The sequence below is a fragment of the Manacus candei genome, unplaced genomic scaffold, assembly GCF_025592945.1.
Source record: "Manacus candei isolate 608988 ecotype Guabito, Panama unplaced genomic scaffold, ASM2559294v1 h1tg000127l, whole genome shotgun sequence".
Classification (NCBI taxonomy): Eukaryota; Metazoa; Chordata; class Aves; order Passeriformes; family Pipridae; genus Manacus; species Manacus candei.
Window position 1 is genome coordinate 10,050 of NW_026138175.1, and position 60,948 is coordinate 70,997.

The 60,948-nt window shown below is 51.0% G+C and overlaps 3 protein-coding genes across 8 annotated transcripts; 2 read left to right on the forward strand and 1 right to left on the reverse strand.

Annotated features, from left to right (window-relative positions):
- Positions 1-4,587: 4,587 nt before the first annotated feature.
- CLSPN (claspin) lies at positions 4,588-18,116 on the reverse strand. 4 transcript variants are annotated; one of them, XM_051770976.1, is made up of 25 exons: positions 18,034-18,116; positions 17,253-17,364; positions 16,283-16,737; positions 15,800-15,964; positions 15,117-15,206; positions 14,816-14,888; positions 14,470-14,578; positions 13,417-13,970; positions 12,790-12,981; positions 12,187-12,371; positions 11,625-11,827; positions 11,401-11,465; positions 10,792-10,997; positions 10,172-10,332; positions 9,849-10,075; positions 9,540-9,654; positions 8,781-8,862; positions 8,361-8,455; positions 7,593-7,757; positions 7,386-7,507; positions 6,989-7,116; positions 6,592-6,697; positions 6,427-6,509; positions 6,077-6,238; positions 4,588-5,903 (listed from the first exon to the last, which is right to left on the reverse strand). In XM_051770976.1, the coding sequence occupies exons 1-25, from the start codon at positions 18,076-18,078 to the stop codon at positions 5,790-5,792; spliced, it is 4,014 nt and encodes a 1,337-aa protein (XP_051626936.1). In that variant the 5' UTR covers positions 18,079-18,116; the 3' UTR covers positions 4,588-5,789. The 4 variants fall into 4 exon arrangements, with proteins under 4 accessions (XP_051626936.1, XP_051626937.1, XP_051626933.1 ...); XM_051770977.1 differs by having other exon boundaries at positions 9,540-9,651; positions 15,800-15,967; XM_051770973.1 differs by having other exon boundaries at positions 15,800-15,967.
- A 192-nt stretch (positions 18,117-18,308) lies between these two features.
- Positions 18,309-36,364, forward strand: LOC127462399 (protein argonaute-4). 2 transcript variants are annotated; one of them, XM_051770983.1, is made up of 19 exons: positions 18,309-18,584; positions 19,125-19,525; positions 24,010-24,175; positions 24,853-24,973; positions 25,947-26,128; positions 26,526-26,662; positions 26,742-26,876; positions 27,042-27,129; positions 27,546-27,693; positions 27,778-27,897; positions 28,104-28,232; positions 28,382-28,515; positions 29,019-29,203; positions 29,463-29,622; positions 30,628-30,943; positions 31,228-31,362; positions 32,083-32,184; positions 32,399-32,598; positions 32,690-36,364. In XM_051770983.1, the coding sequence occupies exons 4-19, from the start codon at positions 24,869-24,871 to the stop codon at positions 32,796-32,798; spliced, it is 2,385 nt and encodes a 794-aa protein (XP_051626943.1). In that variant the 5' UTR covers positions 18,309-18,584; positions 19,125-19,525; positions 24,010-24,175; positions 24,853-24,868; the 3' UTR covers positions 32,799-36,364. The 2 variants fall into 2 exon arrangements, with proteins under 2 accessions (XP_051626943.1, XP_051626942.1); XM_051770982.1 differs by lacking the exons at positions 18,309-18,584; positions 19,125-19,525 and adding an exon at positions 21,178-21,545.
- A 933-nt stretch (positions 36,365-37,297) lies between these two features.
- On the forward strand, positions 37,298-60,289 carry AGO1 (argonaute RISC component 1). 2 transcript variants are annotated; one of them, XR_007900438.1, is made up of 20 exons: positions 37,298-37,478; positions 44,388-44,571; positions 45,320-45,440; positions 45,570-45,751; positions 45,985-46,121; positions 46,222-46,356; positions 46,623-46,710; positions 47,812-47,959; positions 48,072-48,191; positions 48,959-49,081; positions 49,507-49,640; positions 50,840-51,024; positions 51,178-51,337; positions 51,598-51,688; positions 53,271-53,465; positions 53,589-53,723; positions 54,565-54,666; positions 55,470-55,669; positions 56,098-56,621; positions 57,758-60,289. XR_007900438.1 is itself a non-coding variant. In XM_051770985.1 (19 exons), exons 1-19 carry the CDS (start codon positions 37,454-37,456, stop codon positions 56,204-56,206), a joined length of 2,574 nt encoding a protein of 857 aa, XP_051626945.1. In that variant the 5' UTR covers positions 37,298-37,453; the 3' UTR covers positions 56,207-60,289. The 2 variants fall into 2 exon arrangements, 1 of the variants encoding a protein (XP_051626945.1); XM_051770985.1 differs by having other exon boundaries at positions 56,098-60,289.
- The last annotated feature ends 659 nt before the right edge of the window (positions 60,290-60,948 follow it).

Sequence of the window (60,948 nt, forward strand, 5' to 3'; positions counted from 1 at the left end):
GCAGATGTTGGGAGCAGGGCTCTTCCCCTCGCAGGATGTGCACGTGGCTCCCGGCAACGCCGGCTCGGCTGCCTCGACCCCCAGAGCCCAGGGGACTGTGGGGGGACCAGGGCAGAGCAGGGAGTGATGTCCCCTTTTCCCCCACTGCTGAGGATCACACTGGCCCTCTACCAAAGTGGGGCCACATCAGCCCTGTGCCCTCCTTTGTGGCCCTGGCGAATTTTGGGTGAGGATCTTGCTGTCAAGTCTCTGAATTTTGAATTAAAAGCACCCTGTGGTCACCATGGCACAGCTCTAGGGACAGCTGTGGCTTCAGGCAGCAGCCCCAGCCCACTGGCACCAGGCTCACCACGATGGGAGGCTGTGCTGGGAGTGGGTGCTGGGGCACCTCAGGAGCTGTTTTCATACTTTGGGGCTCGTGTCATCCCAGCTCTGGAGATCACACACGCTCAGCAGATCTGTAGGGGGAGCGAAGGCCACCAAGACCGGCCCAGCTCTGCCTGTGAGCTCATCCCAGATGCCTCACTCGGAGCTTTGTACCCCGAGCGTGGTGAAATCGGGACCACATGGAGGCTTTAATTGCCTGTTGCTTTAATTATCGTCTCTCAGCAGTGGCTGGAGGGGTTGGCGTTGCCTTTGGTGGGGACAGCTGGGATGTGCATCCTGCAGGAGATGCTGGCTGTGGTCACTGCCCTGCCATGGAGTTGGGATGGGATGGGAAATGTCCTGGATGCCAAAACCTCTGTGTGGGTCCTTGACTGGGAGGCTGCTGTGGGGTGGCTCGTTCAGGCACCACAACCTGCCAGCCTGCGGGCTCAGGGTGCCCTGGGGACCCACAGCCATTCCCATCCCATCACGGTGCCAGCCCGGAGCTGGGACTGGGAACAAGCCAGCCCAAGTGGCAGTTCCCAGACCTCACATTCCCAGGCAGGATCAGGCCCCTGTGCCCCAGCCAGGCTCACTAAGGAGCAGGAAGGAGGAAGGAAAAACCATTTTTTTCTCTAATCTAGTGTTTAATTGGGAAAGGTCGGGGGTTTCAAAGCCCTCCTCTAGGTTTCCTGTAAAACAGGAGCGTGGAAACACCACCTCTGGATCCCAGGCAGGTGGGAAGGCAGCATCAGTGCCTTGTGGTTAATTATTCTTCCTGCACAGCAATGAGAGTCAGTGAAGTGGCAGCTGGAAATTGGGCAGTGCAGGAAGGTGCTGCAGGACTGGGCCATGTCCACCTCCAGCCAGGACCTCGGGGCTGAGCCCAGCCTGGCACAGTGACCTCAACCAGCCATGCTGGGATGCAGGACAATCCTGGGCTCTGTGCAGCATCCCCGTGGCACAGGTGAGGGCTTGGACACCACAGGGGCTTCTGCGGTGCCAGGTGGGTGCCAGGACACACGTGAACGTGCCCCTTGGATACTGCACTGCAGGCACAAACACCATCAAATATTGAAAATCAATGGGCCACTGCAAGGGAAGCAGCACAGGCTGTGTTGCATGAAAACAGCCCTGAGGAGCGGAGAAAAAATATTAGCTAAAAATAAAATTAATCTCTTGCAAAGCTGTAAGATTTCTGCTTCCCCTCCCCCCTCCACTGCAATCTTTTATGTCATTTTCTTTAATTACAGCTGGTTTAGATCTCTGCTACCCGGAGAAGCAGAGCTGGAGTCAGCCCTGAATTGGGCTTCTGGATGATACAGGAGAAAATAACAACCCCCCAGGACGGAACATCTGCCCACCCAGAGCACGGGCAGCACTGGGATCAACAGTGATGGCTGATAGTTAACAGGGGATGGAACTGCTGCTCTACAGGTCACCCACTAAACCCAACCCTGCAGGTCTCACAGAGCTGTTTTCCATGCCATGAGCTTGTCTGGACTCTGCACACCCAGGAGCCCCCCCGGCTGCTGGGATCCTGTCTTGGGGCATGAGGAATTCCAGTGAGGGGGGGGCTGTTTCAGGCTCAGCTTTTGGGAATACAACAGCAATTGGAGTGTCCAACCTGTCGGTAACAGAGGGCTCTTGTTTTTACTATATTCCTGTTGTATTTCTCTGTTTCTGGATTTATCTCCTCCGTGTCAGTTTGACTCCAGCCATCCCTGCTGCTCCCTCTGCCTCCTCCGTTTCCTTTTCCAACAAGAGAACCCAAAGCAAAAGAAACAGGCACCAAAACCATCACCTGCTCTGTTCCCCAAACCAACACATGTTAAAAATGCTTATATGGGTCCAAAAACCTGCCCCATCCATCACTGGGCAAGGGATGCACCAGCCCACGAGCAGGGGAAAACCAGAGAGGGTAAATAATTGTGACATGGCTGCTCTGGCAGACACCCCCCCTGTGTGCCTGGGGGGCTTTTTGTCCTTTAACCCCCTTAATGGGTCTGGGACAACTGATTAGAGGCCCAGGACAGATGAGGTGCAGAGCTCACGTGGTGAGTGCTCACCAAACCTGCCCCACGCTGCTTTTCATGTGTCCACTCCGACATAATTTTTCACATGTTGGAAATACAGATGATTTTAGCCTGGGTCCATCTGGTTTCCCAAATAACCTGTCTACTTGATAAATAACATAAATTAAATTAGACAAGACAAACAAATAGTTTTTTTTCTCTCCCCCTTTCAGTCTCTTGGCAAAAAAGGGAAAGAAAACATAATTTAGTGAGTGCCTTGAGCCCCGAGGAGCGGCGCGGCGGCAGGAGCTGGGATTATAAACGTGTCTGCAATGTCAACCTGCACCACACACCCAGGGCCGCTCCTCCCTCTGCTTTTAAGCCCTTTTTTTAAATTTCTTCGTTATCATTTGGGTTCCTAAAGGCTCATTCTCTCTGCAAACTCAGCAGGTAACAGTACACGTTAGCAGCACTGCGGTGCTGTCAAGGATCAGCAGCTCGGATCCCAAAGGCTTTATTCCTCCTGTTCCCTGCAGGGGAAAGGGAAACTGAGGCACAGAGGTGTTGTTATCAGAGCTGCCCAACTGGGGTGAAAATCCACATCCTGCCAGGCTGCAGCCAACTTTTGCACCAAACAAAATCAAAACCAAACCTCACGGATCCCGACTTGCAGCTGTAACTGCTCGGAGTTATCCCAAGGTACAACTAGAGGGGAAAAGCAGGGAGGGAAGCAGAAGCAGCTCTTCCTTCAGCCCAGGACAGTCTTGCAGACACCACCTCACAGAAGCATTTAGGATGGAAAAGACCTCCAGGATCATCGAGTCCAACCTTTGACCAGCTCCAGCTCAGGCTGAGCCGCAGCACTGCCCGGGGCTGGGCACAGGACCCTCATCCTGCTCTGCCCAGCCATTCCCTCCTTCCCAGCTCACTCCTGGCACTTCCAGCAGCAAGAGGGAGGATTTTTCTCCCTGTTAACACAGCGGCCTCATGTCAGTGCCAGGAGGGGGGAGCTGAATCGATACCTGAAAATGAGAAGGCAAAGCTGAGTCAATGTGCCAGACAGGAGCAGGGGGAGCCCTGGAAAAGCCAGAGGGAGGAGATGGATTGGGAGCAGGGCAGGACAGGGGTGGGAGCACAGGTAAGGGCCAGGGCCAGACCCACAGCTCTGGGGATGGAGTCTGGCACAAGGAGTAGCAGCAGCATCTCAGCACGAGGCTCAACCCTCCTGCTGTTGAGATTCCACAAAGAATGTGTCCCTGGCCTCCCACCACTGCTCCCCTTCCATGGAATGTGCTCCCAGGCAAGAAATCTATCTTAAAGGGAAAATTCTGAAGGGAAAACAAAATAAAAGGCAGAATTATGGCCAGCATGTGCTGAAGAGAGGCCAGGAAGCCACTAGGACTCAGCCAACCCTCTAAAGGTGCTCTTCAAGCTTCCACTTTCTAATGCAAAAATGGAGCAGTTTCAGGTCTCTATAAAATGTAATCCTTTCCAATGCCAGAGTTTGGACAACTGCAAGAATTTCCCCTGGAGTCAAGACACAGTTTAAGCTTTAGTGATTCTGCCTTCCCCTTTTGCCAGAGGAAGCACATTCTCTTGCTGCTCTCTAGTGGCAAAATTCAGAGAAAATGCCCAATTTTGCAGCTTTGAATAATTTTATCCAATAAATCTGTGCTGAATTAGTACAACTTACTGATCAGAGAAACATCATGACAGGGAATTAAGATGATGTTCAGAAATCATCTTTCAGTTACACTGTTCTTTAGGAAACTTCTGATAATGAAGGAGGAAAGCCTATTTCTCTTCCTTTAAATCTCCAATCCCAAATCCAGGTAACATTAATTACTAGAATTGCTGGTATGAGCTGAAACAGGCACTCCTCAAGCCCAGGATAAAGGAAGTTTTGTCTAGCAACTAAAAAACCCAAAACTATTGAAGCAAGAAAAAACCACCATATTCCTCAGGCCAAGAATTTTATGCAAACCCAAGTGGAGGACTTGGGGAGTTGAGAATTCACACTCCAATAAACACAGGGGGTTGTTTTTGTTGTGTTCCAATAGTATTGCAGCTGTTCCTAGTGAAGGGCTTATAGTGTGGCTACAAAAGCAATGAAAATAAAGAGACAGACAAAAATATTGGGGAAAAAAACCCCAACACACATATATACAACTGAGTGAAATCCTGTAAATTAATTCCAACTGCCTCCAAAATTAAAATCACATTTTATTGTAAACTTGCACTTCAATTAGTACCATAATTCTTTATAAACATAATATACAATAAAACATTTTACACACAGCACACCAGGTGTGTGCTCACGATGGTACAAAATTTACAGCCCAGACACTTCTCTGACATGTTGGCACCTCAAGAATGTGACATCCAGTCCCAGAGAGGTTCAGTCTCACAGAGCAGGATCCTGTGGCACCATTATCTGCTCTCCAACACCTTCAACATGCGACCAGAACCATCAGGAATGCTGGATATGCTGGCTCAAGTTTCTCTCACACTATTTAGAATAGTTGTGAATGATGGTTCCTTCTTAATTCCCTCATCCTAGACCAGCCCTTTCCTTACTGGCTGCTCAGGAATGGATGGTTTCTCCTGGATGAGTGCAGCTTCCATGAAAACAACGGAATGGACAATTTAAGACAGTCTGAAGTTGGGCAAACCAAACCAAACCAAACCAGCCAACTCTCCCCACCAAAGCAAATAAAAATCCCACATACCTCCTCTCCCACGTTACTCACATCCTTCCCTCTCCACACACACATTCATCTGCATGTTTAAGGATATCAACAGTAATAAAAACTTGGAAAGAAACCCTTCTCATACTGGGACCTTTTTTTTACAAAGTAAACATTTCAGAGATAAATTAGAGCTTCTTAAAAGGTGAAGCTTAATAAATGCTCAACGTTAGAGAAAACAAGACACTGGAGGAAGGCACAGCTAAAACTTTGTGCTGCAGGTGTAAAGGACAGTGTCCTGCCACAGCCAGCACAGCTGCCTTCTCTCCCAGGGCTGCAGAAATCCCTCCTTTCTTGTGCTTTCAGCTAAATGAGGCATTTCTGTGTCATCCCTGTCACACAAATGGCATTTCCAGGTGGAACTGATACCACTGCAACACCTGTGAGGGCAGCCCTAACAGCAGGGTCAGGTTCCTTAATGCTTGGGAAAGACCAGGTTAGCATTTCATTCCAAACCAGGAATGGACTCTGTGCTCCCATCTGCCACGGAGAACTGGCAAGGAACAAAGGGGAATGCACAGAACCACTGCCTGGAAATCACTGGAACCTGTGAAGGAGGTGGCAGCACTTTGTTTCCCTGCCTGGTGGCTGTTGGCAGATTGGCTGAGCAAACTGCAGCTGGCAAAGAGGAGACATGGCTTCTGGCCCTGAACAGGAATATTCAGCTCTCCAAGAACTGGAAGATGCTTCGGCTCTGACTGGTTTCCTCTGTGCTCTCCACCCTGGGCCGCTTGGCCAGCGATGTTACCGCTGCAGAAGGGCCTCTCTTCTTCACCTAAGGGGAGTAAAATACATTAAGATACACAAAGTCCTCCCAAAAGATTAAATTCTCAGTTATGAGATAATTATTTGGTGTGACAGCAATGCTCTTAACTGCTTGGTAGAGTTCAGTGCCTGTGTGTTCAAATAATCTACACAACTGGCAGCACCTGCCACCCACATCTTTACCTGAGGTTTTGATTTCTCTTTTGCCTCTTCACTCTTCTCTGGGGAAAGTGTATGAAAGACAAAATTCCTTGAATTTCGAGGGGCATTTGGATTCAGATCTGACATTGCTGCCAGTTTCTGAAGGACAGCTTTAGGTCTCTTCAACAGAGACCCATTTTTTATCTGAAGGACAAAGAACAGCTGTGTTAAACCACTCACAGGAACAAGACAGGTTGTTTAGCAAGTTACTCTTCATAGTAAAACTACTCCCTACTCAAATGTTACTACAATACAAAGCAGGAGTGCCCAGCATGCAGGGGCAGCTGACTTGGCTGTGTTGGGAAATGCCATTTTTCAGGATCATCACTCACCTGGCTGTCACTGGCAGGTCTGAATGCTTCAAAGGGGTTCCTGGGTAACAGGGCAGTGTCCCGTGCCACCACTGCTGGGCTGGCTGGCAGAGACACACAGAGAGTTCAGACACTGACCTTTCCTTCTCTTTATTTGCTTGTCACTTCAATAAAATTCAAGCTCACCTTTCTTCTGCAGGGACTTGGCAGTCACTTTTTTTGCTAGTTTCATGAATTCGCTGTCTTCACCAATTTCTTCCTCTTCCTCCTCCTGCTCTTTGTTTTTTTCCTTCTGTAACAGAGAAAATAGAAAAAAAATTCCTATTAAGAACGAACATTTCATTCAGTATTTTAAGCAGACCAAGTATTTTCTTTATGTAAATTAATATATTATTTATTTACTTTCTACTGTAAGAGTTCATTACGATTTCTTAGATACTTTATCATCCTTGTTCTATTAATGAACAGCATCACATTCAGCTGAGAAATCTGACCAAATCCTGAAGTTTAACTTGAGGAACAAACAGCTTCCCACCCAGCAATGACAGAGACTGAGCAAGCCTCTCTGGCAGCTCAGCAATACCTGCTCACGAAGCCACTGCTCTCGCTCGAATCGCTCCTTCCTCCACTTCACTTCTGTCTCATCAAACTGCTCGTTGTCCTCATCATTATCTGAGTCTCCCTGGAACAAGTCCATCTGTGAGGCAAAATCTAGGCAAAGAAATGAGATAGTTATCTATCCATTTTAAAAATGCAGACTAGTAAAAAACAACAACAAAGACCATCCATAACAAAACCAAAAATCAATCAAACAAACAGAACAAAAAACTCCAATGAAATAAAAACACAGAAACACCCCCCCTGATTTATCCCTGAAGTGCTTTGTTTAGGACCACTGAGGACTCCTGAGTGCTGTTCCATGTCCAGACACAGCCTGTTCCCCACGCCTGCCCCTCTCCCAGCTCTGGATCCCAGCTCACCTATGTTTTTCCAGCGGAACCTCCTGGTCCTGCCCGGGCCGTCGCTGTGCAGGTCCCCGTCGGGCAGGTACCTCTCCTGGTACAGGCGGAGCTGGCGCTTGTCGTCATCCAGCATGGCCTTCCTGCAGCACAGGGCACAGGGAGAGCTTAGGCCAGGGGACACCCCAGAGCCAAGACCTCACACACACTGCTGCTGCTGCCACTGACATGTGTAGTTTATGGATTTGGTTTCCTAATTCCACTTCACTGGGCAGCTCCTCGTCGATCAGCTCCTCTTCGTACTCGTTCAGGTCTTCGCCGTCGTACTCATCCTCACTCCCCACGTCACTCCCCGACAGCTCTGCCTCGTCTTCCATGAAATCCCGCAGCTTTCTGGAAAAGGATGTTAAAAGAGTTCGGTTTGGGGGCACAGCAATCATCACACAAATCTTCAGGAAGCAAGACTGATCCTTTGACATAAAATTAACACATTTCCTAAGGATGTATCAGTTTCTCCTGCAATTTTTGGAAAGACCAAGCCTTGAGTTCTTGCACATTCACACACACACAGTCTGTCAACATGCAGCACCCCAAAGTAGTGTCATCCACCAGATTCCTTACCAGAGGTGATGGCAGGAACCACCAACCAGAGCTTTTACTTACTAGAACAAATAAGATCTAAGACACGAGGAGCGAGAACAATTCTCTTGCATCCTATTTCTTGGTAAAAAAAAAAATGTTGCATTGCTTTCATTGTGGCCTTTTGATTTTCATTAATAATGAGAATTGTAATCAAAATTATCTACAACCCACCAGCAACACAGTTGAACTCCCACAATGTGACAGCACCAGAGCAAAAAACCAGAGACATATGAAAAACTAGACCATATAAACATCAGCTACTAATGCTGGAGAGGGAAAAATTACAAATCACATTTCTAGTGCTATTACTATTCTATTCTCTGGCAATTAATTTACAAAAAAAGATGTTCTTACAGTTTCTTCTTCAAGCCCTGTCTATGTCTCAGCACTGCTTCCTCTTCGTCGCTCGTTTCTGCTTCTTCAGTAGCACTGTCTCCATCTTTTTCGTCCTGTCAAAGAGAAAATTTTCAGAAATAAAGGAATTTTTGGCAGTGGATTGCTTTGTAATGACAGATTCTGCTGTTCTCAATCAAGAAACAGAGTAAAACACCAGAGGTTTTTCAGAGGATTTGCTATGCTGACACATTATCCAGTGTATCATAATATTGAGGAGACGTTTTGAATGATCCAGACTTCGCTCTTGGAAGTGTCTCAGTAGCTTGGTATGGAACTTGTGATACTTTGCATTGATGGATATATTAAAAAAACCAGGAAAATAAATGGAATTATCTTAGTCAGGAGCTGTAGCAGCCACCTGGCTCCATCAGTCCCCACCTCTTCACTTGCAAAGGCATCTTCATCTGTTAAGAGCTGAAAACCACCAAGTTCTTCTTGTTCCTCCTCCTCTTCCTCTTCCCTAGGGGAAAAGTAAATGGGAAAAATGCACATTTTCAGGCTTTGCAGCAAATCAAGGCAAAATTTCAACCACCATCCAGCTGGTGTCAGGCAATTCCCTGTGAGTGCTCAGATACAGTCTCCCACCAGCATTTACCTTTAAATGCCCCAAATCCCCATTAGTGTCCATGTTTTAACACCTCAGGCCTTCAATTGCAGAAACCATGGGACAAGTACTAATTTCCAAATGTGTTCCCCTCTAAAACTCCTCTTGCATCCCCCTAACATTCCCACTTGTATGGCTGCCTGACAAGAGGCTTAACACCTTTTAACTTAGTCAATAAAAAACTCCAAGTGTCCAACTTACACTTGGTTACAGCAGTTTGGTGACAGCCCAGAACAGACCTCAAAAGTCCCACTTTTAACCATTTTTTCTCAGTTTAATGCAAGTTCTTCAATGTTTCTCTCACTACCACTGAAAGTCAAGGAATTCCCCCTTCAGGGTAGCTGTGGGAAACAGTTTATGCTGCCAATTTAGAGAGTGACTGCTGAGCAACTTGCAATATTCCTCCCCTTCAGCTCCAAAACAAACCACACTTTTGCTGACAGCAAATTGATGTCAAACAAGAAAACATGCCAAGAGTGAAACAAGACAGGTGCTAGAAAAGCTTCTGGAAATTTCAGGAGAGCCATGCTAACCTGTCTGTGGGAAAGGAGCCTGAACAGAGCTCCAGAGCCTCTGCCATTGGATCTTCTATGTCACTGTCTTTTTCTGCCTTGGAAGACACCGAAGAAGCCCATGTGGGAGAACCTGCTACAGAAAGCAGTAAGATGGCAACTTATTTCTACTCTTAAAGTGTCAGAGAACTTCCCAGAAACAACAGTGTGCAAGCTCCCAGCAAAGATGAAATTCCACACGTGGCACCAGTGCCCAGACCTGAAGGTACCCCAGCAAAAAGCTTCTAAATGAAGCAACCAGCAAAGCTGAAAAGAGAATTCAGGACATACTCTGAGACACGAATTTTCCTGAACAAAGATTGAGCAGTTCTTCCATGTTCTGCTTTTTGCTGCTGCTGGGGTTTGGCACATGTTCAGCTTGGCTGCTGAACTGTCCAGAGCACAGGTCCAGCAACTCATCCATGTTGGCATCCATGGCATTCTCATCCATGCTTGCCAGAGGCAGCTGATGCTTGGAGGACTGGTATTTATTCCTGTGTTGTCCAACGTTCAAGAACCTGAAAGAAAGGCTGTAGTTAGAAAAATCTTGCTGAATGGTACATCCTGTTTATACTAACAGGCACAAACCACCCTCCTTTACACCCATCACTTACCCATCTGCATCAAGCAGCTGGCTCTGAGTGTCATCTTCCAGGGAAAATTGAAACCGAGACTCCCCAGCCCCTGGAAACAAACTCTTGGGCTCAGGAGAGGCATTGTACAGGTCCTGGGAATCTTCTATGGGAAGGGAGGGCTCAGATGTCTTTCCTGAGCTCTATTCAAAGGAACATGAAAATATCTAAGTTGTTTTGCAAACCTAAATTCAAAAGCAAGAACGGAATAAAACAATTAAGTTATTTTAAAGGATTAAGACTATGCAGGAGTCAAGTCTGTCCACACTGCTCCAATAAATTACAGGGGTTCACTGATATCAGATGTTGTGCAGTCCATGTAAATACACTTAGAAACCGTATTTATGATGCACATATTTTAGATATAAAAACCAGATTATAGCATCTTTGATGCTTTAGAATATAAGTTTTTATAAAGTCATTTTTATCCATTCCAATGTGGACACGTTGTAAGCTCCAGGGACAGTTTGCTCCTCTGAAATCTTACTCTTCCCAAAGCATTTGCCTGGTTTGATTTCTCTGATAGCCCTGACCAGCAGAATAAAATACATTTATTCCCCACCCACTGTGTCAATATAAGACAGTGAGGCTGAGAACCTCACCTTGGAAGCAGAGCTGATGAAGCTTGTTTTGAAGAAGCCTGGGGAGGGTGACCTGAACCCTCCTGCTGCAGGGAAGAAGGTCCCTCCCCGGGAGGCCTGTTTGTTACAGGGCTGGTAGGACGGGATCATGGAGCCAATGAACTCAAAGCTGCTGTTGTGGCTGTTGTCCTTTGCCAGTGTTGGCAGAGAAAATGAATCATCATCCTCTGGAAATAAAAAAATACAGTGCTTAACTTCTTCTTTTTTGTGTGTGACCCAGCAGAACCTCAATACAACATTTTGCAACTTTGACACTTTGCTAAAGACTCATTATTTTGTGGTCAGGTTGGATTTCCTTCTTCTCAGAGGATGCATGTTACACTTTTTGTATGGAATTTCATATTATTGATTCCTGATATTTCATATTTCTTCCAGTATTATTTTGAACTTTATTTTCCTCTAGTCTTTTCAAGCCCTCCCATTTTTTTCATCAATCTAAAGTTTTATAATCATGCTGTAAAACTGCACAGGTGATGAGATAACAGAAATACTGAGTACCAATCTCAAATTTAAACTTCTACTTGTGCCAAGTGAAAAAAAATGCTAGTTAGGATAATAATTCTACTTTACCTAACTTGGTAGAGCCTTTGTCTGCAGCTTCTTCCATTTCCAGTTTCTCATCAGGAAGAGAATACCTGCAATTCATTAAATAAAAGGTATTTGCTAACAAATTCAGGATGAGTTGCAAAACAAACAAGGTGACAAGCAAAAATTCCTATAAAACTCTTCAAACAAAAACATCTACATGTGATCAAATTTAAAATTGCTCAGTCACCATTTTTAAGGCTATTTACCCCATTTTTGAGGAGCTGTCCTTAAAAAGCATCAATGTAGACTCTGTTGAAGGATGTTTTAAAACAGAATCACAGTGCTCAGATTTCTCCAGCTTTTCTCCATCAACTGATTCTTTGTCCGTTTCTTTATCACCATCTTCAACGTGTTTCTCTTCTGTATCTTCATTATCTTCCTCTGCTTCATCAAGCAGAAACTCTGACTCCTAAAAGACATCCCCAAATATGGCACAGAGATGGTGATTATTGCCATGGTAAACCCTACCCCAGGTCAGGCAGGTGACCTGTTTGGCCCCACCAGGAACAAGCCAAGGGTATGTAAAAAGAGAAAGGAGCATCAGAATCTTTTATACGCTTATATTTGATTTTAATAGTGTTTAGACAAACAAAGAAAATACTAATAAATAAAGTTTCAGACAATCCAAACCCTGAAAGTGACAACTGCAGCCATTTTTTAGCTTCTGGGAATCTCCCTCATTAACAGTGTACAGAAGTCACATTGCACTGGGGAGAGGAAGCAGAACAGAGAAGCTGATGAGGTTACGGAAAAGTGCTGCATACAGACCTCGTGGTCACCTTCTTCCTCCTCCTCAGACTCATCTGTCATCTCTTCCTCCTCCTCCTCCTCCTCCTCCTCCAGCATCTCCTCGTTATCCAGTTTGAACAGCGCCTGCCGCTTCTGGCGCTCCTCGGTCCTGCGGAGCTTCATGGCCTCCTGCAGCTTGGCCTTCAGGGCCTGGAGCTTCTCCCCTGGGCAGGAATGGAACAAGGGAATGGTTGGAGCTGGAAGGGACCCTAAAGACCACCCAGTTCCACCCTCCTGCCATGGGCAGGGACACCTCCCCCTAGCCCAGGTTGCTCCAAGCCCCGTCCAACCCAGCCTTGGGCACTTCCAGGGATGGGGCAGCCACAGCTTCTCATGGAAGCACGAAAAGTGCAAGGAACCAGTTGCAGAGATCTGACTGAGGCTGTTCTACACTGGCCACTGCTATTTAAGAGGTCTACCAAGATTTATTTTTTTAAAGACAGAGAGGGACCATAATCATCTCAGAGATGAAGAACCCTTCACCTGTATTTCCAAGGGCAGAGCTGGGAAACAGAGAATGAGAGAGGAGAATAAAGACCAAGTGTTTTCCAATTCAATCCTCATCACTTCTCCCCCACCAACCTGGCTTTGTGTGGGCCATTTCCTCCAGGCTCTCTGCAGCCAACACTGCTGGCACCACATCTGCTCTCAGTTCCTCCTTCCCATCAGATGTTGTCTCCTTACGGATGATGTTCATGTTTACGGCCCGCTCTGGTTTGGATTTTGATGTTCTGAGAGTGTGCTTCAAGAAACGTGCTTTCAGGGCTTCCAGTTCTTTAAAGGCATATTAGATTAAATTAGTTTGATAGCATTTAAAAGCATTGAGCACTGAAAGTTGTAGCAAGAGTAGGCCTTGAGATTGTTTTTTTTCCTAAGGGTAGTTTAAAAATTAAATCTTTAATACTAAAGTATTTGCAAATCCATTCTATTTTCTAATAATAAAGCATTACAGGATATTTTTGCTGTAATTTGTATTTTATTGATATTAGCTGATATTGGATTACCTTACCAGTGACCACCATTTATCCACAAGACCTCACTTCCAGCCCAGCCTCCCAGACACCAGGCAAATCCAAATTTCTATTAACACATCTCAGAGAATCCACAGTAGTAAGTGAATGTGCCTGACTGTTCTATCACCTAAATACTTCTCAGATTTTCCAGCTAAAGTCAGGTCAGTGCTGCTCAGGATTACAACACAAGTGATACCTTTGTTTGAATCAGCTTCATCGAGGTTTATGAAGGATTCGTTGTCAGAGCAGATTCTTGGCTTGATGGACAGGTCTATTCCCAGCTCACGAAGTTTATCCAGCTTGGATTTCCTCACTTTTTCAGGCTGTGCCACCAATCCAGGCCCTGCCTGGTGACTGTTTGTTTCACCTGGTACGTCTGGTGCTGTTTGGCCTCTTTGCTCAAGGGCATCTCCTGCTGCTGGAGGAATTTCACTCTCCTTTTGCTCACCACCATCAGTGCTCAGGAGGTTGGAGAGCTGCTGCTCCTCTGTGGTATCACCAGTTGTTACAGTCTCAACTGCACAGGAACCCTCATTATCCTGCCTGGGCTGCTCAGCACAGTCCTCTGGCAAGTTCTTCCCCACAGCAGCAAGAGGCTCATTCACAGCAGCATCAACATCTCTGCCAAGGCTCCTTTCTGGTTCAGCAGCTGCTGATTGATCACCTTCCACTGGCCCCTCTGTGCAATCCCTGCTCAAGTTCCCAGTGGCTGCAGATTCCTCATTTAGGGGCAGTTGGTATTTTGAGGACCTAACGAAGGCAGAAAGAAATGTATCATCCATGGCTGGTGTGAAAGGGAGCAGAGGGTGAGAACAAACCCAGAGAGAAAGAAATCATTTTCCAATTATTGCCATCAATGTGTAGGAAGAGGTGAAGGACAGAAATCTGGAAAACCATTTGGAGAACAGAAGGAAGTGCAAAGGCTTTGTACTAGTTCCATTATCACAGTACCAAATTCCTGAGGGATCCTGTGATTACTGTAGCTTCAGTATTTTACTACTCATTACTCAAAAAAAAACCACCAAAACATTGGGGTCCAGCCTAAACCCCATTAAAGCAACTTTGCAAGAGGAAGTTCATTCATCTTAGTTACTCCTGGGCTCTGATTACTCCAACAGTAGCACTGTGTCATGACTGCAGCAGTGCTTTATGCCAACAGTGATATTCTCCAAATGGCCAGGTGTTCAAGGAATTCAAGGAACCTAACAAAGCCTGAAAAGAGAACCATGAGGAAGGTTTAAGTCCTTACTTGAGCAAGGCCATGGCATTTCCTTGGCAGGCTGGTCGAGGTCTGCGCTTGTAGAAGTCGTGGATGGTTTTCGTCTCAGGCACGTGGTATGGGAGAGACACAGATGATTCTGCCAAAGAAAGGAGGTGAGAGAAAACTCAAAACATTCAAGACATTTATTTCATAACAAGTATCTTTGTTTTCATTAGTTACAAAAATACCTTTAACAGCATCGAGCACCTTTCAACCCTCAGTAACTCCTGTCAGGTCAAAGGAGGCTCGAACCTTTGGGGTAAATCCTTTCAATTTCTCCCCTGAATTTCTGAACAGTTTATACCCCTCTACACACCAAGAATTAAAGTTTTACCTCTAATAAGTCGTTGGGTCTCACTGTGCAGTTGTTTAATGGCCTCTTTACTCAACCTTGCTGCTTTCCGCTCCTTAGGGGAAGAAAAGAAAGGTTTCTGAAGTCAGGAAACAAAACACAGGGCTCTCTTTCTACTTCTTAAATAGCTTACTTTTCCCTTCAAACAGAAAGGAGTCAGAATAAAGCAGCTAGTTTAAAAAAAAATAAATTAAAAATAGCAAACCAACAAAACCATTGGACACTGTGCATACATTTGTGTCACAAAAAACAACACAGAGTTTTAAAAAGAATACCAGCTCACCTTCCTCTTTGGCTCCTTTAGCACAGGCTTCTCATCCTCCTCATCAAATACATGTTTGTAGTCCTCACTCTCCAAAAAACGTTCTTTGTTCTACAGGGCATAAAAAGAGACTCGATTATTTATCTTGATACAAAGGCACTACCAAGGGCAAACCAGTGAAAAATAACTGTACAGAACCACCACTGGTCAGCAAAACCACCACAAATCCCACATAATGGCAGATTTCCAAAGGTCCTGCCCCAGTGTGATCTTTATAACTTGCCAGGACAACACCCCTCCATCTTTAGGAACAAAAACCAAAGGACTGTTCTCCCCTCTGCCACAGTGATACAACTCCACCATTGTCAAAGAGAGTTTTAGTACCTGCTCATGTGCAAATTCCTCACTAAAAAACAATAATCGTGGAATGGTTTGGGCTGGAAGGGACCTTAATGCCCGTCCAGTCCCACCCCCTGCCATGGGCAGGGACACTTTCCACTGCCCCAGGTTGCTCCAAGCCCCATCCAACCTGGCCTTGGACACTCCCAGGGATGGAGCAGCCACAGCTTCTCTGGGTAACCTGTGCCAGGGCCTCAGCACCCTCACAGGGAAGGATTTCTTCCCAATATCCCATCTAACCCTGCCCTCTGGCAGTTTGAAAGAGAGTATATTTACAATAATCTTGTACCACAATCAACTGTTACCTTGTGTTTTTTCACTTTGTTTTTCATTGCTGCTCGTATGGATTCCAGGGACTCCTCATCCTCGGGGGGGTGATCATCCTCATCTTCTAAGCCATTATCAAAGAGCTCTTTGTCATCCAGAAGACATCCACTGTCATTGAAGGGGAACCTCTCACCACCATCCACCTGCTTCCAGAAGAGTGAAGTATTTGTGTGATTCATTTCAGAAGGTCCCTTTGGTTCTTTGGCACTAATTTAAGATGACATTAAATCCTTGACCATTAGATGCAGATTGAACTGCAAATTTAATCTAATTTAATTTAATCTAATCTGCAAAATTTGCAGATTAGACTTGTCTGGTGCTCTGTGGATCCCTGTGGATCTCACACCTGCTGCAGGAATGTGGACAGCACAACACTGAAGCACTGGAACAGAACAACCACAAGCAACAATAAATTGAACTTAGTTGAGAAAATATCTGAGATTTTCTGCCAAAAAACCCACCTCTGCCCCAGGCTTCTTTTCTTTTTTCAGCTGTTTAAGGACCTCCATTCTTTTTTCCTTCTCCTTCCTTCTTCTTGATTTCCCTGCAGCTTTTCTTTCTGTCTCCTCTTCAACATCGTGTTTGTGTTTCCTGTAATTTCTCCCAGATTTTAGGGGTCTCTCCTCTCCTGGCTCACCCTGAGCCAAGCCAGGTATCCTGCCTGTTTCCAGGTTTTCAGTCTGTAGCTGGTCACCAGTGTCACTGTCCTCACTGTCCAGCAGAGCCTGGCGAATCCGACTGGATTTCTTGTTCCTCTGGGCAGCAACGTTCTCCTTTTCCTCCCCGTTTCCCTTGTCTGCACCCAGAGTCTCCTCCTGCAGGGACGAGCCTCTCTCCTCTCCATCTTCACTCTCACTGTCCTGCAGCACCTTCTTGCTTTTTCCTTTCTTACGTACAAAAACCTCTTCTTCTGAATCTGACGAAATACATGGAAACAAAACAGAAATCCCACAAGTTAATTAACAAGCAGTCAGAGTTCCATCTCTTAAATTTCATGGGTGTTGCCATCTGCACCAAATCAGCTTGAACTCAACTTTTGAAACCCCACTTCTCCCCGTAGTGCAGCATTTAATTAAACCCAAACTGATGTTAAAGGGTTTTAACCTATTAGAAAAAAGAGGCAAAGCTGGAAATCCTTCACTGATGGTGACTTGCCTTGAAAGAGTAATAAAACCCCAGAGATAAAGTAAAAGTACAGGGGTCAAAAAAATCATAAAAGAAAAGGAATAAGCAATTAAGGCACTCACATCCCATTCATTATTTTCCTTTCTGTACCTCAAAAAACGCTTTTCAGAGATTTACAGATGCCTGAGCAACAAAAAGGAGTTTGGACTCCTGCAGGCCAAGCAACGGCAAGTTCCTAGAAAGGCATTTATGAAACAAAAAAATGCAGCGTTGTAGGGAAAAGCAGATTCTGGGAAGGTTACAGACCTCTGTCCTCGCAGGAGGCTGAGCCCTGGCCCGTCTCACAGCTGCCCTGGCCACTGTCAGAGTCGCTGTCCAGGGCCTTCTGCAAGTCGGGGTTCAAATCTGCCAACGGCAACTACAAAGCAAAACACAATTGATCTCGTCATGGCAAATATTGGTTATGTGGTTTGACTCCGAACTCATTTCAAAACCTGGCCAACCTCACACATAACGGAATACACACCCATTACCGTGTTGTATTTTAACTATTGGAATCTACACGTTTACTGATATTTGTTAATGGTATTTACCATATTTACCAACGCACATGGCTATTTACAAATGGGAGGTGACACTTCGTCAGCTTTCGCTACAACTTAAAGGCGAGTTTGCGCAGAAGAATAACAGACTCCACGCCGGGCGATGGGATTTTATTCAGACACGATATTTCATTATTCGCTGATTTTCCCCCAAAGCCCTCGGCCCGGGCCCCTCCCATCATGCACCGCGCCCTCAGGGACAGGCCGCGCGCGGCGCTCCCGGCGTGCCCCGCGGCCGGAACAGCGGGCGCGGGGCACGCCGGGAGTTGTAGTCCGCGAGGAACACCAAGCCCGGTGGCGGCGCGGGACCGAGGCCGGCGGGCAGGAATGGCTGTAGCCACCAGTCCCCATACCTGTACCGACACCGGCACGGGCACCGCTACCGCCACCTCCTCGCTGCCCCTCTGCCAGAGGAGCCGCGACGCCGCAGGCAGCCGCCAGCAGCCGCCCGTCCGCGCAGAGCGGAGGAGAGCGGCAGCACTCACCTCAGCGAGTCCCGCCGCTGTCGCCGCTCCCGGTGCCGCCGCCATGTCCCACCCGCGCTCCCGCCGTCCGGGAACCGCTTCGAGCCTTCGCGCGCTGCCTTGGCCCCGCCCCGCGCCCCGGGACAGCCAATGGCCGCGCGGAACGGCCCCGGCAGCCCCGCCCCTCACAGAGCTATTGGGTGGGTTTCTCGCGTAGCCCCGCCTCCTCAGCCTGGACCAATCGCTGCTCGCGCTGCGAGTGCGCCCGGGCTCTGTGGCGCCTCCTGGCGGCGGGGGCGCTGCCCGCGCGCGGGACCCGTGAGGGGTCGTGAGCGCAGTTACTGACGTTGTGGGGCGGGGGGGCAGCATTTCAAATTTCACATCGTATCTATGGGTTAAACGGAGCCTATGTCCCTTTTTTTTACCTCTGTTGCCTAAAAGCGGCACATAAAAGAAACTTCTGAGGCTCAGTTCGTGAGTTTCAGAAGCCAGGCATTCCTTTACCTCGACGGCCTGCACGGCCGCAGCACGACGGGTGCCCTGGGAATCATTTCACCAAAGTACACACCGAGGTATGTTCACTACAGCGTATATGTTAGCATGACATGATTATTCACTGTCCATTCTCCACATTCCTCTTACATATTCATGACATTTCCCAACGCAGATATGGATGTCCTTATAAGGCTTCTGAGGGTCTTCATCACGGACCTTGGTGGTCTTCTCTATCTGAAACCTCCCTCAGGTTCTAAGTGACCGCTTTGTAAACTTCTTTAAGACAATGCACGTGGTTAAAAAGTAACTGGGTGTTGCCTTGCTGGCTGCCATGTGCTCATGGATATTAGATACACGCAGCTTTAAGTGCCAGCACTGTCCCATTTATGGAATAAAAGATATCCCTCTTCCATTGGTGTCTGTACAGCCGTGCTCTGGGCCAACCCCATCAAGGATTTTGTGAAGGCTTGAACCTTTTGGGTAAATCCTTTCAGTTTCTCCCTTGAATTTCTCAATAGTTTATACCCCTCTGCATACAGAGAATTTAAGTTTTAGCTCTAATAAGTGATTGGTCTCACTGTGTAGTTGTATGATGGCTTCTTTTCTTAACCTTGCAGCTTTCCGCTCATTAAGGGGAAGAGCCACAGTTTTGTGAGGGACAAGGAGCAGATGAACTGATCTACCACGACAGTTCCCATGGAGCCAACGAGCCTGAGAATGAAGGAAGTGAGAAAATCAAATGTCCATGAAACCCACCACGACCACCACAATTCTGCTTTCCTGTAGCTGCTGCAGGAGCTACAGTAATTAATTTAATAATTAGTGTTTAGTAACAGGGGACAGATGCTGGCTTTGCACAAAAACACCTCCTCAAAGCTGTGCTCTCATTGCTGCGTCAGGAATAGTTCAGAGTCAGCTGACAAGAATAAGGTGGCAAAAAGATTGGCCACAAGCCTTATTAGGTAATTTCTGCTCCCAACTTCTTACTCATACCTGGCACACAGAGGCAACGGAACAGGTAAATGTTTGCCATTAAGGAGGTTCTGAACTAACCACAGACCTTCAGCACTTAAGACATTCATGCTTTAAAAACTGGCTTATGAATCTATTTTTTATTAAACAACATACTCCTTCCCCAGCTTGTAGCAGGTGAGGTGTTTAGAAGCAAATATTCAGAACAAATCCTGTCATAACTATGGCCTGTCATTCCCAAATCCAGTCTTGCTCCTGGAAATGTGGCTGTTTTCAAGATAAGGGTGGGTTAACATGTAGAAATGAGGTTCTGACCACTCTGGCAGTCAGGATGTCTCAATACGTATGGAATATTTATCAAGTTAATTGAATTTATAATGCTTTAATATAGGCTTTGCTTGTCATACTCAGCATCTTATAGGACTGAGCCTCTGTATTGCCAATTTTCTTGAGGTAGAGATTATATCTTTGGTGGGTTTTTTTAAGTACTATTTGTGTAGCCCTACATACATGTGTTTTATACATAGATATGCTGAACAATAGCATGGAAATGTTGCCAGACACCGCGGGGTTTGTTACTGGTCTTGTAAAACCGGTGTTTCCCTCAAGTGTTCATCAGCTGCTGTCAGGGGGATTATATGAGAATCCCAGATCTATATGAGTCTCTGATTTCATTTCATTTTAAAATAGGTTTTTGATGTTTCAGCTTGGAAAGCATCAACCCTGCAGGTTATAAAAGGCAAATAAAGTGGACTCGGCATTTATTATTTATAAAATGTTTTGACTTCTGACCTCTCGGTGAGTCAGCAGAGGGTTGTTGGCTGAACAGAACCCGGGGGGGGTGCGCGAGGGAGCAGCTCCCTGAAACAGCACGAGCTGCTTAGAAAGGCCAGGAGTCCCCAGCCCCTTTATTTAAGGGCACTTGGCTGCAGATGTTGGCTTTCAGAAGAGTACAAATGTACTGTCTTTGAGCCCAATGCCTCGACGGGGCTGGGGATCCTCTGTGCTCAGGGGGAGTGACCGGCATGGGGGCCACGGGGAGGTGACCCCCAGGAGCTGTGGGGCACAGCCAGGTCCCAGGCAGGTCACCTGCAGCAGGTGGCACAGGAACACATCCAGGTGGGTTTGGGATGTCTCCAGAGAGGGAGACTCCCTGGACAGATGTTCTGCCCTCCAGGGAAAGAAGTTCTGCCTCATGCTGAGGCGGAACTTGTTGTGTTTTAGTTTATGGCCATTGCTCCTCGTCCTGTTGCTGCAAAAAGGAAAAGAGCTTTTTCAGAGGTGCCCAGCAACAGGACGAGGAGCAGTGGCCATAAACTCAAAACACGTCCTCAACATGAGGAAGAACTTTTTTCCCTGGAGGATGGAGAGCCCTGGAACAGCTGCCCAGGGAGGGTGCAGACTGTCCCTCCTGGAGACATCCCAACCCCAGCTGGTTCCTGTGCCACCTGCTCCAGGTGACCCTGCCTTGGCAGGGGGGTCAGACTGGGTGACACCCCCAGAGGTCCCTCCCGACCCCCCCAGATATCCCGGGATTTTGTGATTCCGACCTGTCACCTGTTGCGGCCGCGGGGCCGCGCGGGCGGCGTGCGCGCTCCCGCGGGCGGCGCGTGCGCGAGCCGGCGGCGCCGGGCAGCGCGGAGAGGCCTCTTCCTCCTCCTCCTTCTCTCCCTCCTCCTCCTCCTCCTCCTCCTCCTCCTCCTCACCCCCGTTCCCGGGAGCGCGCCCCGGGCGCGTGCTGGCGGCGGCGGGGGCGCGCGCGGGCTCGGCGGGGGCGCCGCGCGGGGATTGTTCGCGCCGCCGCTCGGGGAAGCGGAACGCGGGGAGCGCTCCCCGCCGCGCCCCCGCTGCCTCCTCCTCATCCACCTCCTCCTCCTCGTCCGCCGCCCCCCGCCCCGCCGCCCCCGTGTCCGCGCCGGGCGCCCACCCCGCCGCCAATATTCCCGAGATCAAGCGCTACGCGGCGGCGGCGGGGCCGGCGGCGGGGCCCGGGGCGGGCGGCGGGGCCGGCGGCGAGAGCAGCGAGGCCGCCGCCGCCACCGCCGCCATGGAGGCGCTGGGACCCGGTGAGAGCCGCGGGGGGGGCGCGGGGCCGCGGCCTGCGGGGCCGTGGCGGCGGGGGAAGGGAGGGAGCGAGGCCGCGGGCCCGCCGGGGCTCCCCGGTGACACCGGGCCCCGCTCGCAGCCGCCGCCGCGGAGGAGCCGCGGCGGGTCCGAAACTTTGCGCGGGGGGTTCGCGGTGCCCTCGCGGCCCCGGGGCTGCCGGGGGGACCCGGTTCGCCCTCGGCGGGGTGAGCGGGACAGCGAGGGGACGGGGACAGGCGGGGCTGTCACAGCGGTGCGAGCCCCGCAACCTGTGTGATGATAAGTTTTACATTTGACATTGAGCCGTTGCTGAGAGTTTAAGGCGATGCTGTCTGAAAATAGGGTTGTTTATTTCTTTAACAAACTTGGTGGGTTTTTGCATGTGGCATTTTCCTGCTCGTGCCTTATTCCAAGATTATTCTTCCATCAAATGCCTGCAGGATGTATTTCTTTCCCTCAGTGGCCTGCACACCTGACCCATCGAGTTCCCATTCAAATGATTGGTATAATCGAAGTGGTGTTAATTTTGGTGTGATAGGAAATGTTTTTTGACACAGAGGTGCAATTCCAGAAGAATCCAGAGTTTGAGGTAGCGAGGGCTGACTCAGAGCCTGCTGTATGTGTGTGATGTATCGTGGCCTCCCTGACTTACAGCTGGAGAAGCAGATCCTCTTTCAGTTTTGAAAACTGCTTCCTGTCTGAAGCAACTCGGTTGAGGTGCTCAGAATGTAATTGTCATGGGGTAGAAGAAACTGAAATACAGCAGCACATGCAACCCTAGTCAGGCTGATCAGGTAAAAATCCTGTGACGCCAGGGCAGCCTGGCTTCAAACGGGAGAACAGTTTGTAGCTGCTTCTCTGGAATCCTTTGGGAAATAACTTTAGGAAGGAGAAGTAAGATTTATCTCCTTAGGTCAGAACCGAGGGCAGCGCTGCTGTGCCTGTTTGCAGAACTTGTCAATGCTGAGGGAGGAAAATAGGTAAATATAGTTGTCATTTAATCTCTCACAGGAGGTCAGTGCCTGCACTTCCTTCAGACTAATTAGCATGGGATTAGTGGATCATCTCTCGTATCCAAATAAGCACAGCAAACTTTGATTGCCCTCGATGATTCACACTTGTCAAGACAGCTGTAGTTTTTTTAAGCACCAGCTGTACCCCACAACTGGTGTGACTGTGGTGCCGTGAGCTGCTCTGGGACAGAGGGTGCAGAGCCCGGAATGTGTCCTGAGGGGTGTCTGTGGCCCTGACAGCCCCTGCCACTGTGGCTTTGGGGAGCTGACACGGCTGTGGGCTCCAGCTGCTTACATGCTCCGTGTTCCTTCTGCTTAAAAACATTCCAGGGCTGGTGTCCTCAGATTGATAATTTTATTTGGTAATGCAGTGACCAGTGGATGGCTTGTAAATCCAGTGTGGAATCTCCTTAAATTTGGTCCTGGGTTCAGTTTATGGTTGTGTTGAAGTTTATCCAAGTAGGAGTTACCTACCTCTCTACCCTCCTGGTCTCACCTCTGAGCCTTTGACTTACATGGATGCTGTCAGGTCATGATACTACACATGCCCTAATTTTTATGATTGGTTTGTTACTGAGTTCTTGTGATACTTTTCCCCCTCTCCTTTGCTACTCTACAACAGAGGGAAGACACTTTGATCACACTGAGCACTGGCAGATATAGCCAAAACCATGAAAATATACCAGTGCCATTTGCTTTATGTGCAGTGTCAACTGAGGCTGTGATCGATTTAAAAAAACAGTCAGTTTAATCTTGTTAACATGGTATCTTAGATCTTAACACTTTGAGGAAGGTAACTAAAGGTTTCCCTAGTGACCAGCTTGCGTATGAGTAACATTTCCAGGCCTCTAAGAATTTCCTCCGTAGAGCTGTTCCTGGAGCTCTTTTATCCAAATAAATTATCTCCACATCTTTGAGGAGTCCATGCCTGTTTTCTCCCTTACTTCTCCCTTTCTTCTATTTAGAAGAAAGTGTAAACCTTTCCTCACTCCCGTGTTTGTGTTGGAATTTTAAATTGGATCATTAAGATCTGAAGTTTATAACAAAAACAATGAGAAAATGTGGCTTGTGTGGCTGTTGGTTTGGTTTAGAAACGGAGGTAGGGATGTATTTATCTTTACATTACATGAAAATACATAATATCTGCATGGTGCATTCCGTCTTGGGACTCTCGTGAAGTTCATAACCACAGTCATGGATAAATGCCACTAAAATTTTAAGAATGAATTATGGTACCAGCCTGCACATGGTTTAGGGAACACGTTTTTTCCCAGGAAGTTCCGAGCAGCTGGAAGGCTGAGCCTCTTGGAACACCTCTGTTTGCAACCTCAGAAAGCTGCTGGAGATTTCTTCCAGTCAGAAAGTCCCCCAAAGCCCTGAAAGGTGCACGGAGTGAGCCATCCCATCTCACAGGTGTTTATTGACTTCCCAGGGCCCCCAGCCAGCCTCTTCCAGCCGCCCCGCCGCCCAGGCCTGGGCACTGTTGGGAAACCCATCCGCCTCCTGGCCAACCACTTCCAGGTGCAGATCCCCAAGATTGATGTTTATCACTATGATGTTGATATCAAACCAGAGAAACGCCCCCGAAGAGTCAACAGGTAGGAGTTGCTTAATAAAGATTTATTAGTTGACATTAGGAGTATGTTCCTGAATGTAAGGAAACTGTACATCCTTGGAATTCTCCATCTGCTAAAGGCCTGTTTCTTTCTCTTCTGTGGTCAGCTTTTCAGTGAACTGTACTGTTCTCCTTACTTTTATGAAGATGTGTTGCAATTGTCCTGTAATCTGGAAGGCTTTGGGAAATGTACTGAGTGTTGAACTCAGGCTGGTTTTATTTTACAGTCTACAAGTGAATGTCCCTGATAATTGTTCCACAGTCTGTTACTCAAACCTGTGTAGCAGCTGCGGGGAGGGAATTTGGCTTGCAGGTTTTGGAGTCCACACATGGATGCTTTGTCGGTGGAACCAATCCATGGAGCACTCCCACCCACCCCGAGGCAGGTGCTTGGGTCTGCTCCTGTGTGTGAACAGCTCTCCAGGTTCCTCTGCCTGTTTCAGCTGTAGCTCTGCTGACAATACAGATGCCTGTGCAGTGTGTGACACTTGGGTGTCTCAACCTGGAGGTGACACTTAGAGCCCTGGTGTGACCTGGGGGTGCTCTAGTGCATTGTTCTTTATCAGACCGTTAAGAAAATGGGAAAAAGGAATTTTAAACTGTGTAAGGCCGTGGCTGAATTTTCTGTTCCTCAGCCTAACTCGATGAATCCCTTGGCAGGGAGGTGGTGGACACGATGGTGAGGCACTTCAAGATGCAGATCTTTGGGGATCGGCAGCCTGGCTACGATGGGAAGCGGAACATGTACACGGCACACCCGTTACCCATTGGCAGGGACAGGGTAAGTGTTGCTCTAAGTTTCTGTGGGAAAACTGTTACAGTGTCATTTGGAAAGTGTTCTTTTACTGACATAAACCAAAACCACACCTATTGGTGTAGTCTTGGAAATGACAGGCAGGGCCACTCAGGATCTTTAGGAACTTACTGGTCTTTTACAGATATTTGTCTTCCTCAGGTTTCTAATTCCCAGATCTTTAGCTGGAGAATGTCAGTGAGTGAGAACTAACATTCTGCTCTTTCAGCTACGAGTATATTATACTTTTTTCACCCTAATGGAAACTTCCCTTTTCCCTGTTCTAACCCTTGCTCTGTTGCTGAATGATAAAGTCCTTGTAGATGACAATGACTCTAGCTGGGTTTGGCTGTGCTGAGGAGATGCATCCTCCTGTTCCACGGGAACAACCAGGTCAGCTGCTCCAGCCCTGTGTGTTCTGGGCTGTGCTCGCCAGCACCCCCCAAAACTTCACCCTATCTACTCTTCCCCCCCGGAATCTGGTTATTGCCGTGCCAAGGGGAATGCTCAGGATGAATTCACAGTTACCCTCTAGGCTGATGAGTTGTGAGAATCATCCCAAGGGCTGTGCCAGAACTCTGAGACTTGTGCTTCCCAGTGAGTCTCCTTTTTGACCGAAAGGTTTTCTTGCCTTCCTGTTTGGTTCACAAAACATCTTGCTATTAGCTGGTTGACTTAAAAAAATGACTCACTGTTCTCCAGAGCTTTGATGTCACCATACTAATTACTGCTTAAAATTTACATTTAAAGATGCCCCACTGCAGTTTCTCAGATGAATAAATGATAAACTTTCAAAGTCCCGAGGAAACCAATTGTCATATTTTAAGGTCATTACACAAACTCATCATCAAAAATAGAGATCCGAAGGACAGCTAGGAGAAAACCATACCATTGCTGAGTGCTGTGTCTGTCTGCAGTCCATTACCAAAGCCTGTGCTTGATTCTGTTGTGCCCATGGCAGGTGGATATGGAGGTGACACTTCCAGGAGAAGGGAAGGACCAGACATTTAAGGTTTCCATTCAGTGGGTGTCAGTCGTCAGCCTTCAGATGCTGCTGGAAGCTCTGGCAGGGCACCTGAATGAAGTTCCTGAAGACTCTGTTCAGGCACTGGATGTAATCACACGGCACCTTCCCTCCATGAGGTGGGTACCTGTGGGGCCTTCCTGACTGGATTCATCCTCTATCCATCCTAACGTTTGTGTTAGTTATTCCTTGCTGCTGCTCTGCTGCCATCACACTTCCCTGTGGCAGAAGAGATGAGGATGCAGCTGTGTAATTCAATGCCTGCCTTGCAAATTTGCACTAGAATGGGGAAATGTGATCTCAACTCAGGCCTTGTGCCTGCTGGTCATGTTTCTAACAGGAATTTGCTGTAGCCTTTCCAGCTGCACTGTCAGAAAAGGCTTTGTGGTCTTGCCATAAGTGAGCTCTGACTGTTCTAACACGCTGTAGAAACGTGTTTCAAACGCTACAGGTGTCAGTGCAAAAAAGTGTATCAGAAAGAAATTATCTAAGTGTTAATTTTCTTTTTTTTCCCAGGTACACCCCTGTGGGTCGCTCCTTCTTCTCCCCCCCCGAAGGTTATTACCACCCCCTGGGAGGGGGCAGGGAGGTCTGGTTTGGATTCCACCAGTCTGTCCGTCCTGCCATGTGGAACATGATGCTCAACATCGACGGTGTGTAGGAGATTCTGTCTCACCCACACAACAGGGTCCTTTCTGCTTCTCCGTTAATTGTCCTCTCTTTTCCTCTTAGTGTCAGCGACTGCTTTCTATCGTGCCCAGCCTATCATTGAGTTCATGTGCGAGGTCTTGGACATCCAGAACATCAGTGAACAGAGCAAACCCCTGACAGACTCCCAGCGTGTCAAGTTTACCAAAGAAATCAGAGGTAAGGCTTATCCTAAAGGTGCTGCAACAAAATTACTGAAACCTGCTCATGTTATGTTGTAATGAAAATCTGCGAGGTAATTGGGAAGCCGGGCTGTTCCTTTGTGCCTTCATCCTCCTCCAAGTTGGTTCCCGTGCCTGAATTTATTTTCTGTTGGCTTTTCAGGTCTAAAAGTAGAGGTTACCCACTGTGGCCAGATGAAGAGAAAATACCGAGTTTGCAACGTTACCCGGCGACCAGCCAGTCACCAGACGTATGTGTCAACCAATTCCTGGCAATTTTTAAAATCTTGAACCTATTAAATATATTTGGTATATTGTTTATGCAGGAATAAACAGGATTCTATGATGAAGCAGCCGTGTGGCTTTACAGGAATGTTTAGTCTTAGTGGAGTACAGGAATATTGTGGGTTTTGACCACTGCTTTATTTCCTTCAACTCAAGGAAAATTGAGCTGTATCCTAGCTTTTGAATGGAGGTTCTAATTTTTAAAACAGCTAAAATATGAGAAATTCAGTACATAGTCTATAAAATCTTTTCATGAAGAAGAGATCCAGTAGCTAAGGAAAATAAAGGTTTGCAACATTCCTTGTCTGGAATAGGTTTTCTGTATCTTTTTTTCCTTTAAAAAATTCTTGCAAAGTCTAACCAGAACAAATATCCTTTCTAGGTTCCCTCTGCAGCTGGAGAACGGGCAGGCCATGGAGTGCACAGTAGCTCAGTACTTTAAGCAGAAGTACAGTCTGCAGCTGAAATACCCCCACCTGCCCTGTCTCCAAGTGGGACAGGAACAGAAACACACGTACCTGCCGCTGGAGGTGAGGCTCTGACTCTGGTACTGTGGTGTATCCTCTGTTAAACGTGCTCAGTGGTGTCACAGCACCTCTGGCTCTCCCCTGCAGGTGTGTAACATCGTGGCTGGGCAGAGGTGCATCAAGAAGCTCACGGACAATCAGACCTCGACCATGATAAAAGCAACCGCGCGGTCGGCGCCGGACCGGCAGGAGGAGATCAGCAGGCTGGTGAGTGCTCTTCCAGCTGCACAGTCCATGTTTGTCACTTCTCATGGCTCTTCCAGAGCACTGGAGCAGGTGATGATGAGCACAATGACCAAGAGAGAAGTTAAAAATCTGTCTTGTTTAAAACAAATCCTTTTAAAGAGAAAGCAAAGAGGGCAGAGTCACCTGAAGCTTTAACGTAGTGACATCAATACTTCTCCTGTCCCCAGGTGAAGAGTAACAGTATGGTTGGTGGGCCTGATCCGTACCTGAAGGAGTTTGGAATCGTTGTCCATAACGAAATGACAGAGCTGACAGGCAGAGTTCTGCCAGCCCCAATGCTGCAGTATGGAGGCAGGGTGAGTTTCCATGGCTTGTCCTGAGGTTATTGGCATTCATCAGGTGTTTGATGTATCTTCTCGTGAAATTTCCTCTGTATGAGCACTGTTGGGCTACAGTCAAAACAGAGCAGCACTTTATTTTTAATTTGCCTTTGGTTTTTACCTAGAACAAGACCGTGGCCACACCAAACCAAGGCGTATGGGACATGAGAGGGAAACAGTTCTATGCTGGCATTGAGATTAAAGTTTGGGCTGTTGCCTGTTTTGCTCCTCAAAAACAATGCAGGGAAGACTTGCTAAAGTAAGTATTTTTCTATTCATTCAGGATTCTATTTCAAGGTTTATTTTTCTCATGTTTCTGAATTTCTGGTTTTAATGCATCTAATAGTAAAAACAACATACACCACAGTTTTTCTCCTGTCCTTCAAATTACTCTACAGAATCCTAAAGACAGAGGTTGTGTGAACCACTGACTGGCAAAAATTGTGATTCCAATATTGCTCAGATAAGTTTGGTGGATGGATAAAAATCTACCAGAGCATCAGTACTAGTTTGGAAATCTGCCTCAGGGTGTTCAACTGAAATGTCTGTTTGTTTCTGTAAGACTTGTAAAATTACAGAAGCTGATGAACTTCCTCAGAGAGGATTAGAGCCGTATTAGTGAGTTCCTGATGGGGATAGAATTTCTAAAAAATAATTACTGTACTGCTGTGAAATAGCAGGAGCAGCTTAGACCTGGTTGATCAAACTGATGCCCAAGTGACCCGTGGTGGAAAGGCCAGGACAAATCCATTTCTATTTCAGGAGTTTCACGGACCAGCTGCGCAAGATCTCCAAGGACGCCGGGATGCCCATCCAGGGCCAGCCCTGCTTCTGCAAGTATGCCCAGGGTGCAGACAGTGTGGAGCCCATGTTCAAACACCTGAAGCTGACTTACGTTGGCCTGCAGCTCATCGTGGTGATTCTGCCCGGGAAGACGCCCGTGTATGGTACGGGGAAGGGGCTGTACAGTGATAATGGGTTGTACTGCAAGTGGGTGGCAGGAAGGACGAAGTGTGTTCCCTTTAAAAGAGTGTTTTGGAGCTGGTTTATCTGATTGGAGAACTTGTGTGTTACCAAAGAGCAAACTCAGTGAAGTTTCAAGGGTCTGAATTACAGTAACATTTCAAAAAAATAAAATAAGAGCAAGCAGATGAAGCTCCTGCCTTTTGTCGTAATTGGAACCACTGACTTCTTTTTCTGTCACAGCTGAAGTCAAGCGGGTTGGAGACACTCTTCTAGGCATGGCCACACAGTGTGTTCAGGTAAAGAATGTGGTCAAAACCTCACCACAAACTCTGTCCAACCTGTGTCTGAAGATCAACGCGAAGCTCGGAGGGATCAACAATGTGCTGGTACCTCATCAAAGGTGAGATGCAATTAAAAGCTCTGCTTGATGTCTGGATTGTCAAACAAAACGGTGTCCTTTTGTTGTGTTTGCTGAAATGATACCTTCCAAAACAAAGCATGCTTTAGAAATACCCACAGTCTTGAGTGGACAGAGGAGGATGCATCTCCATCCACTGTCTGCCCAGTCAGCCCTGTGCCAAGGGGAGTCAGAGCCATCCAGCAATGCATGGGAAAACAAGCTCACCAAGGCTTTTTTTCCATGTCTTTTTCCTGCCCTTGAGTTCACTGTCTACCTTTTTCTTGCCACCTCCTAAAGCATCCTGTGTTTTCTTTCAAATTGAAAGAGAAGGAATGGAGAGGAGTGACTTGTGATCAGTGTTTGTAACTTGGTCTGCCTTTGATCCTGTCCTTTTCATTTTGTGTTCTCTCTTGACTGTAAGAGCTTGAGGCAGAAATTGTTGTCCCTAAAGATTCTCTTTTTGATTCTGTTCACTGGTTTGGATGGTTTGGACCTTCCTTGGCTGTAATTTTTTTTTGTTTCTCGCCCTCCTTTTTCTTATTTATTATTATTAATTTTTAAGGGGACTGTGGAGACAGGTTCAGAGAGTTGGGGCTGTTCAGCCTGGAGAAGAGAAGGTTGTGTGGAGACCTCACAACCCTTTCCAGTATCTGAAGGGGCAGGCAAGGAAACTGGAGAGGTATTCTTCATCAGGAACTGGAGTGTTAGGACAAGGGGGAATGAGTTCAAACTGAAAGAGGAGAAATTTAGGTTAGGTATATAGGAGAAATTCTTCCCTGTGAGGGTCGTGAGGCCCTGGCACAGGTTACCCAGAGAAGCTGTGGCTGCCCCATCCCTGGAAGTGTCCAAGGCCAGGTTGGACGGGGCTCTGAGTGACCTGGGACAGTGGAAGGTGTCCCTGCCCATGGCAGGGGGTGGAATGGGACGATGTTTAAGGTCCCTTCCAGCCCAACCCATCCTGGGATTCCATGACTCTGACTAGTAAACCTTAACCTTACCCACCAGGCCCTCGGTGTTCCAGCAGCCAGTGATCTTCCTGGGGGCAGACGTGACGCACCCCCCGGCCGGGGACGGGAAGAAGCCGTCGATCGCGGCCGTGGTGGGCAGCATGGACGGGCACCCCAGCCGGTACTGCGCCACCGTGCGCGTGCAGACCTCGCGCCAGGAGACCTCCCAGGAGCTGCTCTACAGCCAGGAGGTCATCCAGGACCTCACCAACATGGTGCGGGAGCTGCTGATCCAGTTCTACAAATCCACTCGTTTCAAGCCCACGAGGATCATTTACTACAGAGGGGGAGTGTCGGAAGGACAGATGAAACAGGTATTGTCTGATTGTTTCTTCTTGCTCGTGAAAAGGGATTTGCCCTTGATTATATGGTTATGTGGATTACAAGGGATTGGCCCTCAGAAAAATATATATATATATGTTGGAAAATTATTATTGAAGATAATTATTGGAAAAATTATCATTGAGTTTCCCTGGGTAAGCACAATGTGCAGTTTTCCTGTCTGATCATGTTTCTTGCGACGTGGCATTTGTACACAGGAAAAAACTAAAATAATATTATGTATGGTCAGTTCATCATTGAATGTCTGTACTTGCAGGTAGCTTGGCCAGAGCTGATCGCGATCCGGAAGGCCTGCATTAGTTTGGAGGAAGATTACAGACCAGGAATAACCTACATTGTTGTGCAGAAAAGGCATCACACCAGGCTGTTCTGTGCCGACAAAACTGAAAGGGCAAGTACTGACTCCATGAGGGGGAGGTGATGGCACAGGAAAGTGGGATTATTTCGTTCAGTGGTGTGGGATCTGTCCTGCCCACTAAAGCTGGGTGGTAACAGGCTTTCTCTACCAAAATAACCCGTTCCTCCCTTTTTTGTTGCTCTACATCAGATGGAACAGCTTGTTCCCAGCCCCTTTTGGAATAGGTATGCTCTGTATCCCGATATTTGTGTACCTGGAGGTGTAGCCTGGGTTTTTATAGTCCAGGATTCCTGACCATGAACTGACCTGGCTGTTCCCTGTTCTGTCTCTGGGCACATCTAAGACGTGCCTGTGGCACAAATCCACAGGCCAGCTGAGGAGCCTTCTGTAGGGAAGCTCTTGATCTCAGATTTGCTTAAAAACCCGGATCTCTGGGGTGTGAGGGCAAACAAGGGTATGAAATAAATTTATCTCAGAACCCTGCGTTTTCAGATCCTGAATTACTCGTGCCAGCTCTAATGGTGCTGGCAAGGATTTTGTTTTCCTCTCATGACACACCAGCTGGATTTGGTGAAGTTTCTAAAAATGAACTTGCAGAGAACATTTTCATTCTTCCTATGTAAACAGCCTTAATGTTTTTCCACCCTTTTGAGCAGTAAATTCTCCAGCAGCTTTCAGTAGAACCTACCTTAGGAGGTAGCTTTGGGTCACTTCCAAAAAACGCATGGGCTAATAATAAACTTTCCTCACTAGGTGGGTAAGAGCGGCAACGTACCAGCAGGCACTACTGTGGACAGCACCATCACACATCCTTCTGAATTTGACTTTTACCTCTGTAGCCATGCAGGAATTCAGGTAATGTCAGCTCTGCCGTGCTCAGGCTGTGGGACTAAATCCTCGTAGTTGTTCCCATGAGGAATGTCACTTCTGTTGGTAGCTTGGCAGACTCAGAGTGCAGCAGTACCCGCTTGGCACTGACTCCTCGGTGCCGGCTGGAAGGTGCAGCCCGCAGGTACCCCCTCTGCTGCTGCTCTTGCTGTGCAGCTGAGTGCTCACCTGTTCTCCACAGGGAACCAGCCGGCCCTCCCACTACCAGGTGCTGTGGGATGACAACTGTTTCACAGCGGATGAGCTGCAGCTCCTCACGTACCAGCTGTGCCACACCTACGTGCGCTGCACCCGCTCCGTGTCCATCCCCGCTCCCGCCTACTATGCCAGGCTGGTGGCATTCCGGGCCAGGTACCACCTCGTGGACAAGGATCATGACAGGTAAGGAATGGCTTCGTCATGCTGGCAGGCAGGCAGTGAAGCTGAGCTGTGCTGCTTGCCCCAGCTGACCACGGTGTGTGTCTGCTCGCAGCGCCGAGGGCAGCCACGTGTCGGGGCAGAGCAACGGCCGCGATCCGCAGGCGCTGGCCAAGGCCGTGCAGATCCACCACGACACCCAGCACACCATGTATTTCGCTTGAGAGCACCTGGGAGGATGAGGCAAGACAACAACCCACGCAGTCCCGAAGTGTTTGGAAGCCTCCCCCTGTCGCCAGGGCCGGGGGGTTTCGGACTGCCCACTACCAGCAGCTCCGGACAGTCGCACTGAATCTGTTCTTCACTGCAACGTCTGATGCACCAACACAATTGAGCCATTTGTTTCATTGTTTTCTGTACTAGAAATCCATAGACTTGTCTTTTCTGATGCATTGGACTGAATTTTTACCTCAAAGCGCAAAGGCCGATCATCCTGAAATTTTTCAAGGACTTGGCACGAAAGGTTTCTATCGAATCTTTTGCTAGCTGTGGTTTTTAAGTTCTCCTCATCCCATGAGCTGACGGTGACTGCTGCCCTGTCTCCGTGCCCTGCTTCGTGAGTATGATGTGATGGCAAAATGTTTTATCCAGCTCGCTGTAATCCTTCTGTCGTGTGGGGCCATAGATTTTTTAATGGAGATTTTAGACTTCACTACTGTAAATGCCTTTTAACAAACATAACTTTCACAGGTATTGCAGTTTTTTGTCAGTTTTACTAATTATCTTTTTAATCTCTGCAGACTTGGGCTGCAAAGCAATTGCACTATACTGCGAGTTAATAGGTGGTTCTTGTTCTGTGAATGTGTAATATAACCAATAGTGATGCCTGTCAGTAGATTTTAATGATAATGGTTATAAATAATACTGCCATGGTATCGTAACAAGTACTGAACCATCATTTCCCCCCTCTAAAAATGATAAAACAAAAAAAAAAAAATTTAGCTTTTAGGTATTTTGCAAACTTTTACAAAAGTGCCCACTTTATGCTGCTGTGTGGTTTGATAAATCTAAGTGATTTTAAAACTTTTTTCTCATAGAAGGTTTAACTTTGGCAATAAATCTTTGTTTTTTAAGCCCCCCCAACAGTGTAATTTTCTAGCTGAGGATTGTGCATGAGTTTGACCAACATTCTCGTGTCGTTTTCTGAACACACAATTTGGCAGTTTCTGAAACTAATTAGAAAAGACGCATTTCCATGCTTTTTTTAAGAATTATTTTTAACTGTTTTATATTCACTGTTGGTGTCCTGTCTACAACATTTTTTATAAGCTTGGAAACTGGGTGTTCCGTGTAGGAAAGGCCAATGTGTACAGTCGAAATGTATTGTGTGACAGGCAACCTGAGGACTTGTACCAGCATTTTGAACTGTTTTTTCCCTGGGAATTTGGGTTGCCCACACAACTGCATTCATAGCATGTTGAACCCATGTAAGTCTCAAATACTGATTCTATCCCAGCCTAGAAATTAGGGGTTTTAATCTGCTTGGCTTTTTTCAGCTGCAACCTGTAATCCAGACCAAGGGCCTGGTTTCCCTGGGTATTCCTGGAATCCATGAACATAGTAATTTAAGACTAGACTCCTCTTAGTGTAAACCTGAGTTAGTATTAGTGTAAACCCAACTTAGTGCAGATTAAAGCTTATTCCTAACCTGAGGAGGAGTTTGAGAAGCCCAAGGATTGCACTGTGGTCTCTGATACTCTTGTGGGGTTTGCTGCTAAGTTGTCTGCTGTCCCAAAGCTTAGGAACCAGCCCCCCCAAATTTCAGCAATAGGAAATGCTGTTTCCTTCAGTCTTTAAGCTTGTAAATAAATGAAAGTTTACATTTCTAAATGCTGTTGTTTTCAGTTGTACCAGAGTACACTGAACTTATTCAAGCAGTTTTGTAACCTCCTTGCCAGTAGTACGTCTCATAAATTAAGTTTAACCTCTTTTCATTTCTGTTGAAAATGGGACTGAAGTGAACCCTGTCCCTGGCATGTGCAGGGACAGGTTTAGACTGAAAAAAAATCAGAAAGATTCGTTTTAGTTATTTAATTTTTTTTTAAAGAATACCTCACTTGTGTAATAAAATCAGGACATGTGGGTGGGAGACTGACCGCTGCTTTTCTCAGTACTCGTTCAGGGAGAAGACAAAAAAACCCCTTTTTAGAGTGAACTCTGACTGACCCAACACACACAGAGAACTTTGGCACCTTGAAAAGCACCTGAGCACCTGTTGGAGGTGGTAGGATCCAAGATCCCTGTTTTGACCTTGTGCACTAGGAATGGAGCTGGTTTAATAAGGGTGCATAAAAAATGAATTAATTTTATCACCAATTAGTTGTCCAGTGCCAAGCACTCCTGGTTGAGACTGAGGGAAGGGAGAGCCTCTCCTTGGTTTGCCTGTGACTGGATATTTGACCTCAGACCAGGTGGAGCCCTGGGCCAGCACCTGGGCAGGGCTGGTGTGAGCCCACCCCGGGCACAGGGCTGGAGTTTGAGGGGGAAAGCACTGAAGTTCAGGATCCAAGTCGCAGCAGTGCTGCCCTAGGCAGGTCTGAGCCCAAGTCTGGAGGACTTGAGGACCTGGGTGAGCCCCGTGGGCCTGAGTGACTCGTTCTGCATGTGTCAATCAATGGGAAGATGTGCATTCTGTAGCTGTAGTTTTAGGGTGTTTTGTTTTTTGGTTTTGTTTGGTTTTGTTTTTGGTTTTTTTTTATAAATAAAGCCTGTTGGCCACTGTTTAGCTCTGTGGTGTGAAAGATTTTAAATGTAGCAAAGTTCAAAGAGTTGGGGGAGGGAGTGGTTGACATATTAAAAAAAATATTAAAAAAATATATATAAAAAAGGGGGGGGAGGGGGCAGAAATCCTGTTTTCCACCCAGTTCTGCTTGCTTTGTCCCTGCTGAGTTCTGAAAGAGCTCTGGCAGTCCCTGGCTAGCCCGTCTCCACCGCTGGGAGTTACCCAGGGTGGTGCTGGAGCTGCACCCGGAGGGAGCAGAGGTGGATGGATGGGCAGGGCTGCCCCGTGCCCACCCTCAGCTCGGCCCTTCGGACGGGGCAGTGCCCTCGTTCAGAGCCAGCGTCTGACAGCCCCGACCCCGACCCCTTTGTGGATGTGCTGTAGGAGTTTTCTTGCTCAATAGCGAGGGAGTGACTCTGCTTTCATTTTCAGAAGGCAGGGCCAGAGGGCGTTGGATCCATCCCGATCCTGATCCACTGCAAGTTCCTTTCCCTTTGCACTGGAGGAAAGATCTTGCACTAAATATCACAGATTTTCTTAGACCTTGCTATTGACATTTTCATATTTCTATGTCTAGAGGCTGCAACTTCAATGTAAAATGTTTGCATTTGTTCAGTTTGACTTCTGATGTAATTTTTTGGTTTCTATATTGTTAGACTTGTAATGTTTCAAATGGTATTTTATTAACTTTGGACTGGATGTATGTCTCTAGCAATACGAGGTACTTTCTAAACTGTCCTGGGGGTCACAGCCCCATGCTGGTCGTGTACAATTGCAATGTATTTTTTTTTTTTTAGCCTGCAGGGATATTTTGTGTTCATGTGTCCAAAAATATTAATAATAATAAAAAAAAAATTGGCATTCTTGTGCCAAATGTTCTGTTTTTCCTTGTTGCTGTCCAATAAATGCAATGTACAGAGTGAGCAACCGATACCGTTGCCTGTAAACAAATGTCTTAAATTATTTAACTTTTAATTAAAACTTGTACACAACGTGTCACCTGTGGAACTCATTGCCACAATATCTCTATTTCTGATGCGCTTGGAGTGAGAAAGTGACAGAAATATGGGTGACATCTCCCGGGATCCTAAAGGAGGGCCCGTCCTGGGGGTGTGGGACTGAGGTGGTTCAGCCTCAGGCACACCTGAGGAGCTGGGAAGCCAAAGGTGACTTATCCTGGGGTCTTCCAAACATCATGCAAAGATCTCACGGGTCAACCCCCAGGAACCTGGAGCTCCTCGCTCCCGTTCTGGGGGTGCAGCACGAGGTGGGAACACTTTGACAGTCTGAATCCCTGCGGCTTTTCCTCTTTCCCCTGGAACAGCCCAGCCAGGATCACACCCCTGGGCTCCTTGGGCATGGCATGGGAATGACCTCCTGGGGTTTGACTGTTACCAAAGCCACGGCACAGGGGCGAGGTTTGCGCTCGCTGGGGAGGCCGAGTCTGGTAAGTGTGGTGGGAAAGGGGATGGAAAAAGGGATGGAAAAGGGATGCTCTGCCCTTGGAGCAGGGCCACGGGGGATCCCTGCCCGGCGAGGCCCAGGGCACCTCAGGAGCGACCCAACAGCTGCCAAACAGAAAAACTGCTTCCCAGCGCTCCCCCCTCGGCCCAGCCTGGCACAAAATGAGTCAAAAACAAAAACAAAAAAAACCCCAAACAAACAAAAACAAAAACAAAAAAAAAAAAAAGGAAAAAGCCACGACACAAACATCTGCGGCGGCGGCGCAGCGCCAGGCCCGAGCGCGGGCGGGCAGCGCCGCGGGGGCCCGGCGGGGCCTCCCCGGTGTGTCATCCCCGGTGTGTCCTCCCCGGTGTGTCCTCCCCGGTGTGTCATCCCCGGTGTGCCATCCCCGGTGTGTCCTCCCCGGTGTGTCCCGGCGGGGCCTCCCCGGGTCCCGCCCGCTCCCCCTCCCGCTGCCCAAGATGGCGGCGGGGCCGGCGGGCGCCGCCTTTGTTGCGCGCGGGGCCGGGCGGCGGCGGCGCGTGCGCGCGGCGCGAGGGGCGTGAGGCGGCTGCGGCACCGGCCCCGGCCCTGCCCGGCCCCGGCACGGCCCTGCCCCGGCCCCCGGCTCGGAGCGCCGCCCGCGTGGATGGGATGGAAGCGGGACCCTCGGGAGCAGGTACCGCCGGCGGATCGGGGCGCTGCGCACCGCGGGGGCGGCGGCGGCGGCCGCCACGGATGGGGCCGGTGGGACCGGGGGCGGGCGTGCGGCGGGGACGGCGGCGGGGAGCGAGGGACGTGCGGGGAGCGATGCCGGGGACCATCGGGGTCGCGGGGGGCGATGCCGGGGGTCGGGGGGTGCCGGGGGACGCGGCGGGTTGTGAGCAGCGGCAGTGCGGGGGGGCTGTGCCGGGGCCGGGGGCGCCGGGCGGGCGCGTCCCCCCGGGTGCCCCGGGAGCGGCGGGGGCGGGCGGGGGGCGACGGAGGGGTCCGTGCCCGCAGAGCACCCGCAGCAGGGCGGACAGGTCCGGGGGGCATGTCTGGCCGCAGGGTCCCCGGGGCGCGGGGCGAGCCCTGCGCAAGGGGCCTGTTCTGTACAAAGCAGCAGCAGCATCCCTCCAGCTCCCAGTCCATGTCCCCAGCTCCCAGTCCATGTCCCCAGCTCCCCATCCATCCCTCCAGCTCCCATTCCATGCCCCCACCTCCCATTCCATGCCCCCACCTCCCATTCCATCCGCTGAGCTCCCATTCCATTCCCCTAGCTGCCATTCCATCTCCCCAGTTCCCATCCCATCCCTCCCACCCCACCTATCCCCCAGCATTCCATCCATCCTCCAGGACCCCATCTATCCTCTGCAACCTCCCATCCATCCCCCAGCTCCCCATCCATGCCTCCAGCTCCCTGTCCATCCCCCAGCTCCCCGTTTCCCCGGTTTCAGGGCGCAGGGACAGGCTGGAGCTGGTGGCAGGCCGGCAATGCCGTGACAGCACGAAGCGTCTCCTCTCCCGGTGCCAGGGCCTGTGCGGCGCTGAGCTCCAGAGCCATGCCCATGTCCCCCACCCCAGCCTCACACACCGGCTGGGCACGGCAGCACCGATGGTGCTCTTGGTCCAGGCCCCAAAACTCTGCCGTCATCGGTGGCCGCTCGCTCGTGCCCGGCGTGAGCGTCGCGAACTTGTGCTGCTCTGAGTCACGGAAGATTTTGGTGCCTAAAATAAGGCAGGAGGGATGAGGTGATGGAGACAGGGAGCTGCTGCCGTGCTGAGGGACGGGGCGATGGGGACAGTGGTCGCTGCCCTGCCGCCGCTCTCATGCTGGTGGGTTTGGCACCCACAGTAATGCGTTGACCCGGTGAGATGTTGACACAAACCTGCTGGATGTTTGTAATCAAACTTTGGTCCTTTCTTACCATATTTACTTTAAGTCTGGCACAGAGACCTCCCCGTGCCTGTGTTACCTTCTGGCTGCTGGCGCTTTGTGTTTGGGGCTGATTTATGGCCTCTGGAAGCCGTGATTTGGCGGCACCGCGGGCTTTGCCAGCGCCTCGGGGCGATAGCGGCACTGCCGCCTCGGAGCCACGCAGATAACGCTGCCAGGCACCTGCACCCTCCTACCCCAGCCCGAACTGATGCTCTTAAACTGTTTTAAAACAATCTCTCAGATGGAATGGGGTCACACTTGGGGGACAGGTTTGGGTTTCGATCCCCGTGGCCATGGGGGCTGCACTGGGAGCAGGGCTCCGATGCTGCGCCCTGGGGAGTTTTCCCTTCCCTACCCAAGTCTGGATGAAGGATGTCTGCTCCCACCTGTGTCACCCTGTGTGCAGGGGACACACAAACCCCATGTCACCGGAACCACTGTGGGTCCTGCCGTGCCATGACACCCCTTTGCCTGTGACAGCCCCTGGGTATGGGCTGAGCCTCACGTGCAAGCTCTGACAGTGCTGTGGCCTGTCAGGGCAATAAAGCAGAAACTGGCGTGTGCCTGGATGTACCCAACGTGGAGATGCCTGGAAAGGGAAACCTGGGACATCTGACCCGCAGGCACCGCTCAGGGAGGCACACAGAAATGATGGTTTTAAAAACTAAACTTATTTTCCCCCAACTTTCAGTTTTCTTTATCCCTCCCAAACTTCCTAAAGGCTGTTAATCTCAACCGTTGTCTTCCTGTGCTGAACCCTGCAAAAACCCCAAAGCTGCTCCGTCTGTTGGGGCTCTTTATCTTCAGGAAACACGAAATCGCGTGTGCCTGGCTCTGGGAAGGGATTAGGCCGAGAAACAAAGCCAAGAGAAGCACCTTGCCTGGAGACAAGGCACGTATGGTTTATCTCTAAACACTCTCTGCAGCCTGTCCCTAAACCCCGGGAAGAACAAAACACAGGCAAGTTATTAAGATGGCAGACACAGGGAGGAAGGCAAATCAGGCAGAGGAGCTGCTCCTTGGGCCAGGTGATCCTCCGGGGCTGCAGGCAGGTTCAACCTCTGTGCCAGGAGCCGGTGGCTCTGTGGGGCGGCTCTGTGGGGCCGCAACGCGGAGAGGAGCCGGAGAGGAGCCGGAGAGGAGCCGGCGCCGCCTTTGTCCTGTCCCTCCAGCACTGGGGGCCGCCTTTGTCTGCGGCTCCTGGCTCTGCGTGTCCCTGGCTGCTGCCTGGCCAGTGTGGGAGTGGTGGGAGACCCCGCGGGGCTGGCAGGGGATGTCAGTCCCTGCCTGGTCCAGGCGCTGTTAGGGGGGACCCTGAGCTCATGGATTGGGGTCACACAGCCTGGATGTGCCGCCCGGTGTGCTCGGCAGGGGTGGTGGCACTTGCTGTGCTGGCTTCTCACACACCGTGAGAGAGGTGGAAAAGGGGGATGTGGGGCTGCTGGACAGTCAGGGCTGGCTTGGCAGGACCCTCACGTGTTGGCTCATGGCACTGCGGGTCGAGATGTGTCCACACCGCTGGCATCACCACACTGATGGCATCACCACACCACTGGCATCACCACACCACTGGCATCACCACACCGCTCTCTGGAGCCAGTGCAGCCGGAGTGCAGCCCCTGCGTGTGGTGTGATGGAGCTGGTGGTGCTCTTGCTCTGCTCCTCGTGCTCTGTCACAGCATCCACAGCTTTGCTCTGACCTGGCCTGGGCTGTGGCACTGTGCTTGCAGGGTGTGGGGCTGCAGGGACACCCACCTTGGCCAGGCAGGTGTATAACTTGCACTTTGGGGGTTGTCATCCATGATTTCCAGGCGGGAAGCTGAGGTTTGACCTGGCACAACGATGCCCTTTGCAGCGCTCGATTTGAGGCTACAAAGAACTCAGCTGCTTTTGGAAATCAGTACCACAGTAAAATAGAGGAAAGCCTGTTTTGGCTCATATTTTGGGCGCAGCCACCTGGACACAGGGCAGGAGCAGCACTTGGGCAGCTCGGCCTTGCCCTCAGGAGCTGGGCTCTGGTGCACACAGGGGTTTGAAGCTGCAGCCAGAGCCTCTGCCCTGCGTGGGAGCCTCTGCCCTGCGTGGGCATCACCTGCTGGAACTCTGTTTGGTGTCAAACTCAAAAGCACCCACAGCTGCGTGATCCTGGGGTGCTCAGGGGACTCAGGAAGGAGCAGGCAGCAATATCTGGGCTGGCAGAGCTGAGATGGGGTTTTTTGAACTCTGGGATGCATAGGATGGCATCGGTCACTGCTTAGAGCTGGGCGTTTTGAAGGTGTCAAGCCTGGAGATTTGGATTGCCAATTGCTCACCCCACCAGCAGCAGCCTTTCCCGCTGGTGCTGCCCCTTGCTTTGCCCCCCGATAGAGGTTTCAATTCCCGGGTAGTTGCTGGGGTGGTTTAAGGTGGGAGATGGCTCAGGGTGAGGTTGGGCCACGCCGCACGTCTGGCGGTGTTTGTGGTGCCGCGGCCCCGTTTGCTCCTCTCCGGTTCCCGGCTGTATTTCGGCGGTGGGTGTGCGGGGAGGGGGTCGGCTCGGACCCGCCGCCGCCGCAATAAAACTCCCTTTTGTCTGGGCGCCGTTCCCGCGGCCCCTCGGCTGAATGCGGCGCTGGAGAGGATTTCAATGACATGGTAATTTCATGCCGTCCCACCGGCGGCTTCGCCCGGCGCAGGCAGCTGTTGGGCAGTGGGTCATGTTCCCCAGCTGTTACAATAAATAACAGAAACAAAGCGTTTCCCAGCGCTAATTACCCCAAACTTGCTTTCACCTCGCAGCGCTGCCCTGGCCGCCGTCTCTGCCCGCGGTACCCGGCGATGCTCCCGCCGCCGGCACGTCCCCAGGGCACGGCTTTGTGTGCAAAGTCTGCGGTTCCTCCCGGGCCGCGGAATTCCTAATGGCAGCGGATTTCATCCCGCTCACTGGCCGCATTGTGCTGCAGGAACAACACTCGCCCTGCAGCCCCCGGCCCCGGCGACCACATTTACATGACAAAGTGGGAGCCTGTGCAGCTTTGCCATGGAGAGTCGAGGTATGCAGGAGCCCCCCACTCCCCGTGTGCAGGAGCCCCCCCACGTACAGGAGCCCTCCTGTTTCCACGCACTTTGGGTCACTTTTTAACGAGGCTTCTTCTTGCTGGCCCCTTTGCTGCTGCTCCGAGCTGCTGCCAGGGCTGTAGACACGAGGTGCCCCAGGATGCCACGTCGAGCTGCCCAGGATTCCCTGGCACAGCATCTCCAAGCCAGGCAGAGGGCAGCTTTCGGGAGGATTTGCACCGAGGCAAATCATGGAGGAACCCTAAGCACCCAGGGCAGGAATGTGGTGTGTGAAGGGATGAACCCAACCCGAGTGTTCACCAAAAGGCTTTAGGGTCCCTCTCACCTGGGCTGGAGCAGCCAAGGCTGGGTGAGAGCCTGGCTCACATCCTGGAGGTGCTGCTGTGGCGGCTGCTTCCACTTGTCACATTCAAGGAACGTGTGTTGTGGTCAAAAATAAAACCCTCTGAGTCAGCCCAAGGGTGAACTTGCCCATCCTCAGTGCTTGTTGTGGTCCTGCCCTGCTCTTCGCAGAGCATCTCTGTGCCACTGGGTGCTGCTCCCTCCAGCCACATTTATCTTACCCTGTGTTTGCTGTATCTCCTGGTTCCTATCAGACTCCTGAGCCAACTCCTGCGTTGCTGGAGGCTGGCTTCTTCCTTCACCTGTGATTCATGAGCCTGATTGCAGAGTGTTATGTTCATGAAGCATCTCGGGATCTTGTGGCAAGAGGGTTTGTATGGCAAAGCTTTATTTTTGGAGTGACTGGAGCAGAGCTGAGGGTGTAAGATTGGTGCAGGGCCATTGGGTCACCCCTCTGCAGCTCCTGCCAGCCCCAAACCAGCTTCAGCTCCTCTTGGGCACCCAAGTGGCACAGAGCAGCTGCCAAGCTGTGGCCACCCTGCGTCCCTTGCATGCATGGGGATGCCATGGGCACATGGAGATCTGGGCATATGGAGATGCTTTCCTGCTCACACACGGCTGTCGGGGTCATCTTGGGGATGAGTTGATCCAGAGGAGGAGGAGCTGCAGATGCTGGCCATGATGTGGCTGCAGGGAAGGCAGCAGGGAAGGCTGCAGGGAAGGCCATGCTGTGGCCTGGCAGGTCCTGCACAGATGGGCTGTGTGGTTCAGACTCAGGGACTGGAGGCTCCTGCAGCACTGGCAAACACCTCTTTGATTGCAAACCATGATTTAGAAATGCATCAGCTCACAGGCAGGGAGCTGGCCACTGCCAAGAAATGTTAGTCATGTGGAGACATGACTTACACCGGGAGCAACTTGTCTGAAAGTCAGTTCCTTAAAACAAGCTGCCCCCAGAGCCAAGTGCAGCTGTTTGTCCGGGGGGTCTGGCAGTCACCCTGTCCTGGGCCAGCTGCAGGTACCTGCAGGGTCCAAGCCCTGCCCTCGGGGATCCCCACCTTCCTCCAGGTCCCATGCTGCCCTGCCCAAGGAGGTGCTGGGGCCAGGTTAGCCCCAGGCTCAGGACAGATTTTGGAGCTTCTGCTGCAGGGATGCTCACCAGAGTTGTCCCATCCCCTTGGTGTCCGGCATTTCATCAGCAGGAAAAGTCTTGCAGAGGTTGGGTGCAAAAGTGAAAAACAAATTTGAAGCTTAGTTTGCTGCTCTTCTGTTTTTCTGCTCCTGGTATTTTTAGTCTGGAATTGAAATTTGTATTTAAAAAGAAAGTGGATGGGAGAAGGGGGTGTTAAAAGCACCATGTGTTCAGGAGGCTGAATTGGAGCCGGGACGCTGTCTGGGGCTGGCGAGCACAGTTGGCTGTGCAGATGGAGCACAGTGAATACCCCCACACCCACTCCCCACACCGGCCCAGCTGGCCCAGACCTCACGGGGCTTGAGGAACACATAGAACATGCAAAATGGGATAGGTGGAGAGGGGCAAAGTGGGAATGGGGCAGGAAGGACAAGGCTCACCTCAGAGAGCAGTGGAATAATTCCTTGGCAATGTTTTAAATACCTTTGAGTCTGAGGGTGCTGTTGGCTTAGAAACACCACTCCGTCCTGTGGCCATGCACTGGTACCATCCCATGTCTCCAGAGCCTTGTTAGTGAGTCTGTATAATGGGAATTGTGGAAAAACTGGTGTCTCCCTCTTTATGGGTTCCCCCACTACTTGAAGTGGGGATTTAGGATTGGTTTGGGTTTGGGGTTTTTTTCATAACCCAGCAGTTCAACATTGCTATAGTGCAGATGCAATAATGTGTTTCCTGTTTCTTTGACATCCTCCCTCCAGCAGCAAGTCGGAATTTGCTGGAGGATGGAGGGGAAATGCTGTAGGTCCCTGCTGACAGAGTATCCAGGGAATTGCATCCCCTTGGAGAGGGGCAGACCTGCAACTCCATGCTGGTGGAGCTGGTGCTTCTCTCCCATCAGAGGAGGCAGTGCCGAGGGAGGCGGTGGGGCTGCTGTGGCACTGCCCTTCCATGGCTTGGCTAGTGCTGGTGCTCCCCAGACAGTGTCTAGGGAAGCTGCTTCCTCTGCTGCTCTGAATTCTGCCACTGCCACCTCCTGCCAGGAGCAGGGGTAGTGGGAGACCTTCTGGCTGTGCGTGGTCTGTCTGGCCGGGCACAGGGTTGCTCCCAGCCCTCCTGACCTGAGCTCTCTCCCGCAGCTGCAGGCGCATACCTGCCCCCCTTGCAGCAGGTGTTCCAAGCGCCGCGGCGGCCCGGGATAGGAACCGTCGGGAAGCCCATCAAGCTCTTGGCCAACTACTTTGAAGTGGACATTCCCAAGATCGATGTGTATCATTATGAAGTGGATATCAAGCCCGACAAATGTCCACGCAGAGTCAACAGGTAAGGCAAGTATTAGAGGTTTTGGCACTTGTTTCCTGCTTCCAGCTTCCTTGTGGAGGCTCCATAAGTGCCTGTCTCTGTCTTTGCAATGGAAACCGTCAGGGTGACGTTGTGGCAGGGGTCACAGCAGTGGCAGGGGTCACGGTGCTGCCCAACACCCACGGGTGGCTGGAACCCCCAGCCATATCTGTGCAGCAGCGCTGGTTCCTCCCCGGCAGCCTCAGTGGTCCGGAGCCTCAGCACGGTCCCTGCTGCTCCAACACAGCTGTGTTATTTTGGCAACAATCCCCCATTTAAAAATAGTGACCCCGGACCTCAGGCCATCGTGTTCTTTACTTTCCTTTGTTTTCCTTTTTGATGTGCAGTTTGCTGCCTGTCCCCTCCTGCCCCTGCAGCCCGGGGAGCTCTGTGACCCGAAGGCCGGCGAGCAGATGCTGCACATGCCTTCGGCAGCGAGTCGCTCCCTCCCGGCACACGCGGCGGGTCTGTGGCAGCTCCGGCGGCTGCGCCTTCCCCCGTGCCATGTACACTCCTTCTGCCAAAGCCTGTGTACCAGGCTGTGGGGCAAGGCACATGGCCATTTGTCCAGGGGCTTTCCTCCTCGGGGGGACTCGGCCCAGCTCTCAGGTCCCCTGAGGAGGGAGGTTGAGGGGCACTGGACAGGTCACGGGAGGTGTCAGGGTGTAAAGAAACTGGCAAAACAAACCTCTCCCTTCTCTGCCCCTGCCCCTCTTTCTTGCCTGCGTAGGGAAGTTGTGGAGTACATGGTGCAGCACTTCAAACCACAAATCTTTGGCGACCGAAAACCAGTCTATGATGGGAAGAAGAACATCTACACTGTCACAGCCTTGCCCATTGGGAACGAGCGGGTAAGAGGGGCGGTGAGCCCCATGCAGGCAGTGTGACCTCCCTCCTTCCTGAGAAGGACCAGCTGAAAACAACCCCCCCTTGTCCCTGCGGGGATGCCACGGTCACTGTCCCTTCCTTCCTGCACCCAGGTTGACTTTGAGGTGACGATCCCGGGGGAAGGCAAGGACAGGATATTTAAGGTCTCCATCAAATGGATGGCCATCGTGAGCTGGCGCATGCTGCACGAGGCCCTGGTCAGCGGGCAGATCCCCGTCCCCCTGGAGTCCGTCCAGGCGCTGGATGTTGCCATGAGGCACCTGGCTTCCATGAGGTACCTGTGCCAGGGAGGGAAGGGGGCCGCTGCCCTTGCCAGGCTGTTGTGGCTGGCACTGGCCTTGACGGTTGCTGGGAGGAGGTGGCCATGCCTGCCACATCTCTGCGTGCTCCTGGAAAAGAAATAAAGTGGGTGGTGCAGCCAGTGGGGGGGAGCACTGGCTCGGGGGGCTGGGGGTGATGCCACAGGGCTGGTGTGCACTGTGTGACATGGTTTGCCCCCGTTCACAGGTACACTCCTGTCGGCCGCTCCTTCTTCTCCCCCCCCGAAGGCTACTACCACCCCCTGGGAGGGGGCAGGGAGGTCTGGTTCGGCTTCCACCAGTCAGTCCGGCCTGCCATGTGGAAGATGATGCTCAACATCGATGGTGACGTTATTTCTCATGCTGGGGAGCTGCAGCGGTGGGGCCGGGTGTGTTTGGGGAGGCTGGTGGGGGGCAGAGACACATCGTGGTGTCTGTTCCACAGTGTCGGCCACCGCCTTCTACAAGGCCCAGCCTGTCATCGAGTTCATGTGCGAGGTGCTGGACATCCGTAACATCGACGAGCAGCCCAAGCCCCTGACGGACTCGCAGAGAGTGCGTTTCACCAAGGAGATCAAAGGTAGAGCCCCTGGGAACACTGGGACCTGTCCCCTGACAGCTGCTGTGGCTTGTGGCCCCCCCAGCCCCTGCAGCGAGGTGGGGGTACAAGGGTTGCACATTTTAAATGTCTCATGGGGCACCATTGCCTCCCTCGTGCTCTTGTCGGGGTGTCAGCAAGTGGGGGATTAGCTAAGGAAGGTTTGGCAGTGCCTGGGGGGAATTGGGCAAAGGGGAATTGCTCCCACCTTCACCATGACAGTGCTGTGTCTCCCTGTCTCCCTTCAGGTCTGAAGGTGGAGGTGACCCACTGTGGGCAGATGAAGAGGAAATACCGCGTGTGTAACGTTACCCGGCGGCCGGCCAGCCACCAGACGTAAGGCGGGTGGGCAGTGCCCTTGGAAAAATCCGCGGTGTTCTCCTTGTTAACAGCTGCTGGTGTCGTTAGGGAGAGCTGGACAGGGAGCTCCAGCCTTTGATGGCAGAAGGAGACGTGTGGGAGGCTCTGGAGCCCTGTGCCACACGCGGAGCAGGATGCGGGGAGGTGGGAGCACAGAGGATGCTGTGTCTGGCAGGCGGAGCGCGGCGGCGGGCGGGAGCTGACGTGCCAGGAATTGTCCTAGTTTTTACCTCCAAGTTTGGTTTTCTTCTTTCTTAAAATAGTCGCTGCCAGAGCAGAGGCTTTGTCAGGGGATAACATGAGTGTCTGCCTTGGAATTATTTGCCTGTGCCTGGGAGCAGGCTGGGCCTCGGCACCCCTCGGTGTCCCCTGTGCTCCAGCATCTCTGGGTCACAACCCCAGAGCTTGGCAAGCACAGGAGGAATGTGGTGCCTCACCAGGGTGTTCAGCCTGGCTCTCCTGTCTAATTTTGGCTCCATAAAGAATATCAAGTCAATTCTGCATTTTCATGGAGCTCTTTATGGAGCTGGGAGCAGCTGGTGCTGGGTGAGACTGGGTATCATGCTCTGGCTGTGGGTGTTGTGGCACCCCTCAGCCCTGCAGCCAGGAAGCTGGATTTTTTTTTTTCTGTGTTTTTGAAGGGAAATGTCCCCTCCTGCCCCCCACACTCTGCCCACCTTGGGGCTGCTGCCCCACACTAGGAGAGGCCTGTCTGCCTGTCTCTGGAGCTCAGCTCAGCTCCCAGGGAGGGCACTGGGCACACAAGCCCTCCCAAGTGCCAGTGTGCTGTATTTCTGTACCTGACTGTGGCATGTGTGGCACGTCCTGCAATAAACATTTGCCCTGATTAGCTGGATTAGTGAGGGAGAGCTTTATTTAGGGACCTCAGTCCCACACTGGGGTCAGAGTATTCCTGACTCCATTTCTGAAAATACACCGTTATGCCTTTTATTTTGTTCTATGGCAGCTCAGGGTGGGAGCCTGGCAGCTCCCTCTTCCCAGGCACAGTACATAGTGCCTGAGGCCTGGAAGTGTCTGTTCTGAGTAGGTGCATCCCTCGTGTCCTGCCTCTGCCAGGTTCCCTCTGCAGCTGGAGAGCGGTCAGACTGTGGAGTGCACAGTGGCTCAGTACTTTAAGCAGAAATACAACCTGCAGCTGAAATACCCCCACCTGCCCTGTCTCCAGGTTGGCCAGGAGCAGAAACACACGTACCTGCCCTTGGAGGTGAGTGTTGGCACCTCCAGTCTGGGGCTGGCTGCAGGGCCCGAGTGCTGTGCTCAGCCATGGTCCCTCATGTCTCACCTGTCCCCAACACGTGCTGTCCCCTCCCCTGCAGGTGTGTAACATCGTGGCTGGCCAGCGGTGCATCAAGAAGCTCACGGACAATCAAACGTCAACCATGATAAAAGCAACAGCCAGGTCTGCCCCAGACAGGCAGGAGGAAATCAGTCGCCTGGTACGTGGCACGAGTCCCTGGGGGACGTGTTGGGGCTGCGGCTCCGAGGGCAGGTTACAGCACTGTGACCGTGATGGACCTTGCCATGGTCCTGCTCCTCAGCTGCTCTACACCAGGGAGCTGTGACCTGCTCAGAAGGTGCTGGTGGGGTTAATGGAGTGGGTTTATCCCCCTCTTCCCACTGAATCTCCAGTCAGAGGTGCCTCCATGTGTGTAATGGACACTGGCACAGGGCAGCCCAGCTCAAAGTGACCGTAGAAATGCGTGTATGGCAAATTCAGGTCCTCGTGCTGATGGAACCTGACCCAAAGGGAGCTGGAACTAAAAATAGGGAAACAAATCAGAGAAATGCCCCCGGCTGTGGGTGTACATGGGGCTGTGCATGGTGGGGCTGTGGTACGGGAACTCTGTGCCTGGCTGCTGGTTAATGGGGCTGTTGTTCCCCAAACGGCTGTCTCTGGGCTTTCAAAGCCAGAGACATTTGATATTCCTTCTGGGACTCTTGATAAGTCTCTCCAGTCTGAACCCTTCTGTTGAAGCCTTAAATCTCAGGAGCAGGCTCTGCTCTCAGTTGCATTGGTCAGGGTATTCCAAAATCAGGTCCCTGTGGGTCAGTTTGGAGGACGGGGTCTGGGCCTTTGTGTTAACCCACTCACTCTCCCCTGTGAGTACTTCCCACAAATGCCCACAGTTCCCAGCCAGCTGCAACTGCCTGGGATGCAGCAATTGGTCTCACTCCCTCCCATGGCCCTTCCTTCCCTCTGCAGATGAAGAACGCCAGCTACAACCTGGACCCATACATTCAGGAGTTTGGGATCAAGGTGAAGGATGACATGACGGAGGTGACGGGGCGGGTCCTGCCGGCGCCCATCCTGCAGTACGGAGGCCGGGTAAGCAAGGCTGCCCTGCCTGGGTTCAGCTGCACTGTGAGGGAGATGCTGTCACACCTGAAAACGCTGCTTCTCAACAAAATTTGTCTTACCTTCACATTTGTAGGTTAGAGCTGGAATTTTTTATCAGGGTGCCTTCGGTTTGTGGGTTTTGGGTTTTTTGCAATATAACTGGTCTGGAAGTTGTAGCCGAGAGTCACTGGTGACAAAACCCAAGAGGTGAAGGGGAGAGGGATGCTCAGGGTAGGGCAGGTCGGGTGAATTTGCCGTCACTGCTGAGGAGCTGAGGCTGTGGGTTGCCCATCACCAGCAGTGCCAGCAGTCGGCTCCGGTGCTGTGACAGGGAGCACAGCCTGGCCCGTGCGGGGCTCTGGGCTGCGGGGCTGGGCAGGCTGCAGTGCTCTGACCCTCTGTTTGCCTTGCAGAACCGGGCCATTGCAACTCCCAACCAGGGCGTGTGGGACATGCGAGGGAAGCAGTTCTACAACGGCATTGAGATCAAAGTCTGGGCCATTGCCTGCTTTGCCCCGCAGAAGCAGTGTCGAGAGGAGGTGCTGAAGTAAGGAAAGGGGCAGCCCGTGTGGGTTGGGGGAGCTGGGAGGGCTGTGGCTCCTGTTGTGGCCACCCTGCTGCTCCCAGCCTGGGGCTGCACATCCAGCATCACCGGTGCTGGAGCTGCACAGAGCTCCACTGCTCGTGGTACCAGTCTGATCTGGGGTGTTCAGTTCCTGTTGCTGTTGGTTTATCCAGAGGGCCTGGCTGGTTGTCCTGGCTGCAAACAGTCCCTGAGCCATCCCAGAGCTGCCAGGTTAGAGTGAGCACCTGTGAGCTGCCTGTCAGGCTCTCCTCAATCTGCTCTTTGCATCAGGGAGCTGCAGTATTGTGAGCTGATACTGTCAGCACTAAAGCTGTATTGAACTCTTCTAGCTGAATCTCCTCAGAGAGAAGGGGTTGTGAGGGATATTTGATTTAGAGTTTCCTCGATAATCTGTCTGAAATAACATAATTCATGTAGGAAGCATCTCAGGTTCTCATGGGTTATTATGGAGAAGTTTTGGGCTTTCTGAAAAGCTTTGGTAGTTTAGAGAAACTGCATCTGTAGTGAAGGGATGTAGAGCAGTGACAATTTATTTGATTTAGGGAAATGGGCACTTTTGTGTTGGATTCTGATGGGGCCTCTGTTTCTCCTGACTGAGAGTGGATGCATTAAGGCAAGCGCTTTGTGTGCCTCTTCTGGGTGTTTGGCATGGTCAGTTTGGGTTTTGGAACAGCTCAGAGTGTCCATGTCTGCAGTACCTGGGTGCAGGTGGGAGTGACACCACGCTCCTCCCATGCCCCTTTTGGGGCAGAGCTGAGAGCCCCGTGCTCCTTCTGGCTCTTTCTGCATCAAATCCATCCTTGGCAATCCAAAAATCCAGTCTGGCTGAGCACTTTGTGAGGCTGGCAACAGCTTTGCAATCACCTGGAAATTATCTGTCCCAGGCAGCAGGTCTGTTCCCTGCTTCTCCAGCTTCCCAACAGAGAAGGGCTCTGTCGTTTCAGGAAGAGTCAGTAGATGGGTAAGAGGGCACAGAGAGGGGGCAGTTGAGCTCTAACACATGCTGGTCGTGTGCACTTGGTGGGTGCTGTAGAGCCATGGCAGGATGCTGGGATGGCCCTGTCTCTGTCCCGTAGGCAGCCCTCAGGGAGGGGCTCCGTGCTCAGTGCACAGCTGCCATCGGGAGGGCTCAGGGCTCACGGCTTCTCCTCCCGGCACAGGAACTTCACAGACCAGCTGCGCAAGATCTCCAAGGACGCCGGGATGCCCATCCAGGGCCAGCCCTGCTTCTGCAAGTACGCCCAGGGTGCAGACAGTGTGGAGCCCATGTTCCGACACCTCAAGAACACCTATTCGGGCCTGCAGCTCATCATTGTCATCCTGCCAGGGAAGACGCCGGTGTACGGTGCGTCTGGGGCGAGTAGAGAGAGGAGAAGGGCTTTGCTCTGCCTCAGCAGGGTTGGCTCCCGTGGTGCTCTCTCTCCCCATTCCTGAGGGTGCTGCTGGAAGCAGTGTGGTGCTGGTTGCCCGTGTGCTCACCTGCTTCCTCTGCCTGCAGCTGAGGTGAAGCGTGTTGGGGACACTCTCCTGGGAATGGCCACGCAGTGTGTCCAGGTCAAGAACGTGGTGAAAACCTCCCCGCAGACCCTTTCCAACCTCTGCCTCAAGATCAACGTCAAGCTTGGCGGGATCAACAACATCCTTGTGCCTCACCAGCGGTTCGTACTGCCACTGCCTCTCGCAGTTTTGGGGCTGTTTCCAAGTCCCTGGTGGTGCTGCCTGCCTGGCTTTATGAGGGGGCCTGCATAAAGCAGCTCTTTCAAATGCGGGTTTGCAGCCTGTCTCATCTTGTTGATGTTCCCAGGCGAGAGCTGGAGGTCAGGAGATGTCCTTGGTGTCATCTCTTGTCTCCATTGGGCTGGCATCACCCTGAGATGGTCCTAAAGGCTGACTGTGTTTTTTTCTCCTCTCCCACCAGCTCTGCTGTCTTTCAGCAGCCGGTGATCTTCCTTGGGGCCGATGTCACTCACCCACCGGCAGGAGATGGGAAGAAACCCTCCATAACGGCTGTAAGTTCCCAGTTTGGTGCCCAAAAGCCCTGCAGGGGTGCAGGAGCTGGAATGGGACTCATGTGTCCTTGAGGGGGCTGTGTCACTGCTGTCCCCATGGTGACAGTTATTGGGGTGACCCTGTGCTCTGTCGGGTGTTTCATCCCATTCCTGGGGAGGTGGTTCCCTGATCCTCCTCTGCCTCTCGGCAGAGGAGCTGCAGTTTTGGGGAGATAAAGGGAGAGCTGGCAGCTGCCACCAGATGGGGCTCATGACGTGCGGGGAGCTCGGAGCTGCACCAAGTCATCCCGGAGCATCCTGGGCCAACTGCAGCCCTGGAGAGACCTTCCCCCGGCAGGAGAGCTGGGATTTTGGAGATGGGGGAAACTGGGGTGACTGGGCTTCTGAGCCTTTTGGGAAGGAGGATTTGCTTTCTCCTCAAATGAATAACGAGCATCCAGGAGCGAAGTGCTGCTCAGTGCCAGTGGGACTGGGGGCAGCTCGTGCCCTCTCTCAGGCTGGGAGACGCTGCCCTCTGCTCTTTGGAGCACAGGAGAGTGTCAGGTTCTCTCAGAGTCTGTTTTAATTAAGCATGTCAGCATTTTCCTATTAAGTTCTTAACTTTCCAGGACTCACAGCTCAGGTTTTCCTTGGCATGCAAATGCATCTTTGGAAGAGTGTTTTTTCTTAATTAGAAGGGGTTGGGAAAGGCTTTGGGCTGTTTGCTGTAGGTGTGGGTGGGACAGAACAGTCTGTTTCCTGGCGGCGACACTTCCCCTCTGAAAACATCTTCTGTGGTTTGTGCAGGACCACTGGGGCCTTTTTCTTACTTTTTATGAAAGCTTTTTTGAAGCTGCAGGGGAGAAGGGCAGAGCCTTCAGAGGGACTTGACCTTGTCCTTGGTGTGTTGTTGATTAGGCAAGGGGAGTCCACGGCTGGAGGAACTATTTCTGTTGTGTGCCTTGGCTCCAGTGCAGCAGCCCCGACCCCAGAGCTGTTTGTGAAGCAAAAGTGAAAGCGCTGGGGAAGGGCAGCAGGTTCACACTGCTGGGATGGGGGGGATATGTGGTGCTTCCCCCTTGCTCAGGGGGACATGGGGCACACAACAAAGTCACGGCAGCCAGGCATGTCCCCAAGGGTGGGCCAGCACCTGATTCACACTGCACCCCTGTCCCTGTGTCACAGCCAAGCCTGGCTGCTCTTGGCCTCTTGCTCTGACGTCTCTGAGGTGACTTGACCCACCGTGTCCTCGGGCAGCCCGTGGCTGTCTGGGGCAGCCCTGTTCCCCCTCACCACTGGGCAGAGCAGCAGCAGCCCCCACAGCCACGTCACTCAGTGGCACCAGCCAAAGTTGTCTCACTGGAAATTCCCGTAAATGTTTCAAAGGTCATGGTAGACCGTGACACCGGGATGTGGCCACGACCAGGGATGTCCCTTTTGGGTGCTGGCTGCCTGTACAGTATTTGCTGTCCCATCTGATCTGTGAGCTCAGGTGCTCTGCCCACGGCCAGCTGTGCATGTGGGAAGCAGGTGGAGGCTGGGAATGTCCCACATGCCCTCTGTCCTTGCCGGTGTAACACTCGGGCCTGGCCTGTCGCTGCAGGTCGTGGGCAGCATGGACGCCCACCCCAGCCGGTACTGTGCCACGGTGCGCGTGCAGCGCCCGCGCCAGGAAATCATCGAGGACCTGTCCTACATGGTGAGGGAGCTCCTCATCCAGTTCTACAAATCCACCCGCTTCAAACCCACCAGGATCATCTTCTACCGCGATGGTGTTCCCGAGGGGCAGCTCCCACAGGTGAGGACCCCCCAGATCCCTGCCGGGCAGCAGGGATGCACCAACTCCTGCAGGGCTCCCCAAGGGTGCCAGGGACAGCTGGGTGCTGGTGTATCCCCACACTCTGTGCCCGTGTCTCTCCAGATCCTTCACTATGAGCTCCTGGCGATCCGAGACGCCTGCATCAAACTGGAAAAAGATTACCAGCCTGGCATCACCTACATCGTCGTCCAGAAGAGGCATCACACCCGTCTCTTCTGTGCAGACAAGAACGAGAGGGTGAGCACTGTGGGGTGGGAGGCAGCTGATTCATCCCTGTCTGATGGAAGAGCCAGCCCTGGCTTTGCCAAGGGGGAATCTCAACACTGGCAGCGAGAGCTTGTTCTGAATGAAACGTGCTGCTCGCTGGACTCCCACAGCCACGTGGATTAGGCTGCCTCTAGAACCCCAGCCAGCTGTTTGCTGTTATTATGAGTTACTGGGTGCTGATGATCCTGGTGACTCCTGAAATAACCTCTGTCAGCTTGAAAACATCTGTTGTTTTGGTGATAGCTGGAGCTGCTGACGTGACAGGCTGAATAACCCCTTGCTCACAGCTTGTTTGTGTGTGCTCTGCAGCAACGTTGATGCTGTCGCTTTTCCTAGATGTCATCTGAATTTAGTGGGTAGGTCAAGTCTAACCAGACTCTGCTCTAGTTAGAGCAGCAAGATTTAATCCTGGGAACTGAGGACTGTTCTGATCAGGATGTAAAAGCCCCAGTATCTTGTGGCACAGACTCCAGCACATGTTCTGCAGAGAACCCTGGAGTTTTGCTCACTTAAGCCTCATCTCTGCAGTAGGATGGGCCAGTGCCCAACCCTCACCCTGCTGTTGGCCCTGTCTCCATGTTGCTGCCTGCAGAGAATGCCAGCAGGCCTGTTTACACAGGGAGCAGAGCAGGAAGAGCTGCCTGAGTCCCCCTGGAACCGACACTTGGGGAGTGGCTCTGCATGCTGCTCTCACACTGACATGGGGACCCTGCGCTGGGGCCCTGGGGCAGCTGTGTTAGGGATGGTGCTCTGGGCACCTGGAAATAACCCAGCTCTGCAGCACTTAGATCTCTCTTTCTGTTCCCTGTAGATTGGGAAGAGCGGGAACATCCCAGCAGGAACAACAGTGGATACAAACATCACCCACCCCTTTGAGTTCGACTTCTACCTGTGCAGTCATGCAGGCATTCAGGTACCGCGCTGCAGCGATGGCTGTTGTGGTGCTGTAGGGTTTTTTGGCTGGTGTGGCAGACTGTGCTCTCATGCATCTGTCCCAGCCCTGTCCCAGCCTCCCTCTGGCATGGAGAGAGGGCAGTTGGATCCAAGCTGCCACTGCGGTGGTTTGGCGAGCAGGTGCCGGGCCCGCACTGCTGCTGCATTGTGTGGCACGTACTCCATTTCTCTCCTGGAGCCAAGGATCTCTACTAAGAGATTTTCCTCCTTCAGAGCAGCCAATTCAGCAGCTTGTCAGCTGGTGTCTGAGCGTGCTGGGCTTGCCAGGCACCCGGTTGTCAGCAGGGACCTGCTGTCTGGCCGTGGGCGGCAGAGCTGGGCCAGCCGTCCCTGCCTGCTCTGCAGCTGCCTGGCTGCAGGCAGCCAAGATTAGTCAGAAACCAGGCTGGAAAAACTGCTCTCACTTAATCTGCAGCTGCTTCCACAAGGAAGGCTGCTTGGCCTCCCCTCCCCTGCGTGGACAGTGGGAGCTGGCCGGGGTCGGTGGGGATCCCGTGGGCTGTGCCACGCCGGGAGCAGCGGCACACAGGGAACAGGCACCGGGCAGTGGCGTTGGTGCTGCTTTGCACCTCGGTACCATGGGCTTTCCTGCCTCACCCCGTGGGGCTCTCACAGCAGGGAAGCACAGCCCTCTCTCCTGCCCAGGCTGTCTGAGAGATCATTTGGATCAGGGCGGGGATCCTGAGGGTGCGAGGCAGCTGCCTGTGGCTGCCCATGTCCGGGTGCTGGCAGCACCTCTCACACTGCCCCCCTCCTTCGCAGGGCACGAGCCGGCCGTCCCACTACTACGTGCTGTGGGATGACAACCGGTTCACGGCGGATGAGCTGCAGATCCTCACGTACCAGCTGTGCCACACCTACGTGCGCTGCACCCGCTCCGTGTCCATCCCAGCCCCAGCCTACTACGCCAGGCTGGTGGCATTCCGGGCCAGGTACCACCTCGTGGACAAGGAGCACGACAGGTGAGGGTCTCAGCCTGTGGCCCTGGGAGGGCACAGCCAGGTATGGGCAGGGGACAAGGGGCATGAAAGTGTCTGTGTCCGAGTGGTGCTGCAGCACAGCCTTTCTGGGGGGGAGACCTGCATGTAGCTGCATCCTCTTAAGTCCCAGCATGGGGGCAGCAGGGGTAGCGGAGGGTTAAATCCCATCCTGAGCTCATCTCAGCCAGCGGGAGCATCCCTGGCATGTCTGAGCATTCCTAGCTGCCTCGAGGTGCTGGAATCTCTGCAGTCCAGGCACAGGCACTGTCACATGCAGCATCTCCATGTGCTGCAGTGAGGTGCCTTCCTGTGCTGCCAGCACTCAGCTGACTCCCATCTCCAGGGGAGTTTCTCAGTGTTCCTGGGGGGAAAATATGAAATAATTATGCAGCGATTTCCTTGATTTTCAGCGGCGAGGGCAGCCATATATCTGGACAGAGCAACGGCAGAGACCCCCAGGCCTTGGCGAAGGCTGTGCAGGTTCATCAGGACACTTTACGTACCATGTACTTTGCTTGAAAGCCTAACTTTTGTTACCTCACTCAAGAAAGCTTTCAGATTTGTAGGAGCCATACAAAAAAGGAAGCATTGGGACACCTTGTTTTTTTTTTCCAATGAGAAATCACTGCAGGGCAGGCAGCGTCGACTCGAGGCAGGAGACCAGCACCACGGGACAGAACGATCCAACACCTGTGTCGGATTGGAAGAAAGAGACTGATGATGATGATGATGATGATGATGATGATGATGATGATTATTTTTTTAGTTTTTTCTGGCTTTGCAAAATTTTGACCTGACCAAACACATGAAGGCATTCAAGGGAAGGGATAAAGCTCCCGGGAGGCGGAAGCAGGTTTTCATTTTTAAGATGCAATACTAGAGACTCCTGACTGTGAACTGGCGGCTTTGGTCCTCCGTTGCCCACCAGGCGCTGGTAGGTATTTTTTGTGGGGGTTGGGGGGAGGGGATTTTTAGAGCCTTAAAACAGAAGACTAGATTTATAAAACTAATATTTTAGATTATGAGATGCTTTAATGGGTTAAGGGGGAGAAAAAAAAACCAACTAGTTTATAGGAGAATTCTAACACTAACAGTTCCCCGCCCCCGAGTAATTCCCCCCGGATAATGTAAGGCACCCTAGCACTTAGCTCAGAACTGAAAACTGTCTTCCTCGTGTTACAAGCTAGTCAGCTGCTGCCGCTCGAAGCAACAGTCACAGACTATTCCATGGGTGAGTGCCTTACTATGATGCTGCAAAATTTCAATGTTTTTAATCTTGTAAGGAAACTAGTAATCTTGTCTTGATGGTGGTCCATATTTCCATCGGAAGGAGTTAATTTCTATGGTCCTCAGTTGCAGTTTGTGTCAGATCACGACCTCACGGTGGTTAAACCCCATTGAAAGATGTGCACTTTCATACAGGACACGTTTAATGGCTGCTGACCCATTTTTGTTTCCAATGTACTACTTGTTATTTAAAACTGTTCTGACAAATGGGGGCATCTCCATCCCATGAGGAGAGAAAGCACTATCCATTTTTTCTTTTTTTTTTTTTTTTCCTTCCCCCCCGAATTTTTATGATGGGACACCGGGATTTTTTTACTAGACATTATTTTTATATGATACTGAGTCTGTTGCCAAAATCCACAAGTCATTAACATTCTCAGAGTTTACATCCCCGCACTTCCTGAGGCTGTGTGCTCATGCCAGAGCTTTCCAGCGTTTCCTGTCCGATGAGTGTTGCCGCCTGCAGCCCGTTCCGTGCCGGGTGCTCCGCAGTGCCCGTGGTCCCTGTGCATCCAGCATGTGTCTGCCCGGGCTGGCTGCTTTCCAACTACCACATCCCCCACCTCCAGCACCTCCCGGCTCACTCTCTCTGCTGCTCAGTTTTGCTGCTCCTCGTGTCACAGTATCACTGCTCCCATGCCCAGGGTTTTGATTCTGAAAGCACACCAGATCATTCCTTAGAATGATGAAATCCTTGTTGTTGTCACGGGGGAAACTCCTGATTTGTGTGTGTAGCAGGAAAACAGCCTTTTTCCCCGCAGGAACCTGGTCACTGCTTTTCAGGCCCGTTTTGCTGCGCAGCGACCGCACGCACGGCGGCGGGGCCGTGGGGGCAGCTCAGTACCGCTATCATCCGGGCAGATTATCTGGGGTTTTTGAGATGAAAGTGCTCCCAGCGCCTCCTTCAAGGGACGAACGAGGCGCACGCTCTGCGGGGAAGAGCTCTGGTCTCATTTTCCTGCCCGACGCGTGTCCCAGGCAGCCCCGCGCGAGCGCTGCCCCGGCCCGCGCGCGGACAGGGGCACATCCACACCCCTTTGGTTTGTACTTTCTGACGCGGAAACTTGCCTTGCCTTCACGGGAAACACACCGGTCATGTTGGCCTATTGAGCTGTCCTAACCCCGGGAATTCACTCTTCCCGTTTTCTTTTGGGGCAACGTGTTTGTGAACAGTGAAGACATCACTATGCTATGCAAACTAAGTGCTGAGCCCACTGATGTCACGTTTGGTGAAGATCCTACGTTTAGCACAGTCCTGTTTTTCCTCAAGACCACAGTGTTTGGTTCATATTCTCCTTTGCACCTTGTGTCAACCTCCACTGCTGTATATCCTCAAGGTGACGAGGAGGAGACCAGGAACTATTCGTGGTCAGTAGGTAGGGAACTCTTAGGAAGGCTTTTAGAGCGTAGGGAACGCATCAACACTAAGTGTCAACATGAGAAAGCCTACATTCCTCTACACAAGTGCCTGCATAGTGACACCAATCAGCACCTCCATCTCATCCTCCGAACTCTGGCTTGTGTTCATTGAAAGCAAAACGATCTCAGAGGGGCTGTTCCCGCTCACCTGGTGGTAGAAAGCTTCTCATTAAGAATAAAATCGGGGTCAAGGTCAAGGTTCTCTCTGCAAATCAGTTTGTTCACCAGCATTACACCGGAACGCGCCTGGCTGCTGCTCTGCAGCGAGGGGCAAAGGGATTTTGGTTCCTCGTTTTTATTTTAGTGTTTTAGTTGGGTCTAGAATTCTGAAATGTCTTTTAGTAGCTGTGGCATAGCACGTGCCATTTTTAACCATTTGAAAAGAGATAGTGTGGGTATTTACAGAAACAGCTTGTTGCTCTGTAACAATTTTTTTTAACCTTGAGACTTGAAATGTAAAATGGACCTTTAAGATTTGCACTCATTTGTAAGGTGGCTGTTCATAGAAAACTATGAATGAAGACTTGCTGATGTAGCACCTACTTTTAACAGCAATTTTAACTACACAAAAGCTTCACAGCTTCTGAAACTCTCAGCTGTTGACTTGCAGATCGTGTTCTGCCCTTATTTCACCCTCTGCGTTGGGTTTTCATGGTTTTGGATAAATAAAAAAAGCCAAACTCAGTAGCTGCTGTGCCCTTTAAACCCAGTTTCCACTTTGAAGAACTGTAGAGAGGTTGGAGTGACCCGCATGTTTTCTATACCGGACTATGCACCGTGCCCTCTCCGCGCTCCGGCACCGGCATTTCCCCCTTCTCCTGTCCGAGATGCAAACGAGTAGCTGCATGTGGAGGTGCTGCCGTAGGCGATAGGTGTTCCCCAGGTACATGCCAGGACTGTAGTTAGCCACAACCCCCACACGGACATCCCGATGGGCTCCGAGCCTCTGCCTTCTCCGTGCGCACGAGCTCGTCTGCCACTGGAAGCGTCGCCGGGTGCATGCAGTTCTGTGGGAAGAGGAGTGGCTTTCATTTGCCTGTTGAATGCTGTTGTTCCCCTTATCTCATATCTGGACAGAACGGGGCGGGAGGTCTGCTCTGCCCTCTCCCCGCAGCTCCAGGGCGGTCGGGGTGTTCTGGGATCGCACGTGTCCGACCCGATGTCTCAGTGTCACCCAGCGTTGCCTCGCGGAAGGTTTTCTTCTTGGAAAATCAGTGTGAAATAAAAAGAATGTGATTGTTTCAGGAAGGGAAGCCAGACAGCAGGAGAGCAATAAACAAGTGAAATTCATATCTTGCCTGAGTGATTTGCACTTCAATAGTTGTGAAAGAAAATTTCCAGGACTCCAGTGCTTTTGTGTTTGATTTCCAGCCCCTTTCGTACCTCCTTTCTACGAGCAAGTGTGGGACTGTACATAGGGTGTTTACAGGATGCTCCCTTTGGGTTGTTACTTTTCTTGTGGGTTTTTTTTGCTCTAGCTTGAACTCTGTATGGTCCATTTGTTAAATAGCCGTGAACAGCTGATGTACAGTACTTACTAAACAAGCAGCAGCACAAAACTTATTTTATTAAGAAAATATGGCTTATATTTTAAAGGTTGAATATCAGGTTTTTTTTGTATGTGTGGAATTAAGACTGGTAAAGAGTAACAAAATCCTTGGATTAGGCCAAAAGAAAATACTGTAAGATCATAACCACCTCTTTATTAAAGAAAGCAGTATGATTAAAGAGCTCCAGAACATTGTATTTATATTGGATTTGATTTAATTGCCTTTGTGGATTTTATTTTTTTTTTTGCCTTGGTCCTGATTTTTGCTTGCAACTTCGACTTTGCAGTCCCAAGTGTCTGTTACCTGTAACTGTTGGCGGAAGACCTAAATAAAAGCAATGTGAATATGTCGGGGTGACACTCCTGAGTCACTTCGTGTGAAGGGGAAGGGACATGCACATCCCGTTCCCTTGGGAAAGGCTGGGGACAAGCAGGGAAACGCTGCCTGGAGCTGAATTGCATCAGATACTGCAGAGGATCCAACACCCCTCACTGTCCAGATCTCCATTTAATGAGAGAAACACTTCAGTGAACAAATACGTGCTTAAGACTTCTGGGAATACAGTAACCAGTTCTACTTTTTATTAAAGTGTCATCTGAGAACTGACTGGACTGGGGCTTCTGGGCTCTGTCAGAAATGGACATCAAAATGTGCTGCTCCTGCAGCCTCACCGAGCACTTCAGGGGCTGCTGCCTCCGAGGTGCTTTAAGGACAGGCTTCAGACGCCTCTTGGATTGAGGTTAAACTTGATCCTCTGGGTTTCTGTACTGCCTCATGTTTTACATTTCCCATCCTGTTTTACATTTCCCATCAGGTTTTACATTTCCCAGCTTCAGAATTCTTGCAAACATCCTAGTCCTCTCCAGTGCCAACAGCTTATGGTTGACTTTTAGGGTCCAGAACTAGACCCTCTGAGTTTTTTGGCCATGTTTTACCTCACGAAGGTGCAGGGACAGACCTTTCCTGATGAATGATTCAGCAATTGAGCTGTAACTGGGTTTTGAA

Bases quoted from the DNA above. Each gene is read 5' to 3' on its own strand.
- CLSPN (XM_051770973.1), bottom strand. From the start codon at position 18,078: ATGGCGGCGGCACCGGGAGCGGCGACAGCGGCGGGACTCGCTGAG. The intron at 10,998-11,400 runs GTAAAGTAGAAT...TTTTATTTCCAG, and splicing joins CAAAGGCTCTACCAAGTTAG to AGGATGATGATTCATTTTCT. The intron at 6,510-6,591 runs GTGAGCTTGAAT...TGTCTCTGCCAG, and splicing joins CAAGTCCCTGCAGAAGAAAG to CCAGCCCAGCAGTGGTGGCA.
- AGO1 (XM_051770985.1), top strand. From the start codon at position 37,454: ATGGAAGCGGGACCCTCGGGAGCAG. The intron at 49,082-49,506 runs GTAAGCAAGGCT...TTTGCCTTGCAG, and splicing joins TCCTGCAGTACGGAGGCCGG to AACCGGGCCATTGCAACTCC. The intron at 51,025-51,177 runs GTGCGTCTGGGG...CTCTGCCTGCAG, and splicing joins AGGGAAGACGCCGGTGTACG to CTGAGGTGAAGCGTGTTGGG.
- LOC127462399 (XM_051770982.1), top strand. The intron at 29,623-30,627 runs GTGAGATGCAAT...CTTACCCACCAG, and splicing joins GTGCTGGTACCTCATCAAAG to GCCCTCGGTGTTCCAGCAGC. The intron at 31,363-32,082 runs GCAAGTACTGAC...TTTCCTCACTAG, and splicing joins GTGCCGACAAAACTGAAAGG to GTGGGTAAGAGCGGCAACGT.